This window comes from Nilaparvata lugens, chromosome 6, assembly GCF_014356525.2.
Source record: "Nilaparvata lugens isolate BPH chromosome 6, ASM1435652v1, whole genome shotgun sequence".
In the NCBI taxonomy this organism is placed as follows: domain Eukaryota; kingdom Metazoa; phylum Arthropoda; class Insecta; order Hemiptera; family Delphacidae; genus Nilaparvata; species Nilaparvata lugens.
The window spans coordinates 64811666-64883754 of NC_052509.1; the positions used below are offsets into that span (position 1 = coordinate 64811666).

General features: G+C 33.9%; 4 protein-coding genes across 7 annotated transcripts in view; 3 read left to right on the plus strand and 1 right to left on the minus strand.

The window, feature by feature from the left end:
* Positions 1-8271, plus strand: part of LOC111046324 (E3 ubiquitin-protein ligase FANCL-like) — a 27784-nt gene extending 19513 nt beyond the window's left edge. Inside the window, exon 6 of the mRNA XM_039431680.1 lies at positions 8144-8271. The gene's annotated coding sequence lies outside the window, so the exon portion shown is untranslated. The remainder of the gene's footprint in view (positions 1-8143) is intronic.
* LOC120352054 lies at positions 625-8866 on the plus strand. The gene is made up of 7 exons (XM_039431505.1): positions 625-846; positions 1251-1349; positions 1752-1982; positions 2458-2632; positions 3056-4596; positions 8144-8205; positions 8767-8866. Exons 1-7 carry the CDS (start codon positions 691-693, stop codon positions 8864-8866), a joined length of 2364 nt encoding a protein of 787 aa, XP_039287439.1. The 5' UTR covers positions 625-690.
* Positions 8867-17877: 9011 nt separating this feature from the next.
* LOC111060558 (ninjurin-2) lies at positions 17878-47547 on the plus strand. Of its 4 annotated transcripts, none has more exons than XM_039431681.1 (4): positions 17883-18922; positions 25850-26026; positions 40876-41083; positions 47125-47547. In XM_039431681.1, exons 1-4 carry the CDS (start codon positions 18869-18871, stop codon positions 47292-47294), a joined length of 609 nt encoding a protein of 202 aa, XP_039287615.1. In that variant the 5' UTR covers positions 17883-18868; the 3' UTR covers positions 47295-47547. The 4 variants fall into 4 exon arrangements, with proteins under 4 accessions (XP_039287618.1, XP_039287615.1, XP_039287619.1 ...); XM_039431683.1 differs by lacking the exons at positions 40876-41083; positions 47125-47547 and adding exons at positions 32083-32371; positions 34094-34948 and having other exon boundaries at positions 17898-18922; XM_039431684.1 differs by lacking the exons at positions 40876-41083; positions 47125-47547 and adding an exon at positions 35624-36603 and having other exon boundaries at positions 17878-18922.
* A 19256-nt stretch (positions 47548-66803) lies between these two features.
* Positions 66804-70413, minus strand: LOC111050749 (ninjurin-1-like). The gene is made up of 2 exons (XM_022337102.2): positions 69720-70413; positions 66804-67435 (listed from the first exon to the last, which is right to left on the minus strand). Exons 1-2 carry the CDS (start codon positions 70002-70004, stop codon positions 67235-67237), a joined length of 486 nt encoding a protein of 161 aa, XP_022192794.2. The 5' UTR covers positions 70005-70413; the 3' UTR covers positions 66804-67234.
* Between the last annotated feature and the right edge of the window lie 1676 nt (positions 70414-72089).

The window sequence follows — 72089 nt, forward strand, 5'->3', positions numbered from 1 at the left end:
GTTGACATTCAGATTGGCCAAATTTCAAGTGTGCTAAAACAGCTGATCAAAAAACTTTTCATTATTTGTGTTTATTAATCAAGAATCAAAATATCGATGGTGTTATGCCAAAAGGGCCAATCTGCTTTTTTCTCAAAGGGCCAATCTATTTTACACGTTAAAGTTCAGAACGGAAGAAGGGCCAATGTGAAAGGAGTAATTTGGGCCAATCTGCAATCAGTCATATCAAAAGGGCCAAACTGATTCAACTGCTTGGGCCAATCTGCTGGCCAACCTTGATTCAATGGGCCTATCTGCTGTTTTGGTTTGCATTTCTTATAATAATAGGCCTAATTTTTTTTTTACTATATTGATAATTATTATTAGTTTAATGTCATCAATTGATTTTCGTTTGGGCTACTGTTAATTTTCACATTTCGCATAATAATAACTTGTTTTTCTTCATTGATATCATCGATAGCGATATCTTATTGCATCGGTGTTCGAGAAAAACACATTGATAATAATAATGCTTATTGCTCCAGTGTGCAAGCCATCTGATTTCTGTCACAGCTGATTATAGAACTTCCTATTGAGGTTATAACCTTACTCATTCTGTTCATTTCACTTCCGGAATCAGATTTATTCAGCCTCGTGTCTTTCGTGCACTAAACTTCAACTCGGTTAAGTTTGTTTTTGAGAGAAGAAATAATGAGTGCTGATACTAGAAAAGACGAATATTTTGTGAGTCGCCGAACAAAACTTATAGTTTCATTAGCGACTAAGGATAAAGATAATGTAATTATTCCTTTGCAAGCAGGAAGTGATAGCTGTAAAGATAAAGACAAGGATGCGAATTCTGCTCTGGTAAGTATTCTTCTAAAAATCATCATAACATAGGCCTATTTATGAAATTTAATAAACGTTTTTGTAATCTATTAATACATAATTGAATATGGAAATATGAGTGGCACAGTCTTATGTTATAAGAATTGTGCTTTTGGTGTGATACTTTACACAATATTATTGTTAAAAGAGTGTCTGCATACCGTACCTATTTTCTACTTTGACTAGGATATGCTTTAAGTTTTGATGTAAATTTCACCCATTGTTGTTCAAAAGAACAAATTCCTTTATATTTTTGACAAAAAACAATGATTTTATAATATCTACAATCTTTTAAAAGATTAAACATACGTTTTTAGAAACGTTCATACATTTTGTTCAATTCAAATTATAATAAATTGATACACACTATGTATTTGTTACAGACTACCTCAAATGACAATTTTTTGAATGACAGGGAATTGAAAACTCCCCAAAATGATAGCTGTAAACATAAAGACAAGAATGGAATTTTTTTGGCTCCGGTAAGTATTAATATTCTAAAAATCATCATAACTTATTTATGCAATACAGGTTACCTAAATGTTCTTGTGATCTTTTGATATATGCATTGAATATAGAACATTGAGTGGCATAGTATTTTATAATTGTGCTTTTAGTGTGATCCTTTACACAATTACTGTTAAGAGAGTATCTACATACCGTACCTTCTTTCTTTTTTGACTAGGGAACACTTTTTAGTTTTGCGGCAAATTTCACCATTGTTGTTCAAATGCACAACCTACTTTATATTGTGACAAACAAACAATGATTTGTCAATATGTACAATATTTTAAAAGATTAAACTCAAGTTTTTAGAAACGTTTAAACATTGTGTTCAATTTTAGTTGCAATGAATTGATTTCCATTTTCATTACCTGTTACAGACTACCTCAGATAACAATAGTTCTGTAAATGACGAGGAATTGAAACATGGACAATTGGAATCTAAACATGGAATTTGTGAAATTGCATCACTTTTCTGTGGTGAAAATGATGACCTTTTGGAAGTGAATCAGCTCGATATACAGAGTCTCCCAGTCTCAATAATTGAGGAAATTGAAGATGGAGTTGAAATTGTTGAGACTTATGATGACATTCAACAAACCACATCTCATGTAAGTCAGTTTACTCCAGTCAACTAACTATTTAATTACGAAATGTTTCCTTATCCTATCCTTGAGTTCTGAATGAACTAAGTTTTAATTTTAAACTTTGAGGAGAACGTCTTTGTCCAGTAGGTACGTCAGTCAATTTGAATTGAGATAAATTCAATGTCTAATTTACACTCAATGACATTTTGTTTCCTATTAATTTTCACTTGATATTATATTAATCAAGTCAGAGATATTAGTAATCGATGATGGCAAGTTGGTATTTCAATAAGTGAGAATTGATAGTATTAACATCGCAGTTTCTAATGGATCAAAAAATTCACAACTTAATGTGGTCTCAACTGAGAAAATTGAATCTTCCCTCATAAACATGTTTTATGATAGTAACTATGGATTGAGTTTTACCATACTTCTTCTAATGTGTAACATTTATTTTCAATTCTGGTTATTAATAATAAATCTTAACTATTCTTTGCAGGATATTTTTGAAAGTAATGACAATATAGTTACTGATTCTGATGCCGAATTACTGCGTGACATTTCAAACATTGATGAAGAGAATCAAATACAAATAATGGATACAGATGAGAATCAAACACAAATGGAAACAGATGACTTAGGAAGAGAATCACAAGAGCAAGATAATAATGAAGGTGGGCTTATGTAATGAACTTAGGCTATGCTTTTAACTTTCTTGTGTGTCTTCTTGTATTGCAATGCAAATAAGATAGTAAAATTGTATTAAAATTCAACATTTTATTACATAGCATCACAATAATTGAACTTTTTATTAAACATGAATAGTTAGCCAAAAAAGTAGGAAACATAGGAAAGATATTGTTGAAAGTCAGTTGATTCATAATAGTTTGTGTATGAAATTATTGTTGATAAGAAATCTAATTTGCAGGCGTTTACAAAAATTCATACTAGAGTCCCATTATAACTTGAATTATTGCTCATGATATAATCAATCTAATATTCCAGCTTAGATTTTCAATTTGATTATTTGGAACTTCTATTAATACTATAGATAGTCAATCAACTAATTACAATTTGCTTTTCTCATTCTGTTGCAGTGGATGAAACCAGCAAAGTTGGGTCTGGTGGCAGACGAAAGCCCAAATGCAACAAGAAGAAGATTGATAGGAAGTTGTGCAAGGGAAAAGGAAAGGCATATACTACTTGTAAAGGTAAAGATATTCCTGCTAGAAAAGTGAAGCCCAGTTGTAAAAATATGTGTTTGAAGAAATGTGCAACTAAAATCAACATGGATTCAAGGCAGAAAATTCACAATGATTTCTGGCAACTTGAAAATGTCCAAAAAAAAGATTTCATTTTGAGATGTGTAAATAAGAATAAGAAGGCAAGAGAAACAGTTACTGGAACAAGTAGAAGACAATTCACTCGAAGCTATTTCCTACCATTTAATGAAGAATTTATTGAAGTTTGCAAAATGTTTTTTATGAATACATTAGATGTGGGTGCAAAATTTATAAGATACACTGAAGAACATGCTTCACCGTTGGGTAGTGCAGCTTCTGATAAACGAGGTCTTTCCACTCCTGCCAATAAGACAGGTCCACATTCATTGAAGGCAGTGAGAAATTTTATTGAAAGCCTTCCTGCAGTACCCTCACACTATTGCCGAAATAGCTCAAATAAGAAATATCTGCCTCAAGAGTTTGAAAGCTTAGCACATGTGCACAGACTGTACATGGAGCACTGCAAAAATATTGGTTTGAAAGCAGTATCAGAATCTGTTTTCAAAAAGGTATTCAGAACTGAGTACAATATTGGTATTCATTCACCTAAAAAAGATAAGTGCACGGTATGTGTAAGTTATAAATCTTTGCCTTCTCCAAGCACTTCCCAGCAAGAAGCACAACAGAAACACAAACAGGAAGAGGAAGACATTGGAAAAAGGTACAAGCAAGACCAAGAGAGAAGCAAGCAAAATGGAGATTTTATAACAACATCATTTGACATGGAGAAAGTGCTTAATACTCCCCATGGCAAAAGTATTCTTTTCTTCTATGCACGGAAATATGCTATGTACAACCTTACATTCTATGAGAGTGGAACTCAACAGACATATTGTTATATGTGGGGTGAGAGTGACGGACACAGAGGCTCAACTGAAATCTGCACAATTATGTGGAAATACCTTAATTTATTGGATGAGAGGGGAGTGAAGGAAGTTGCCCTGTATTGTGACAACTGTGCAGGGCAACAGAAAAATATAGCCATGTTTGTGTTAATAACGGAGTTTATCAAACAGTCCAAAACATTGAAAAAAATTGGATTGAATTTCCTTCTTGTTGGACACTCAATGATGACTGTTGACTCGGTACATGGAGTAATAGAGAGAAACATAGCCAAAAAAACAGTTTATGCGCCGAGTGAGTGGCCAACAATTGTAACAAATGCACGCATCAACCCTTTCCCATACGAAGTTATTTCAATGAAACGAAATGAGTTTAGAGATTGGAAGGAGTATTCAACAGGATTTAAGATTGAGAATGAAGAGGGTAGGAAGTTAATGATATCTGCAGTACAACGTGTGTACTGGTCCAAAACAGATGTGTTGAATCGTGGGACAATTGACGTTTACAGAAAAGTCTCATTTTCGGCCCTAGGTGCGAAATATACTATTTCGCCACACTTGGATGTAATGAGCTGGTTTACGTGCGTCATATGGAGGCCGAAAGTGATTGTTTTCCGACCAGGCCGGTAAAACTTTACGGCCCTAGGGCTGTAAAATGACCTTGAATAACAGCTGATCGTGTCCGATCCCGATCTCACAAAAATCATAGAGAGATAATCTCATAACGACTGTAATAATCTATATAATTATGTATCGTGAATCGCGGTATTATGTCTATAATATATTTTATAAATTACTGTTTAATAATTTAATATTTATTGTGTTTTTGATATCAAACAATGAATACAATGGCTGCATTGTCCATTGTCAGAAAGGTACGTATCGCAAGTATTTAAAAGTGAAGAATCGAATTTGAAATCAAAGTACAATAATTGTATCAATATTTAAAAGTGAGGTAGAGTAATAATTGTTTCTTTTTTATTATCGAATTCCACTTCTTAATGCAATACAATCAACTATAATAACAAGAAAATACAGCAGAGATCTGAAGTTTAAGGTAAGCCTACTGGTGAAACTCAGCCTTGACTAAAAAATTCCTAGTAATTTTTCCGTAATTCATTATTAAAACTTTTAGATAATTTTTCTTTAATATTGAACCATATAGAGAAAACATTAGGCCCACTCAAGATTGAATCTTCGAATGTTTTCTCTATGATTTCAGAGCAATATTTTGTTGTGAAAATGCCGGCAAACCGGCTTCAAATTAATATGCCGCTATACACTATATTATAGTAGCCTACATACGTTACCTGACTTAATTCAGAGTGAAAATTTTATTGTGAAACAGATAATAATATTAATTTTAATAATATAAGTCATGAGCCAAAGTCTGTTGTACCTTTGACTATAGAAAGAACCTTCTTCTATAGAAAGAACAACCTTCTTTCAATAGTCAAAGGTTGTACGCTTTTTAGGAGTGAAGTAAACTTTTTTAGAAGTATAGTTTACAGTATTATGTGTATGCTAAGAGTTATCAGTCAGGCCTCTTCCTTCAACAATACCCAATAGCCGAGAGCGTTAAGGCGTAATACAACTGAACTCAGCTCAGTGAATAACAAACACGATCTAGGTTCGAATCTCGGTCAATGACATTTTTTTTTGTCGATGAATTTCGACTTTTATTAGCTATTTTTTATATTAGTTACCATAATTTAAATTTCAATCAATTTTTTAGATATATTTTGAGACAAAACTGTGAAATATGCAATTATATTAATTTTTTCATCACATTATTTCAAAATAGTAATGAAAATTCTATTCATCCATCTATCCATGAGATATTGCACCGGGCGCAAAGCGCGAGCTATAAAAATTCAAACAATTATTCGAAATATTAATAGTATAAAAATATGGTCACTATTGTAAATTATTAATTAGTAATATTGAAATTAATTGACAGTAAAAGTTGTCATAACCAAGATTCAAACTATCAAAATAGGCTGTTTGAATTTTATTAATTTTTCAATTTCTTATAAATATTGGGAAGTTTTTTTTTTGGTGTGGCGAAAAATAGCGTTCACAACACGGGCAAAAATGTTTTTCCGGCTCTCGAACGCTTCAAGTTCTCAACTTCGTCTCGAACTTGAAAACCGCGATCTCGAGCCGGAAAACGTACATTTTCGACCCTAGGTGCGAAATATACTATTTCCTACAGTTACCTTGAAAAGTGGCCATTGCTGCACTGATTACAGAACGCAAAGAATCACTTTTCCGCACTAGTGCGCAAAGTGAGTACTTTGCGTACTCCAGATTTGCAGCATGACAACGCAAAATACTTAGTAGGTTATATGGAGCAACAGTGCAGCAAAATCAAAATGAAGTTGGTAACAGTGACTGGGCTGCTATAGTGAGCAGAGGTGAAATGAAGCACAACGCGCTAATTATTTTTCATTATATATTATAACCAAGGACAACGAGGACTTTAGGATTTTAGGATTAAGGTTTTTATCAATAATAAAATTACAAAGAAAAACATTTGATGGATTTCAGGCAATTTTACCCATAATTACTCACTTTTCATATTCAATGGTAACTGTAGGAAAACCTTAATGTGAAATACGTGCGCAAAGTTCCTCTGCTGCACTCAAGAAACCATTCCGCCCTCGCCTACGGCTCGGGCGTAAACGTTTCTCTCGGTGCAGCAAACTGACACTTTGCGCACTAGTTGCACAAATAACTATTTCCTACAGTTACGTTGAAAAGTGGCCATTGCTGCACTGATTACAGAACGCAAAGAATCACTTTTCCGCTCTAGTGAGGGAAAATTTTTTTCTGCACTCCAGATTTGCAACATGGCAACGCAAAATAGTTAGTAGGTTATATGGAGCACCAGTGCAGCAAAATCAAAATGAAGTTGGTAACTGTGACTGTGGTGCACGTTACAAGAATCTTGATGGGGTGGACAACATTCAGCACACAGCCGCCTTCATTCATTTACTACTACTACATTCCATTTTAAATAAATTAAGGTTTTTATTAATAATAAAATTACACAGGAAAACATTTGATGAATTTCAGGGAATTTTACCCATAATTACCCACTTTTCATATTCCATGGTAACTGTAGGAAAACTTAATGTGAAATACGTGCGCAAAGTTCCTCTGCTGCACTCAACAAACCATTCCGCCCTCGCCTACGGCTCGTGCATAAACGTTTCTTTCGGTGCAGCAAACTGTCACTTTGCGCACTAGTTGCACAAATAACTATTGAACCTTAGACCAGTTATAGAATAGATACGGCCTATTGTATATTCATACTGAAAGTCGATGAAGCCAACATCTACTGTCATATCTCCAAATCGTGACGTCAGCATCAGATAGAAAACTTTTCTGTAGAGTTTACCATTTTTTCCATAGCAGATTGTGTCTATTTCAGCGGGAGCGCAGCTGGAGTTTACCATTTTAATGAATAATAATTTACATCCTTCTGAAATAAACACAATCTGAAAGTTTTCTATCCGATGATGACGTCACGATATGGTGATATGGCAGTAGATGTTGGCTTCAGAGGCTAGACTTCCCAGCGTGTCTATTCTATAACTGGTCTAAGTTTTGAACAAATATAGTGGTATTGACAACATCGACGTCTTTTTCTTTCAAATAAAAATTATGTTATAAGTTATACAGTAAAGCCCTGCACACACACATCGATTTTTGTTCTAACGATATTTTGCCGTCCTTATGAATTCTATTAGATTAAACGGAGCTTGACAAACATAATCTGTTTGAAATCATCTGTTTAATTCAATAGAATTTATAAGGATGGCAAAATATCGTACGAACAAAAATCGATGTGTTTGTGCGAGGCTCAAGTGTTTACTACAGTATAAGTGTCAAAATAATATTTTTTTCCTTTTACTTTTTGCAATTGAGAATGTTTAATGTTTTGTTCCTTTGCCAATAAATTTGGTAGGGTAGCCTACTAGCTACTAGCTTTATTTGACAGTATTTATATGTATAAATATTCTGATATTAATGTTTTGAAAATTGATTATTTCAGATACAAAATGTGGAAAGTGCACGTATAATGGTAAAGAATATGAACAAGGAGCGATTTGGCAGGTAAAAGGAGAATGTAAAAAGATGATATGTGGGCGCCAAGATAAAAAACATATGCTAATCACGCATGAAACGTGAGTTTTCTTCTTCTTCTTCGTTTCTTCTTCCTCTATCTTTTTCTTCTTCTTCCTCTATCTTCTTCATTGTTTTCTGTCTTCATCTTATATTTCCTCAACTACTTTTCCTTCTTCTTCTTCTTCTTCTTCTTCATTGTTTTCTGTCTTCATCTTATATTTCCTCCACTACTTTTCCTTCTTCTTCTTTTTCTTCCTCTATCTTCTTCTTCATTGTTTTCTGTCTTCATCTTCTATTTCCTCCACTACTTTTTTCTTCTTCTTCTTCCTCTATATTTTTCTTCCTCTATCTCCTTCTTCATTGTTTTCTGTCTTCATCTTCTATTTCCTCCACTACTTTTTCTTGTTCTCATTCTTATTTTTCATCATCATCATCATCATTATCTTCTTTTTCTTCTCCTTCACCCTCTTCCTGCTCCTCCTCCACATCCATGAAATATTATCTATCCAATTTACTTTTCAAATTTGAATTTTATTTTGAAAATTTCAGTTGCGGTGCTTTATCTGCGGGATCAGGAATGGAGGTAGTTCCAGGTGATTCTAGCTTGCCCTATCCTGATTGCTGTTCTAGAGTTGTTCACAAGCCTTAAACCCCACATCATGCCTAATTTAGTAAGTACTCGCATAGCTCTGTCTTCTTCTTATTATTAAAGAGAGGAATTGGCTTATACTTGTACCGGATAGAAGATACATAAATGACGCATTATCACTTATATTTTATTATTAAACGAGCAATTTCTGTATATCAGTTTATTTTTTATATTTGGTTGTATGGTTATACACGTTCAACGGATCTCGAAAACGGCTCTAACGATTTTCACGAAATTTGGAATATAGTAGGTTTATGATATAAAAATTCGATTGCACTAGGTCTCATCCCTGGGAAAACTCGATGAAGGACATGAAAAGGATAATTCATCCTTTGAAAAACAGATGATAATTTCGTTGTCTCTCGATAACAGAAGATACGTGTACCTGTGTGGGAGAGAGACATAATTATTTCCAGCTGTGTAATCATAATCAATCAGCGAGAAAGAGACAATTTCGTTGTCTCTCGATAACAGAAGTGTACCTGTGTGGGAGAGAGACATAATTATTTCCAGCTGTGTAATCATAATCAATCAGCGAGAAAACAATCGAGCTAGACAATTTAATCGACTTGATCAACATAATCTGATTTGTTGACATGACCTCCTAAACTAGAGTATATCATAATTTATTTTCAAAGTTGATCATTATTAGAAAATTTTAAGTGATTAGTGAGTGTTATTTTGTTATTCAATTCGGTTTGTAAATAATCTAAATTAGAATGTTTTTGTTTTCAAATGTTTGAACAGAAAATTGAACCTGAATTCAAGTGTATGGAACATAACCTACTTTCTGGACTATTTATACCGTAGTGTATAAATCAAAATTCGGGAAGAAACCGTTTTGGGGTGTGCCTGTTAGTCCTTCCCCAATCATTTAAAAGAATTGTGTTCGGTTTATCAAAAGTCAATAAATAAATAGTGAGCGAAGCTCGGTGCCCCGACATTGAACTAATTAACTGATAAACTTTGCTGAGGATGATATTTATTTATTTATTTATTTATTTATCACATTGTGTACAAATACTTAACATGAGGAAAGGCACAACAGGCTCATGCCCAAAACGGTCCCATTTCCAATTTATACTATATGCTATGATTATTATGGATATGAATGTTTATTGCTATCAATCAATTAATTCTAATTCAATAATTGATTCAATAATCAATTTAATTTAAATTAATTCAATAATTATAATTAAATGATTATTATAAATTTATTACATTTTTTATTCAAAGCTCATGTAACAATAAAAGCTCAACCCAACAGAGCTTTCTTCAAGTGATTGTGTAGCGATTGTGTAATTCGTAGAACCCGCGACTCATGATTGAAAGGTTGCGGGTTCGAGACCAATCAAACTCAATTTTTTTTTGCTAAAAAATTTTCAACTCTGATGAAGATTATCCTCATAATTTTGAAAAAATAATAAATAGTTATTCTATTTTATCCCAGTTAATCTATTAATCCATTAATTCTAATTATCCCAGTTATTCTATTTTTTAATGTTTCCTGGACATTAGGAGATTACATTTTATATTGATGAGGACTATGTCACTTCGGCCCGCCGCAAAGTAGACCCACGCTAATCCACGATAAGCAACCCACACCGTGGGATGTTTTTTAAACCTTTGCTATAGTAAGGTCCACGTTATAATGACAGTATTTGTTCAACTTTGGTTTTGCTATCCTTGTCTAGGGCGCCCTAACTTCGCCCTCCTAGGTTTTTAATAAAGGCAGCTAATCAATCAATCAATCAATCAATCTATCATTCGACAAAGCCGGTGGTACTATCCTTTTCTAGGTCCACAACGATGACAATTATGTTTTTGACTGTGTAGAAATATAATTAATTATTAATGCAGAGAATCTGCATCGCTTTTCTTCTATCTTTATCCACTGCCATTATAACGTGGACCTCACTATAGGCTTCTCCAGACATCTGTGTAATACATGCAATGAATAATCCACTGTCTTGTCAGCTGATTGATTATAAATAATTCTATGGCAATGGTTTACAAAACATCCAACGGCGTGGGTTGCTTTTTGTGGATTATCGTGGGTCTTCTTTGCGGCGGGCCTTATGGTTTCCGGTTTCCGAGCTCGGGATTTAGCTAAGTTCTAGACTTTAAACAGCTGGAGTCAGAAAATTGGCTCTCCTCCGAATCGGGGTGTAGTCGTAGATTTTATGGTTATCTTTATTCTCTTTTTCCTATAATAAATTGGAAACGTTTTTCTTTGATGAAATGAAACATTCCTAAAAATAATTGAAAACAGCTGAAACTTTACACTATTTTGTCTTTATTTTATTTTGTGTTCAATTTTGTAGTTTTTCGAAATTTAATTTGAACTTGACTGCAACTACGCCCTGTTCCGGAAAGCCAATTTTCTAACTCCAGCTGTTTAAAGTCTAGAACTTAGCTAACTTAAATCCCAAGCTCGGAAACCGGCCCTTAGAGCCTGTTCACATGACAGCGATTTACGCGCGGTTGTCGCGCGGTTGACCAACCGATTGGTTGCCAGGTATAGGGAAACACATGGTGCCGTATACATGCAACGCTCGGTTTGAGCAGTCGCCGGCGAATCGCGGCGGTTGTAGTCTCCAGTCCAACCGCTCGGTTGCCGGGCGGTTCGATATACCAGAGCAGGCATGAGAGCGTACACATGTCTCCAGTCAACCGAGCGGTTTCGAGCAGAGCAGTTCACATAGTGCACATTCTATTACAATTTCAGTTCTATTAAAATTTATTCTATTATAATTTTCAGTTCAGTTTAAGTTCAGTTTAAGATCATATTTCATAGTAGTGTAAACTAGCCCACGTTTCAAACTTTCACGTTTCATACCAAAATTCAAACATAATTAAACATAATATTTTGGCTTATTTAGGTATATAATGAATTATTTTTGGTCATTTTTAGTAAATTGAATAGCTTTCTCAAAAATTGATATTTTCAGAATTTTTTTGTTTTATTCAATCAACAATACCATGAAGATTTTATCTTCCAAATCTCTTACCGTATTTGAAATGTTGTTCCAAAAATTTAAACTTTAGGCGCTCATATCTCAAAAAGTAATGATCAGAAAAAAATGTTTTCCTGAGAAAACTTGTTCATTTTGATGATATACAAATCGAAAAACTTTGAAAAATATCACCAGTAGAAAGTTCAATTTCAGCCTTTGCACAGCCTTAACCGAGGGCAAATCGCTTATAAATCGCTGTCATGTGTACGAGGCTGGCAAATCGAGCGATTTGCCAACCGCGCGACAACCGAGCGTAAGTCGCTGTCATGTGAACAAGCTCTACTTTTGTCAGTCGGTGTTTCAGTGGTTAAAGCTGGATTCGCACACAACAGTGACAGTGAACAGTGAAAATATGATTCCCATGAATTCTAATTGGACTGTTTCCACTCAGCTCGGCCGAGTAAATATGAAACATACCATTAGAACTTATGGGAATTATATTTTCATTGTTAACTCTCACGAATCCAGGCTAGATACTTTGATAGGTCATAGTGTTCATGGTGTTGATTCAAAAGTCTTCAAGTTAATAATTATTCTATGTTTTTTGTTGCAGCATATCCAAATCCCTGGTACCAGCTATCCAGCCATATCACAAACTAATTGTATGAGTGCCATGATTCAATCTGTAATGTATATTGATGTCAATATTGATTGTAATCTTGAATATTTGTTTGTCTTTCTTAAATAATTTTGAATGTTTATGTGTTGTCAGTGATCAATAAAAAAGTTGGATCCTTATAATAATTTTCTTTTTGTGGATGTGGATATCAATGAAATCAAAATTAGTTTGAAACACAAATTGAAATTGTCAACCACTTTTATTTATTTACATTACAATAATATAAAATATGTATTATTATAAAATACTATAATATAAACAAAACCTGGTTTCGTGGCTTTACCAGCCACATCTTCAGCTGTTTTGTTTACAACTACTGTCCACACAAGAGATTATTATTTTTCCTACAGTTACGTTGAAAAGTGGCCATTGCTGCACTGATTACAGAACGCAAAGAATCACTTTTCCGCTCTAGTGCGGGAAAAATTTTTCTGCACTCCAGATTTGCAACATGGCAACGCAAAATACTTAGTAGGTTATATGGAGCAACAGTGCAGCAAAATCAAAATGAAGTTGGTAACAGTGACTGCTGTGGCTGCTATAGTGAGCAGAGGTGCAACCAAGCACAACGCGCTAATTATTATTCATTATATTATTTTAACCAAGGACAACGAGGATTTTAGGATTAAGGTTTTTATCAATAATAAAATTACACAGAAAAACATTTGATGCATTTCAGGCAATTTTACCCATAATTACCCACTTTTCATATTCAATGGTAACTGTAGGAAAAACTTAATGTGAAATACGTGCGCAAAGTTCCTCTGCTGCACTCAAGAAACCATTCCGCCCTCGCCTATGGCTCGGGCGTAAACGTTTCTTTCGGTGCAGCAAACTGACACTTTGCGCACTAGTTGCACAAATAACTATTATAATAATAGAAGTGGTTGACAATTTCAACTAACTTGTGCTTTCATTATGGAAAAGTACCACACCATCAACGTTAGTAGACATTTTTTAGTCTGTAAAATTAGTTTGGTTCTGGAAATTTATTCCTAATTATTCTTCCCTTGATAAGATGTTATTAAGATTGTTATGTATTCCCTTAATATTATTATTTTTTCGTTAGGCCTAGATATGATAATTTGCCACGTCATTTTGCAGTCTATCTCCCGGTTGCATGATCGTCTATTAAATTTTACCACGCGTTAGTGACGTCATCCAACTAATCCAATGCCATGAGAACCAATAAACTAATCTGACGACAATGCTATGGTGTCACTTTACCGCGGTTAAATTTAATAGACGTTCATTTAACCGGGTCTCGATGGTGTGGATTTATCAAACGTGCAATCCCATCGAAAACGGGTTCCTCTCACTTCTGTTGTTTTAATTGTTTTTCGTTGTTATAGTTTCATAATAATTAATAGATGGTTATGATTATCTATACCGATGGGAAATGATGACGATGAGTATGTTTTTTTAATGAATTTCTGCTTTGCTAGGCAGATATGGGATAGATACCATTGGTTTTAATGGGAATATTCACGCAAGTACAGTCTGCGTTTGTGTGAACACTTCCATAAGAAATCAAATCAAATAAAAAATATTCACACCAGAGCAGAAATATATATATACATAGTGAAATTCATTTCAAACTGTCATTTTAGCACTGATTGAAAATGAGCGATTCTCCTCTTTGAGAGAAAGAGAAGAGAGCATTTTTGTTCTCAAGTAAGGTTCACGTTATAATGGCTGTGGAGAAAGATAGGAGAACAACGTTGCCGATCCTCTGTCTTGTCAATGCCTCCTATAGACGGTAGCTGATGCAGGTTTATTGATGTAACATTAACTGTTCATTCTCGTTTAAAATAATCAATTATATTTTATTAAGTAAGAAATACTATTTTTCAATAATTTCCCAATGAATTCTCATAGATTTAATATTTTGTTAATTAATTATTAATTCTACACTTTGAAAGACTAACTGACAACAAAGCAAAGCGAGAAAGAGATAGCGCTATCCGCTTTGTCGAATGATAGATAAGGATAGCAATACCATCCCTAATCAAACACTGTCATTATAACGTGGACCTCACTATAGTTATAATTACTCTGTATTGTAGCGAATAGTGTCCTATAGTGGGGTCCACGTTAATGACAGTATTTGATCAACTTTGGTTTTGCTATCCTTGTCTATCATTCGACAAAGAAGGTGGTACTATCCTTTCCTGGGTCCACAACGATGACAATTTGTTTTTGACAGTGTAGAAATATAATTAGTTAATGTGGCATCGCTATTCTTCCATCTTTATTCACTGCCATTATAACGTGGACCACACGATATCATACTACGCATTTCTCAGGCCAAGAGGAAAAGCTTTTTTAGGTTCATAAAAAATCAGAATGATTTGCAGATAACTGCAAAAAATAAGTATAAATGAATATCACCTATAAGTATATTGATAATACCCCTAAACAAGATATATGGAATTGCTGTAAGGCCCCGGTCATAAGAGGCGTTTTTTGAGATGAGTCGACACGGCATGACAATACAGGAAGTTCTCCGATTGGCTGTTTCTCGATACGCCAACCCAATCAGCCAATCAGAGTGCTGTTTCGACTCGTCTGAAGAAACACTTCGTGTGTCCGTGGCCTAATTGATAGATGATTTGAACAGATTGTGTGATTTAAATTGTTAGAAAGTTGATGTAGGTAAGTGTAAATTTACTCAGCAGTCTGCTCCTCTTAATATGGACTTCATAAATGGTATCAAATTGGAAATAGTTGATTCGTAGAAGAATCTAGGTGTATTAATTATCTCTGGCCTTTGTTTGAACTCACAAATTGATAACATAGCCAATTGAACCAAACAGCAGATGGGGTTTATCCAAAGTTAGTAGACAGAAGGTTGGTCACTCATCTATAGTATTTTTGTTGAAATGCGATTGGAGTGGGGGAACTGCAGCCGTGACGTAGGCTGTAGTACAGAGTAGGCAGAATATCGCATTCTTGAAAATCATTTATGGTGTCGTATAGTCAAATTATATAACACAAACATTTTCTGACATGCAAGCTTTCTGTTTCTGCTTTACAATAATTATTAAAACATTTGAATAATACAAGCATTTTGCCATATAAAAGCAAAAACCCCACCTCCTAACCTTCCCTTTCAAACCCTTAAGGTTTCTTCATCTTCTAGGTCGTGTTTATATTTTGTAGTTTGGCTATACATCAGCTTGTGAATTTCGGGGATGAGATATTTTGATTCTCGTAGAACATGTGCTCGATAACAGCATGTGTTCAGTGCATTTACAATGAATGAAATTTATCGGGATCGGTTTATTGCGATGCATTGGTTTATCAAGATTTTTTAAGGGTTAATCTGAAATTATAATAGTATAACATTGTCTACTAACGCTTTTCCAGCTTATTAACTTTTTCGTTTCACGTTTTTAGATTCATGAAAAAATTTCAACTTCATTTTATTCATAAAAGTTGAATGAACTTGAAATATTTAACAACATCATTCGAATCGCTATAAGTGTGGAGAATTTTAAAGTTCTAGGTCAATCTTGAGGAGATTAAACGAAAATATATTTGAAGATACAGTGAATAAACTGTCTGCTCAGTTTGGTTACTCTAGAACATTTTTACTACACGTGACGTCACGCTGGCGTTCCCCCCACCACTTTGAATCATACACCTGTGAGTGATCAACCTTTTGTCTACTAACGTTGGGGTTTATCTACTACCTCCGTAAACAGAGGTAGTTTAGTGGTTTATCACGCCCTTCAATATCAATATCACCTTTGATACTCCCAATCTTATCACTATTGTAAGGAGTCTGGTGGAATATGCTTGTGAAATGTGGAATCAACAAAAGTTTTCAAAATGCATTTATTACAATAAATGCCCATTCAATCACCCTACCAATTCGCTGAGAAGAACAAGTACGGTACTATTTTAAATTCCACAAAGTTGAAAATTGAAAACATACTCTGAGGAGTTGAAAACACCGACCTGCTTCCAGGAAAAATATATTGTTATATTGAACCAAGGGTTTTTAAATGTAAACACAATTTAAAATAGACCTATAAAGCTTCTTTTACACCAAAATTATTAACAAAATGTTTATTTATCCGTCCTTATAGATTGAACATAACTATTCTATTAGATTGAACATAACTTATCATACACATGATGTGCATATATGTGTTTGTCAAGCTCCGTTTAATCTAATAGAATCTATAAGGACGAAAAATAATCATTTTGTTAATAGCTTTGGTGTAAACGCAGCTCAAGGAATTTAGTAAATTTAAAATAAATTAAATTCTTTCAACTTAACAGTCTTCAACTTACTGTATTAATTGACTGAGCGAAGTGAGGTCTAAGATTCAAGTCGACGTTTTTTCACTTCTCTTTATGTTTATATGTTGCGCATTTACGGCGAAACGCAGAATGGATTTTCATGAAATTTGACAGGTATGTTCCTTTTTAAATTGCGCGTCGACGTTTATACAAGGTTTCTGGAAATTTTGCATTTCAAGGATAATATGAAAGGGAAAAGGAGCCTCCTTCTTACGCCAATATTAGAGTAAAAATCAGACTATAGAATTATTCATCATAAATCAGCTGTCGAGTGGATTATAAACTGCATGCCATGACGCATGCAATTCAATATCTAAATGTAATTTGGTGAAAATCAGCTGCTGTGTGGACTATTAATTGCATGCCTCATTGGATGCAATTTTTATGCACTATTAAATGAACTATTGATTGCATATGCAATAACGCATGCAATTAATAACTAAAATAACATAGTATTGTCTCTCGACCGTTCTCTGCTTTGAACTTGGGCTGACCTGTTGTCAGTATGTCTTGAAGGAGATTACCTTTTGATGTTTGCATTTTTGATACACCAACCCCAACAGCAATTAGCCGTTTTCACACCGATATCTCGCCGACACGACATACAGACAGGATTTACTCTGATGGACAGTATTAGAGGAGGCTGTGGTTTAGAACTGCGCGAGGTCTACTGTTCACAGAACTACTAGTAGAATTAAGGCTCTCTTCAGTATATAACTTTTTTTATAGTCTGTAGTTTTCTAGAAGTCTATAAAATTAATGTATTGAGTTCCATGTTTACAGATTCTAGTAAGGTGAAAAATGAATAAAATAGTCCAGTGAGAATAGAGTAAAGTTTACTAAAACTTAATAAAGTTTACTACTCTTCAGTATATAACTTTTGAATAATATAGTATAGTATATGAATAAAATAGTCCAGTGAGAATAGAGTAAAGTTTACTAAAACTTACTAAAGTTTACTACTCTTCAGTATATAACTTTTTTATAGTCTGTAGTTTTCTAGAAGTCTATAAATGTATTGAGTTCCATGTTTACAGATTCTAGTGAGGTGAAAAATGAATAAAATAATCCAGTAAGAATAAAGTAAAGTAACGTTTATAAAAGTTGGATTTAGCTGAATGAAGCCGAAGAAATCTCATCTAGAGGCAATAAAAACGGCAGCAATTTTCCACTGACATTGGCAGCACAAGGCTAGGAGGTCGTTGGCACAGTTTTTTCTAGACTTTTCTTCGCTCAGTCACAGTAGTAAACAGTTGTAGTAAAAGACGACGACTAGCACCATTTCGATAAATGGAATATAATAATGGGTTCCAAAAAGTGTAATAGTAGTAGTAGGGTCGAAGCATAGCCATCTATATCTATAGATTGGCCATGGTTGAGAAGAATAATTCGACAATATATTGAACAGTCATTAATAATTCTTCGGTTCGTTGTTAATTCATGGCCGTTGGCTCTGGGTCGATTTTTCTCGCCTGGTGGAGCATAATTTCCCCTTTTCCTTCACCCCCTCCCCCGCCTACCGCTGTCCTGGAGGAAGGAGAAGTCACGTGATCGCTGTATTGTTGTTCACAATCTTAGCAGTCCATTGTTTGTTGTGGTGTCAGTCAGTGACTGGTGTGGTGATGCTTGAGTTATTGTAAGCGGAGACCGCCGGGTCATCATGGCTTTCTGTCCTGACTGAGTCATTCATAGGCGACTTTACACTAGATTCAGTCATTCCTTGAGACTTTTAACTGGATTGAGTCAATCCTAGCCGTCTTAAAACTGCACTGAGTCCAAATAGAGGCTTTTATTGAAACAGGACTAAGTTATTCAGCCGTCTTAAAACTGGACTGAATCATTCCTTGAGGCTTTTATTGAAACAGGGCTAAGTTATTCATAACCGTCTGGAAACTAGATTCAGTCATTCTTAGCAGATTTGATACTGGTCTGAGTCATTCCTTTCAGATTTAAAACTGAACTGAATCATCCCTAGCCGTCTTGAAACTGGACTGAGTGATTCCTTGACGACTTGACAGCAGTAAATATAAGAATACTGTGCGCCCGATTTGTTCTATGGTGTCAAGACTGAGGCGTATACTGGGAAACATGTCGTCAATATCACCTGAGGTTCGTATATTTTCATCTTTCAAACAATTCTAGGGCTCGGTTGCACAAAAGCCTGTTAATTTTTACTGTGATTAAATAATGTCACGAGCACAAAGCAGAGAAGACTTCAACCGGGTCTTATTATTTTTCATAATCTAACTTTAATTCAAAGAGGTTGCTCAAGAGCCTGTTAAATTTTTACTGTGATTAAGTGTCACAAGCACACAGAGTAGACTTCAATTACTGGGTCTTATTATTTGTCATGATCTCACTTTCATTTTCTATAGTGAGATTCACTACAAACTGTCAGCATTGTTTGGTATAGGAAGCATTGTTTTTATTTACCTGGAATTTTCTTTCAACAAAAGATAGCAGTTCATAGTGGAGTTCACTTATAGTAGGAGTAGTTTCCCAATAGAGTTCCTAAGCTATATTATTTGATGAAACAATTCATATTTTGTAATATATTCTTCTACCACAAATCCAGTACATTTTTCTCAAAAAAATTTGTTTAAGTTGTTAGTTTTAGGATACACTTGTTTTCTCTCAGTATTGGACTATTAATCCACTGTTTTTATTCACCATAGTAAATGTTATATTGTGAATAAATATCTGCATTCATATTAATTTCTTATGATAAAAGTAATAGGTACCAATTGAGAAGATAGTAGGTATAACGAACTTGCATGGTGTTTTCTTAATCAATATCATAGTATAAATATAAAGAAAATGAAAATCGTACCCTTTTTTTGAAATATTTTATCACTACATGTTTCGGACATTTATGCCATTTTCAAGTGATATGAAGTAAATAAATTTAATACCACTGGAAGATTCTTAAATTTATTTACTTCATATCACTTGAAAATGGCATAAATGTCCGAAACATGTAGTGATAAAATATTTCAAAAAAAGGGTACTGAGATTTTTATTTTCTTTATATTGATATTACAAGTAGCCCTATACAGAAAAGCAATATCATAGTATATACTTCTCATTACAAATTTAATAAATGACCAATTGATGAATTCGTTGTCACCAGACCATGAAATCTTCTTTAGATTAATAAGAGATGGAAGTAAAATATACATAACGTTATCATATTATATCTATCACACTCTATTCTCATACTGGATGATTAAAACTGAATATTATCGTGAGTGCCTATATCTATCACACTCTATTCTCATACTGGATCATTAAAAATTAATATTATCGTAAGTGCCTAAATCGTCTTTGATTGTTGTGTTCCAGACATATATTGATGATTGAAAATTAAATGAAATTTATTCTCCTTCTTCATAACAAAATATCTTAATTCTCAATTTCCTTCATCTTGACAGTTGCTAAGTGAAAATTTAACATATTCAATCATTTACATTCATGAAAGAGTTGGTAACAAATTCATGATAGCCTTTAATAATCCTTCAAATAATAATATTGAATTCACAAATGAATACTTATTTATGTTATACATATAAATAATATCATTATATATAATAACATTTTATATTTCCTTATACATACCTTTTATATAGCATACACTACCTCAACGATATATCCCAGTGTGGTAAAACATGAAAAAACGGATAAGGAATTTCTAGCAAATGTTTCACTTTCTTTATCAGTAATGTTAAAGGCAAGTCTCTAGTGGCTTGAATAAATTATAATGGGATTAGCTCCCAGAGGAAGTAAGTTATGGGAATAACAGCATGACAGGAGCAGCTTTATTAAAAATTCATTCTTTCATGAATATTACAAGGACATGCTTTAAGCATTTTCAATGAAAAGGGCTTTTGAACGTTCATTCACCTTTTGAGGTTTTAACGCTATTATTATTACCGTACTGTAAATTATTTACTTCATTTCATATTGAATGAAAAAGACTAAGAAATTGTCAAAAAACCACTGATTTATTGATAATTAGAAAGACCGGTTTCGGTTATTACACCATTGTCAATCTCTGATAAACTTTGAAAATAATAGAGCCAGTTTTATTACCTATAATATCAATGCATTGCTTGCTAGAATGAGACTTTCTTCTTTGATAGGCCTGTGTAATATCGTGGATAAAGCTGTGTTTATACCAAACTTATTAACAAAATGTTAATAACTTAATCCCTATAGATTCTATTAGATTGAACATAACTTATCATACACATGATGAACATATGTGTTTGTCAAGTTCCGTTCAATCTAAAAGAATCTATAAGGATTAAGCAATTTTTGTTAATAAGTTTAACACCAAAGTTATTAACAAAATGTTAATAACTTAATCCTTATAGATTCTATTAGATTGAACATAACTTATCATACACATGATGAACATATGTGTTTATCAAGTTCCGTTCAATCTAAAAGAATCTATAAGGATTAAGCTATTCACAATTTTTAATAAGTTTGGTGTGAACGTAGCTTTAAGGTGAAAGATCTATAGTTTAAGTTATCAAGATAAAATTGTAGTGAGAGTTATCTCAAAAATAAACAAACCTAATCTTCAAAAGTTTCTACTAGGAATGCATGAAAATGTTTGAAGCGTAAAGTTGAAGCTTAGGCTAATAATGATTGATATGAGAAGGAAATAGTTATGAACCTTGAACCTTTGAGAATTTATATTATTAAAAAATTGAAAAATGAAATAATGAATCACGAGAATCATTTTTTACAATAATTTGACTTGGATTGTGATTCTCATCAATCCAACAAGTAGACTAGTTGTCGGAGAAAAGATAATGCTTCTTCAAGATTCAAGATTCGTTTATTGTCAGAACATTGAAAACAATAATGCAAGACATTGTAAAAAAATATACAATCACAAATTTAACAATATATCACAGGTCATAAAACTACATCACACGTATTTCAAACTGAAAGGTTAGCAGTCAATTATAACAAATTTAACATCAAATATATATCTATCACAGGTCATAAAAATTACAAATTAAATCACATTATTTATACATTACATCAAGTCATTTAGGTATACTGTAAGGACAGCAGTCAATTGAAATATTTTTCACACAAGTTTTGAACTGTCTAATCTCAAGCTCTTTTATTTCAAATTGTAACTTATTGTACATTCTTTTTCCAAACTCAACATAATGTGGTAATTACACTGAGTCATTCTGAGTACTGTAGCCTGTCTAGTAGAATGGCTGTGAACATTATTATCGATTGGAAAACTGTTTACATTTTTCTTTGTGTACATCAGGCATTCAGAAGCATACAGTGCAGTAATTTTCATGATCCTGAGGTTCTTAAACAATGGTCTACAATGGGTTCTACTATCATTATTACAAATTACTTTAATATGAAGAAGAAGTGAATTAATCACATTAATTGAATACAATTAATCAAATTCAAAATAAAACAAAGAATAATTTATAGTATAGGTACGGTAATTGGTATAAGAGTATAATAGTAATAATTCATAGATGAATAATATTTGAACATAGTAAAATTTCATTGGATGAATGTCTATTCAGTCTCTTTATTTAGACAGCTCAGACTAAATATCATTTTTGAAGTTTTAGATACGACATATTTATCCAAGGATATATACCGTGTACTATCAAGGATAGGTAGTTCGAAACAAAGTGGAAGGGAAAGGTTTTAGTAATCTAGTAAATCAATAGTCTCAAATTAGAATGATCAACAATAATAATGGTGTTTGAAAATAATAGGATTACCAGATTTGTGTTTCCTGTTGTTGGTATAATAAGTATTGCAACCATATTAAATAACAGCAAACAATCGTATTCTAGTAATTTTACCACCTAGGGCTAGGCCTACTATTATGCTTATTATCAACAATCTAGCTCCTACCTTAATGCTATAAAATTCCCACAATACAGTATTCTTTAAGGAATATGCTACACAATACGTATCTCCAAACTCATATTGTTTGGGTAAAGGTCAGCTTACTGTTAGAAGATATTTCCCAGATATAGAATAATTATCGTGTGAAATTGATGGAAATTCAATTGGCCAATTTGTAATTCAAAACTAGAACCTGAATTATTCTTGTCTTCGGCAGAGCGGATGAAATTCGACACGCCTTCTCATGCGTGACGTCACGCTTTCTCGAAATTTATCAACAAGGAAATTCATTTTTTATAGTTCTATGGGCCGAATTGCGTGCAATGTGTCACTGTTTCGTAATGTCTGGTATCTACCTGCGTGTTGGTGTTTTATCTCAACCATTGCAAATGTGCATGCTAGATTTCTACGAACATTAATCTTCGGATGTCTGAAATCTCACAGGAATTGTTATTGTAAAATTCAGCATGATATGGCACCTCTAGGCCTAAATTTCTTTACAGTACCTATATTTTATAGTTTCAAACTAGAGAATCGGAAGCTTCCCTCTTTCAACAGAGTGTAGAAAGTAGAAACTAGCAACTTAGCAATAACTAGTAACTAGAAATTTCAGAATAGAAACTATGCTCTTTATTACATCACTAAAATCCAATTACCAAGATTACAATTTTTATTCAGAAGCTGTTTGGTGATAGCAAGGCACTGTTATCCAATAACTTGCCGTCTTTACCTTCCCCGTCTATATACAGACTGGTATATTTTATTGTGTGCGGTACGGTACGAGAATTTCTGATAAAATAAATAGTTTTGAAAATTATTCGGAAACAACATAGTGCTGTTTGCACATTACCAGTTTAAACTAAATTTCATTTTTTTCAAATTGAAATTCAAATTTTTACTGGATTAAGCCTATATCGATTTTCGTTTTGTGTCTCAAGTTTTAGGATTAGGGTCTAAAAGGGGGTATAACCTTCTCCATGTAAGCTTCTCTATATCCTTATTCCTTATCATTTGTTCAATATCCCGAATTATTATCGATTCATTTCGAGTTTAATCCAACAGCTGATTACATTTAGTTTAAGCTTTCACAGTGCGACCTGCCCTTGGTAGATTCTACAGTTGATTTATCAAGTGCGGTGTAAATAATTACTTGTAGTTCTGTGAACAGTAGACCTCGCGCTCAGTAAACATTGACTTTCTCGAAAATTAATAAATAATTTATCAATTTAAAATGCCTAGAAAAAATTCTAAATAAACATAGAGCTTTCGGTCCTATCGTACCGTGACGTATCGTCCCGGAATGTGAGTGTGAGCGCTGTTATCAGGTCTGGCTGCAACTGTCTACAACGTTGATGGAAATATACATTTTCAAGATGTTCGATGTTTTTGAACGGGTAGTATTATAGTCCACTAGACAGCTGATTCATGATGAATAATAGTATAGTCTAATTTTTACTCTAATATTGGCGTATGAAGGAAGCTCCTTTTTCCTTTCATATTATCCTTGAAATGCAAAATTTCCAAAAACCTTGTATATACGTCGACGCGCAATTTAAAAAGGAACATACCTGTCAAATTTCATGAAAATCTATTACCGCGTTTCGCCGTAAATGCGCAACATATAAACATTTAAACATTAAGAAAAATGCCAAACCGTCGACTTGAATCTTAGACCTCACTTTGCTCGGTCAATTAATCTATGCGGTAGCTGTAGTATTTTCTATTTGTTATTGTAGGGTTTGCAATCAAGAATTATTCTTAATGTGTGACCTCAAGTTAGGTAAAGAATCTGATTTGAATATCATCTGTTGAACTGAGATACTCTGAGAAAGGAATGCATAGAATAATTTGTTGTGATTCCGCATCGGAATAATTTTTAGTGGACCTTCCAATACGTTTCATTCTTGGAACAAACAACTGCACCGGGAAAGGGGATCAATTGACCTCTCTGAAAAGTTTAGAAAAGGTCAGGGGGTTTTAAGATTTAGGATCAGGGTCTGAGAGGAGTTATTACATATTATATTGTGTATTCCATGTAAGCTACTGTAACCTTCTTCTGTACCATTTTTTCAGTATCCCCGTATTCTATATAATTGTATAGATGCTTCGTGGAATCCAATAATTTCATAATAGTACTGTACTAAGAACTCAATTGTTCAGAAAGATCTCCAGACTACCTTCCTACCTCTTATTCTATTTTTTAAACAGATATGAATCAATAGCTTGGAATTAATAATGCATGCAATGACGTTATTCTATTCATTGTTCATTTATTTATTAATATGTTCACAATCACAAATCATGCATTAATGATTGAGAGAGAACGACAGGGGTAGCCCGGAACCGTAATGGTTATAATAATAACAACATAGTTAATCATTGAATTATATTATTAAACAAGAGTTAAAATGCATGAATGGTGCCCCTTCTAAAGATCATCTATGCAACCCGCACTACTAACACGACTATAATAATAACCTAGTTAATAATTTAATTCCAAAATTAAACGGGAGTTTGAAATGCATGAATGGTGCCCCTTCTAAAGGTCATCTATGCAACCCGTACTACACAACCTCGGTACGGTCAATTTGACCTTGAAGTTGTTGAGTCATACTTTCTCTCTCGAACCCCCACTCTTCTCATATTCTATCCTTGTTCAACACGTGTCAAGCGGGTAGCCTACTCCAGCCTTGAATCAAATAATATAATAGTACCATAGAGAAACAATAGCCTAAGTAGATATCCCATGGTATAGGGCGTTTATGTCGCAACTTTTACTGTTATCTCAAGCCGATTACTGTTGATTATTATCGAATTTCACTGTTTTGTTGGGGTGAGAGTGTATGAACGGCACAATATGAGTGACTATCAGTGTCACACAGCTTCACGGGAAAGAATTACATGAGCTAGCGGCTTGAGGTAACAGTAAAAGTTACGACATAAACGCCCTATACCATGGGATATTTACTTATGCTATTGTTTCTCTATGATAGTACTGAAGGTCCATTTTCACTCATTCATTTTAATAGTTTATTCTTATTTCTTGATTGATTACGTGGGTTTTGGAATCCTTGATTTTCGGCAAATGCACGAACAGATTAAAGATTGATAATTATTATTTAATTACAGGAGAAACCGCTGGATGCGAACAGATATGCAACAAAAAAGACAATCGCGCAGGGCATGCTGGATATTGCTCTGCTGACTGCAAATGCCAGCCAACTCAAGTATATTCTACAAGTCGGACACAAACATGAGTTCTACACACTCATGCTGGGACTTATCACAACTTCCATCATACTACAGGTATGCAAATTGATAGATTTCTCAAATTATAAAAAACTCCATTCACAATAAAAAATAGTTCCGTACCCCGAAACATATAATAATAATCTGTTTCAAACTTTCAACTCTAGATGGTTCAGTAACGACGAGAAAAACCTGAGAAATTGTTTGAAATTGCAGCAACCTAATGACAGCCGAGCTTTCTCTCGCTAGTTTTCTAGTTTTTCTCCTGACAGAACCGTCTAAAAGTCTGATTATGCACTACGGTCTAATTAAAAGAGCTTCTGACTTGGAGGGATACGCGAAGCAGAGAGATGGAGGGAGATGGAGAACCAGTTCAGCAAAGTACAGTGATGAATAGAGTCATAGAAAGAAGCGCGGTTGCCAAGTTGACGACCAGGCACAGTCGATGCAGTGCTTTCAGAGAGAGGAAACTAGGTAGTTCCTTCAATTCAAATACAGGACTATATCCACCATCTCGGTTCGAACGGAGGTAGATCAGATATTAGTTCAAGCCCGGAATGAAACTAATTGTAATTAATGTAATCATATCTTCATATAATCGTCGATCAGCGTTAAACGTAGCTAGCTAATCAAATATGGCCTCAATTTTTGGCTACAAACATGTAGAGCTGTCTTCATGTGGGATAAGAGATTGATTAAAGCTTCCCGTTGATTGATACTGATTACAACTACACAATCCATGAATATCAATCAATCTGCAATCAATCTCTTCTCCTTCGTTTGACGCAACGTCAAAAAATATCAACGATTAAGAAACGTTGTCAATGTTATAAAATGTCTTCTTACACTCATCAACCTAAGAATTACTCATCTTTTGGTTTCAAATACTGGTTGCAAAACTTCTACTTTATTGGATGAGACGAATTATGTACTGTAGGTATTGAAATACCAAGAGAGTTTCACAGTAACTGGAAAAAACTTCTAGTGAAGTTATAATAATAATTCTCTTTTCTACCTTGAAGCCAGACCTGAATGAAATATTACTATTGAATATTGAAACATTCCTATCAAAATGTTTACTGAAGACTCGACTAGAGGTATAACGTTCTTGTCACACAAGCATCCTGAAAAAAATATTCAAGTTATTTTGAACGGTTATAATAATATCGAAAAGTGGGGATTCCAAACTGTTGTATTTTTTATCATAGCTATATTGTTTTACTAGCACATGACAATCTGATGTTTGCATTGAGTTTTTTATTGCAAGTAATGATTAATCACATAGTAGACCTACATGATAATCAAATTTCTTGAATAGATTTATCACTCAACTCCACATACGCCAACACTGAAAGCGTTTTTGAAGGCATTACAATTTTGAAACTTTTTCAATTTATTATTCTATTCACTCATTTCTACTCACATCATTTTTATTCTCATTTTTCCAAGTCTATTTTGTACCACGGTATACGTTATACTATTCTCACTCATCTATAAGTATGAATGGCAAATAAATAAGTATAAGTAAATACAATGTAATATTATATTAACTCTAAAAATCGTACAGGCTTGAAATAAAAACACTTCACTTATATGGGCTACGTTTGTACAAATTAATAAAAACCTTGTCAACTTGAAAATGATCTGATTTATGGTCGTAACTAGTCGTTGTTGAAATATTCTAAAGTTTTCAATAATAAAGGGTACTACAAGGTTTTTATATTGCTTTTATTAGGCTATAATACTCTTTCTATAGTTGTAGAGTAAACTTCTTTGTATATATTCATAATATGTGAGTTTACGTATACATTAATTCAACCTCAATACAGTATTAAGTTTCACAAAATTTATTTATTTATTCATCATTTACAATCAACTTAAGGACAAAGAAACAGACTACAGTACAAAACGTCTTTTCATCCCAATTTCACAAAATATATTCATCTGTATAATAAATCCATTTGAGTATGCAAGTACCTCTTATTCTGTTTAGTTCTTAATATGAATTAGACATTAGGATAGAATAAAAAACTTAGTTCTTTTTTCTGTGACGTTAGGTACCGGTAGTTCGATATTAGATCTAGATCTAGTAATAACACTCCTGTATAGGCCTACTAATCTAATAGTTGGAGATTTTTCTGTTTATAAAAGGCTGATATTAAAGAAATTAACAATGTATATTCAAAAACATTCTTGTAAATCAAGGTTGAGTGATGTTTTTAAGAATGTCTTGAAATAGTTTTGTTAATGATAATTTATTATGAAGTCCCTGTAAGACACTAAACACCTCCATTGGGTTCTGCCTTTCTACCCCTACAAAATTATATGTCGCTTGTTATATGACGGTTGAAAACATCTGTCACTCTTATAATACTATAACTTCAGTATTACTATACTAATACAATAATACTATTATGAGGCTCACTTTAAAATATTGTCAGCATTCCTTATAAATAACCCAATACTTTCTATTGATAATCAATGCTGACATTTGAAAATGAATCCAACTATTATACAGGGACCGGCATATTAAACTGACGATTTTGTAGTAATTGTTATGTTTGAACCACTGTCATTGAAAAGACGAGAATGTTGTGCATCGACAGGTATATTCTTGCCATTTCAGTAGCCAGTATGTCGTGGTCAAGTGAACATCAAGCGATTGTGATTGAAGCTTATTTTAAAAATAATGACTCAGTTATTTGAACACAGCGTTTATGTCGCAGAGATTTCAATAATTTAAATCGACACGCGCCAGTTTCCAGTAGGAATACGATCTTGTTGTGGGTAAAGGATTTCAGGAACACGTTATCCGCTTTAAAAACGAAACCAACAGGACGAAAACGAACCGTGACAACACCTGAAAAACACCTGAGTAGCTGTTACACGGTCTCCACGACGTTCAGCAGCGAAACATGATGTTGCGCTAGCCATTTCTTATCGAAGTGTACGACGAATTCTTCATTCCGATCTAAAATTCTATCCGTATAAGATAATTTAAGTGCAACAACTTAATGCGAATTATTGGACACATTGCAAAGCCGCTTGCGAGTTCTTTCTCGAAAATGTCCACCAGGATTCCCTTATTCTTTCAAGTGACGAGGAACATTTTCGGGATTTGTGAATAAACAAAATTACCGTTATTGAGCAGCCAATAATCCACAGAACTCAAGGAAGTCATTCAACGAGAAATTGAAGCAATTCCACAAGTGATGATTGAGCGAGCAATGGCAAATTTTAGAATTAGGTCAAGTGAGTGAGTGAAAAGTAACGGAAATCATTTGGATGACATAATCTACAAATAAAAAACTTTGTGAGTAATCTATGTAATTCACTATAAATTGCAAAATTTGATCTTTAATTTGATATATTATAATTATGATTCAATTGTACGAAACACACTTTAGTTGATATCCCTCAAAAATCGTCAGGTTTTTAAGCCGAACTCTGTAGAATAGGCATTCCTCCAATTATCCCACAAACGCATAAAATACCTTGACATTGATTCGTTATCCAATAAATGATTGAACGATTACCGAACAAATAATTACTGACTTGGTGACCTTTGATTCTTCTCAATTATTTACGCAGCTCTTTTCATCTTGATCTGGAAAATGACAGACTGCTGATGCCTGCCCGACCTTGAAGGTTGTTGATAGATTGATAACAATTATTGTCCTCGGAAATCGGGAGTGTCGCTTTCTGAATTGATTATTCATGGATCACTGCCCTTTCAAACTACCGTCATAATATCCTGATATGAGATTGAATGTTAAGGTGCGTACAGATTTACGCGCCGTGAACACGAGAAATTCACTTCTAATCAGCTGATGCCAAGCTTTTTATTCTGTAGCTTACCGTTTCTGTACAAATACAGATATAATCAGCTGATGAAAAATGAATTGCTCGTGTTTGCGGCGCGTAAATCTGTACGCACCTTCACATATAGAACTCGACTGAACTTGATTATGAATGGTCATATTTTGATGAACAGTTGTCAATAATTCTAGTCAAGCAATATCCTATTATATTAAGCGAGCAATTTCTGTATATCGGTTTATATTTTTACATCTGGTCGTTATATGGTTATTTATGTTCAACGGATCTCGAAAACGGCTCTGACGATTTTCACGAAATTTGGAATATAGTAGGTTTATGATATCAAGATTCGATTGCACTAGGTCTCATCCCTGGGAAAACTCGCTGAAGGACATTAAAAGGATCATTCATCCTTGGCTGAAACAGCTGTGGATAGTAAAAAAGTGAGTGAGCGAGTGAGTATGTGAGAAATCAAAATATCGCATCCTCAAAATTCATAAGATGACGTATAGCCAGCTGTGAAATATAAATACGATCATTTTAGAGAATTGTGTTATGTTTATCAATGAATAAAAATAACGAGCGAAGCTCGGTGCCCCGATATTGTGCACTAATCAGAGCAATGCTAGATTCATGAACTGTTTCAACGATTCTGATTGGTGTTGCATTCTATCAACCTGGATTTCAAAGATGTGTGTTGCCAAAACGCGCGACGAGTAGGCCTACCGGTCCTATTACATTCTTTATGAGATACAAACTCATATCTTTATTCAAATAATTTCTTGAAAATATAACATGTCAGTCATAACAACATCACTATCGCCATTTCATGATATAACTTAGTCAGCTAGGCTATACAGTTCTATTCATCTGTATTTCAAAGATCACATGTGCCAGCAAAAGCATGCGATGACTATTGATTCCTTGATTAGATAGACTCGTTCGTATTTGACTCATGATGGCTGTTGATTTCTTTTTATGATCGAGGTCATAATTCTTTTAATCTTCTCTGTGCCGGTTGCACCTGTTGAATTTCAACCGTGATTAATAATATTCCAAGAGAACCAATCACAGAGGAATGCTATTTTTGAAAAGAAGGTTTCTCTGATTGGTTCTCTTGGAATTAATCGCGGCTAAAATTTAACAGGCTTTTGTGCAACCGGCATTCCATCTTCTTTATGATCAAATTCAAACTCATTTGTTTTAGAAGAATGGTTATTGTTGTTTTCTTGATGAGATAATGCTCGTTTGCATTAAACTCATATAGGGTGACTGTTTTTACTTTCCTTGCCCTATTACCATAGGTAAGGAAAGTATTGCTTTCCGAAAAAAATTAAGGTACCCCAATTTGTAAATTTCTATACGTTGCAAGGTCCCCTGAGTCCAAAAAAGTGGTTTTTGGGTATTGGTCTGTGTGTGTGTGTGTGTGTGTGTGGTGTGTGTGTGTGTGTGTGTGTGTGTGTGTGTGTGTGTGTGTGTGTGTGTGTGTGTGTGTGTGTATGTGTGTATGTGCGTCTGTGTACAAGATATCTCATCTCCCAATTAAGGGAATGACTTGAAATTTGTAACTTAAGGTCCTTACAATATAAGGATCCGACACGAACAATTTCGATCAAATTCAATAAAAGATGGCGGCGAAAATGTTGTCAAAAACAGGGTTTTTCGCGATTTTCTCGAAAACGGCTCCAACGATTTTGATCAAATTCATACCTCAATATTAGTCATTGATAAGTTCTATCAACTGCCATAAGTCCCATATCTGTAAAAATTTCAGGAGCTCCGCCCCATCTAGGCAAAGTTTGATTTTAGATTCCCAATTATCAGGCTTCAGGTACAATTTAAACAAAAAAATTCAAGTGGAAAAGATTGAGCATGAAAATCTCTACAATTGAAGTTCAGTAAAATTTTCACCTGAAATTGAAAATAAGCTCGAAATTCGGGAAAATGTGATTATTTCAATTGCAAACTGTTGACAACTGTTGATTCTATTTAATCATTCACTATGAAGAGATAGCAGAGCTCGTGTGTCTATAGCGTTATTGTCCTGTCACCAGCTGGCTCAGATCTTTGAATAGTAGTAGGCTAGACTTGAGATGCGCGGGAGCACTAGCGTCAGGTGATCAATTTTCATAACGGCAAGGAAAGTTGTGTGAGTGCGCCACACCAGATTTTTTCTTGATGACTCATTTGCATGGCTACTTCTGATTTGTTGATGAGATGAATCAGTTTGCATTAGACTGTTGAGATGAACAACTGATTTGCTGTTTGCTGATTGCTGATGCTTTTGGGTGCAGGTTCTGATGGGCGTGATGTTCCTTTCGCTGCACCTGATGCGTGACTGCAGGTTGCACCTGGTTGAATACAAGGTGTCCTGTCTGTTGGTCAACCACATTACAATGGCCGGCTCGTTTGCTGTCTCAGCACTAAATCTGCTCATCAGCGCTTTCGACCCGGGTCTCGGTGGTCTAGTGCCGCAGGGGGTTGACTTCTAGGATGTTTACTTCTAGCGCGAGGGGTGTCATCTCTTCTAGTTTTCTCACTGCTTGTTTAGATAAAAAAAAGAATAATAAGTGTCGACTTGTAATATAACTTAGTCAGCTAGGCTATACAGTTCTATTCATCTGTATTTCAAAGATGACATGTGCCAGCAAAAGTATGCGATGACTATTGATTCCTTGATTAGATATAGACTCGTTCGTATTTGACTCATGATGGCTGTTGATTTCTTTTTATGATCGAGGTCATATAGTCATAATTCTTTTAATCTTCTCTGTGCCGGTTGCACCTGTTGAATTTCAACCGTGATTAATAATTACAAGAGAACCAATCACAGAGGAATGCTATTTTTGAAAAGAAGGTTTCTCTGATTGGTTCTCTTGGAATTAATCGCGGCTAAAATTTAACAGGCTCTTGTGCAACCGGCATTCCATCTTCTTTATGATCAAATTCAAACTCATTTGTTTTAGAAGAATGGTTATTGTTGTTTTCTTGATGAGATAATGCTCGTTTGCATTAAACTCATATAGGGTGACTGTTTTTACTTTCCTTGCCCTATTACCATAGGTAAGGAAAGTATTGCTTTCCGAAAAAATTAAGGTACCCCAATTTGTAAATTTCTATACGTTGCAAGGTCCCCTGAGTCCAAAAAAGTGGTTTTTGGGTATTGGTCTGTGTGTGTGTGTATGTGTGTGTGTGTGTGTGTGTGTGTGTGTGTGTGTGTGTATGTGTGTATGTGCGTCTGTGTACAAGATATCTCATCTCCCAATTAAGGGAATGACTTGAAATTTGTAACTTAAGGTCCTTACAATATAAGGATCCGACACGAACAATTCGATCAAATTCAATAAAAGATGGCGGCGAAAATGTTGTCAAAACAGGGTTTTTCGCGATTTTCTCGAAAACGGCTCCAACGATTTTGATCAAATTCATACCTCAATATTAGTCATTGATAAGTTCTATCAACTGCCATAAGTCCCATATCTGTAAAAATTTCAGGAGCTCCGCCCCATCTAGGCAAAGTTTGATTTTAGATTCCCAATTATCAGGCTTCAGGTACAATTTAAACAAAAAAATTCAAGTGGAAAAGATTGAGCATGAAAATCTCTACAATTGAAGTTCAGTAAAATTTTCACCTGAAATTGAAAATAAGCTCGAAATTCGGGAAAATGTGATTATTTCAATTGCAAACTGTTGACAACTGTTGATTCTATTTAATCATTCACTATGAAGAGATAGCAGAGCTCGTGTGTCTATAGCGTTATTGTCCTGTCACCAGCTGGCTCAGATCTTTGAATAGTAGTAGGCTAGACTTGAGATGCGCGGGAGCACTAGCGTCAGGTGATCAATTTTCATAACGGCAAGGAAAGTTGTGTGAGTGCGCCACACCAGATTTTTCTTGATGACTCATTTGCATGGCTACTTCTGATTTGTTGATGAGATGAATCAGTTTGCATTAGACTGTTGAGATGAACAACTGATTTGCTGTTTGCTGATTGCTGATGCTTTTGGGTGCAGGTTCTGATGGGCGTGATGTTCCTTTCGCTGCACCTGATGCGTGACTGCAGGTTGCACCTGGTTGAATACAAGGTGTCCTGTCTGTTGGTCAACCACATTACAATGGCCGGCTCGTTTGCTGTCTCAGCACTAAATCTGCTCATCAGCGCTTTCGACCCGGGTCTCGGTGGTCTAGTGCCGCAGGGGGTTGACTTCTAGGATGTTTACTTCTAGCGCGAGGGGTGTCATCTCTTCTAGTTTTCTCACTGCTTGTTTAGATAAAAAAAAGAATAATAAGTGTCGACTTGTAATATAATTGTACTGTATTTCTCACTGCTCATCCAGATTCAAAATGTATAATTGTGGGCTTGTAATGTTATGTCTATCATCAGAGTTAGGATTTCGATTTGACTAATTTATATATTGATTTGATTTGTTGATAGTTGGTTGATTGATTGATTAGATAACAAGTTGAGTCGTTCACTGTCTAGATTAAAAAAATGGATTTGTAGTGGTATTCATATCAGAATTATCAAGCATGTTGTAGACTTGATTGATTCATTAAAATTGGTTGAAAAAAGAAAAATTTGAGTCTGGGATATCACCCTCTGAATAATTGTGGGCTTATAATGTTATTTCTATCATCAGAATTATCTAGGATTTTGACTTGACTGATTTATATATTGATTTGGTTTGTTGATTGAGTTGGTTAATTGATTGTCTGATTGATTAGATCGATTGGAAAAACCTTAAAAAGTTTTACCTTAAAGAGTCGTTCACTGTCTAGATTTAAAAAAAATTTGGATTTGTAGTGGTATCTATATCAGAATTATCGAGCTTGTCGTAGACTTGATTGATTGATTGATTATGATTGGTTGAAAAAAAATGAGTCTCTTAGGGATGTCAACCTATAGTTTCCCCACTATAGGCTGCTAAATTCAAAATAAACAATGTGGACTTGTGGTATCTAAAATCAGAGTTATAAAGCATGTGGACTTGATTGCAAGATAGATTGAAAAAGTAAGAAAATATTGAGTCTTTTAGTGATGTCGCTCTCTAGTTTCCTCATTATACTCACTATACTGTTTATATACAAAATAAATAACTCTGTTGTAGTTCAGGCACTGTGTTACTTGTAAATATTTGAAAAAAACACTTACTTTTGTTGGAGTATTGAGGAATGCACTTCACTCCTGAAGAGGAGCTTCATCAGCCTCAATCAGGCTAAATATTTACAAGTAACACAGTGTCAGAACTACAACAAAGTTATTATATAGTGTTTCGTCATGAAAAGCAACATCAATTACAAAATAAATAATTGTGGACATCTGCTATAGTTCTATCTAACATCATAATTATCAAGGATATACACGGATTTTTACTAACTGCGACACTCAGTCTCCTTGTTATTTGGAAATAAATATTAATGTAGAAAGTATAAATACTAGAAGATATCTATCACAAGGATAATCAAGGATGTATATGCTATTACAAGGAAATATTAATGTAGAAAGTATAAATACTAGAAGATATCTATCACAAGGATAATCAAGGATGTATATGCTATTGGACTTTAGACTATTATTGGCTATAACTCATATAACCTACAGTTATTTTCCTTTATAAATAACTATATAGAAAAGTAGAAGGTATATCCTCTTGTTTTGTACCAGTCACTATAAGGACAAGGAAAGTTGTGTGAGTGCGCCACACCAGATTTTTCTTGATGACTCATTTGCATGGCTACTTCTGATTTGTTGATGAGATGAATCAGTTTGCATTAGACTGTTGAGATGAACAACTGATTTGCTGTTTGCTGATTGCTGATGCTTTTGGGTGCAGGTTCTGATGGGCGTGATGTTCCTTTCGCTGCACCTGATGCGTGACTGCAGGTTGCACCTGGTCGAGTACAAGGTGTCCTGTCTGTTGGTCAACCACATTACAATGGCCGGCTCGTTTGCTGTCTCAGCACTAAATCTGCTCATCAGCGCTTTCGACCCGGGTCTGGGTGGTCTAGTGCCGCAGGGGGTTGACTTCTAGGATGTTTACTTCTAGCGCGAGGGGTGTCATCTCTTCTAGTTTTCTCACTGCTTGTTTAGATAAAAAAAGAATAATAAGTGTCGACTTGTAATATAATTGTACTGTATTTCTCACTGCTCATCCAGATTCAAAATGTATAATTGTGGGCTTGTAATGTTATGTCTATCATCAGAGTTAGGATTTCGATTTGACTAATTTATATATTGATTTGATTTGTTGATAGTTGGTTGATTGATTGATTAGATAACAAGTTGAGTCGTTCACTGTCTAGATTAAAAAAATGGATTTGTAGTGGTATTCATATCAGAATTATCAAGCATGTTGTAGACTTGATTGATTCATTAAATTGGTTGAAAAAAGAAAAATTTGAGTCTGGGATATCACCCTCTGAATAATTGTGGGCTTATAATGTTATTTCTATCATCAGAATTATCTAGGATTTTGACTTGACTGATTTATATATTGATTTGGTTTGTTGATTGAGTTGGTTAATTGATTGTCTGATTGATTAGATCGATTGGAAAAACCTTAAAAAGTTTTACCTTAAAGAGTCGTTCACTGTCTAGATTAAAAAAATGGATTTGTAGTGGTATCTATATCAGAATTATCGAGCTTGTCGTAGACTTGATTGATTGATTGATTATGATTGGTTGAAAAAAAATGAGTCTCTTAGGGATGTCAACCTATAGTTTCCCCACTATAGGCTGCTAAATTCAAAATAAACAATGTGGACTTGTGGTATCTAAAATCAGAGTTATAAAGCATGTGGACTTGATTGCAAGATAGATTGAAAAAGTAAGAAAATATTGAGTCTTTTAGTGATGTCGCTCTCTAGTTTCCTCATTATACTCACTATACTGTTTATATACAAAATAATAACTCTGTTGTAGTTCAGGCACTGTGTTACTTGTAAAAATTTCAGGAGCTCCGCCCCATCTAGGCAAAGTTTGATTTTAGATTCCCAATTATCAGGCTTCAGGTACAATTTAAACAAAAAATTCAAGTGGAAAAGATTGAGCATGAAAATCTCTACAATTGAAGTTCAGTAAAATTTTCACCTGAAATTGAAAATAAGCTCGAAATTCGGGAAAATGTGATTATTTCAATTGCAAACTGTTGACAACTGTTGATTCTATTTAATCATTCACTATGAAGAGATAGCAGAGCTCGTGTGTCTATAGCGTTATTGTCCTGTCACCAGCTGGCTCAGATCTTTGAATAGTAGTAGGCTAGACTTGAGATGCGCGGGAGCACTAGCGTCAGGTGATCAATTTTCATAACGGCAAGGAAAGTTGTGTGAGTGCGCCACACCAGATTTTTTCTTGATGACTCATTTGCATGGCTACTTCTGATTTGTTGATGAGATGAACCAGTTTGCATTAGACTGTTGAGATGAACAACTGATTTGCTGTTTGCTGATTGCTGATGCTTTTGGGTGCAGGTTCTGATGGGCGTGATGTTCCTTTCGCTGCACCTGATGCGTGACTGCAGGTTGCACCTGGTCGAGTACAAGGTGTCCTGTCTGTTGGTCAACCACATCACAATGGCCGGCTCGTTTGCTGTCTCAGCACTAAATCTGCTCATCAGTGCTTTCGACCCGGGTCTGGGTGGTCTAGTGCCGCAGGGGGTTGACTTCTAGGATGTTTACTTCTAGCGCAAGGGGTGTCATCTCTTCTAGTTTTCTCACTGCTTGTTTAGATAAAAAAAGGAATAATAAGTGTCGACTTGTAATAATTGTACTGTATTTCTCACTGCTCGTCCAGATTCAAAATAAATAATTATTGTGGGCTTGTAATGTTATGTCTATCATCAGAGTTAGGATTTCGACTTGACCAATTTATATATTGATTTGATTTGTTGATAGTTGGTTGATTGATTGATTAGATAAAAAGTTGAGTCGTTCACTGTCTAGATTAAAAAAATGGATTTGTAGTGGTATTCATATCAAAATTATCAATAAAAATAAAATAAAAATCTCAGTACCCTTTTTTTAAAATATTTTATCACAACATATTTCGGTCATTTATGCCATTTTCAAGTGATATCACTTGAAACATGTCCGAAACATGTTGTGATAAAATATTTTAAAAAAAGGGTACTGAGATTTTTATTTTCTTTACATTTATATTACAAGTAGCCCTACACAGGAAAGAGATAAATAAGACAGAATTATCAAGCATGTCGTAGACTTGATTGATTCATTATAATTGGTTGAAAAAGAAAAATTTGAGTCTGTTTGGGATATCACCCTCTAAATAATTGTGGGCTTATAATGTTATTTCTATCATCAGAATTATCTAGGATTTTGACTTGACTGATTTATATATTTATTTGGTTTATTGATTGAGTTGGTTAATCGATTTACTGATTGATTAGATCGATTGGAAAAACCTTAAAAAGTTTTACCTTAAAGAGTCGTTCACTGTCTAGATTTAAAAAAAATGGATTTGTAGTGGTATCTATATCAGAATTATCGAGCTTGTCGTAGACTTGATTGATTGATTGATTATGATTGGTTGAAAAAAAATGAGTCTCTTAGGGATGTCAACCTATAGTTTCCCCACTATAAGCTGCTAAATTCAAAATAAACAATGTGGACTTGTGGTATCTAAAATCAGAGTTATGAAGCATGTAGACTTGATTGCAAGATAGATTGAAAAAGTAAGAAAAGATTGAGTCTTTTAGTGATGTCGGTCTCTAGTTTCCTCACTATACTCACTATACTGTTTATATACAAAATAAATAACTCTGTTGTAGTTCAGGCACTGTGTTACTTGTAAATATTTGAAAAAAACACTCACTTTTGTTGGAGTATTGAGGAATGCATTTCACTCCTGAAGAGGAGCTTCATCAGCCTCAATCAGGCTGAATATTTACAAGTAACACAGAGTCAGAACTACAACAAAGCTATTATATAGTGTTTCGTCATGGAAAGCAACATCAATTACAAAATAAGTAATTGTGGACATCTGCTATAGTTCTATCTAACATCATAATTATCAAGGATATACACGGATTTTTACTAACTGCGACACTCAGTCTCCTTGTTATTTGGAAATAAATATTAATGTAGAAAGTATAAATACTAGAAGATATCTATCACAAGGATAATCAAGGATGTATATGCTATTACAAGGAAATATTAATGTAGAAAGTATAAATACTAGAAGATATCTATCACAAGGATAATCAAGGATGTATATGCTATTGGACTTTAGACTATTATTTGGCTATAACTCATATAACCTACAGTTATTTTCCTTTATAAATAACTATATAGAAAAGTAGAAGGTATATCCTCTTGTTTTGTACCAGTCACTATAAGGACATGGAAATAGTTATTTGTGCAACTAGTGCGCAAAGTAACAGTTTGCTGCACCGAAAGAAACGTTTACGCCCGAGCCGTAGGCGAGGGCGGAATGGCTTGTTGAGTGCAGCAGAGGAACTTTGCGCATGTATTTCACATTAAGTTTTTCCTACAGTTACCATTGAATATGAAAAGTGGGTAATTATGGGTAAAATTGCCTGAAATGCATCAAATGTTTTTCTGTGTAATTTTATTATTGATAAAAACCTTAATTTATTGTAAAATTTAATAAAAATGTTGTCCTTGGTTATAATATCTACTTAATTATTTTCTCGTTGTGCTTCGTTGCACCTCTGCTCACTATAGCAGCCCAGTCACTCTTACCAACTTCATTTTGATTTTGCTGCACTGTTGCTCCATATAACCTACTAAGTATTTTGCGTTGCCATGTTGCAAATCTGGAGTGCAGGAAAAATTTTTCCCGCACTAGAGCGGAAAAGTGATTCTTTGCGTTCTGTAATCAGTGCAGCAATGGCCACTTTTCAAGGTAACTGTAGGAAAATATATTTTAAGCTGTCAGCATCACCCTCATATTTGAAAATCAATAAAAATGCGAATTTTGTATCTACTTGTTGCGTCAATTACTTGAATTATGTATGACAAAAACATTTTTTATTTCCTTTGCAACCTATGTCACCTTGATTCACGCAGGCTTCCTAGTTCTCTTAAGAGATGAATAGAACGTATAATAAAAAGTAGTGTAGCATATCTTCTTGTAATAACAGAATATTATCAAGCATGTTATACGATACACATCTTTTTTCTATTCCATATAATACCGTTGTCTACAATTAAAAATTGTAGCCTACTTTCTTGTAGTTTTGAAAATGATGTCACAGCGGAGATTCCATATATTATACTGAGTTGCTTTTGTTAGAAAAATGTAGAATATCACAAAAACTATAGACATGATAGTAAAAATATTAAATTTTCATGCCTAATAAAACTATTCTCCTTATTAAAAATAAAAAGTCTTAGCAGTATTGAGAATTCATTCAGAAATTATTACAAACTGGTGGATTGGAATTGCATTCCAAGATAACCTAATAATATAGATCTCTATATACATCTGAAAATAATATGAGAGTACTTTAGACTGTAGATGAAAGTATCTAATTATAAAAGTGTCACTAGATTTTATATTAATATTATGATTTCTCTTCTCCTTGTCCTCCTCCTTCTTCTTCTCATTTATATTATTTCCCTGATCCTTCTCCCTCACCTCTTCCTTCCACAAGATCATTATCATAGCCACCTCTAATACAGAGGTAATACAATATAGAGGTGGCTATGTCGTTATTCACCCACAATAAGTAGGCTTCCTGTATCTGGGTTTCACAATCTAGTTGACCAGCGTTGTCAACGGTTGATAGAGCAAACATTCTACAGAGTTGCAGATGTTATTTTCCTAAATAAGTCACATATCCAAAATCAACAAACATTCTTTGTATATAAAACTGTAGCCTACTTTTTTCAGAGTTATTACCTACAAGTAGTAATATGCAAAATCAGCAACAAAATTGTATACTTTGAACATTGTAGTAGTTTTTGGAAGCTTCGCACCGTATGTAGGCCTAAGATACATTATTTTATGAGTTACCTGTAATGTACATAAACCAAGAGTAGCAACTAAGAACAACAAAAGCGAATTGATTTTGAGTGAAACAGTGGGATTATGATATTGCAGATCGGTGTTGGCATATTGTTCCTGATCATTGGCGGACTGGATCTCAACAAACAAAATGACCGCCAGCCGGCCGTCATACTCAATGACATTATTCTCATCATGGTCTTCCTCATCACAACCCTCAATGTGGTCATTTCCGGGTTCGGAATCCAGCACACGTCGACAGGACCGTTCACGTATCGGTTCAATGTGACTAGGGGACTCATGAGTGAGAATCATTAGTAGCCTACTTTGGATTCTCGTTTAATAATAATCATTAGTATCTCATCGATTTATCTCCAACAGCAGATTGTACAATAATTGAAACAACCTCAGATACCTCTGAAAGGACCTCTATTCTAAGTACCCAGAATATCTGCTACAAGATCCTCAGATACTACGTTATAATAAGCAATCAAGATGTGAAGATTTGTTAATATCAACTGAGATCAAACTTCAGGACGTTGGATTGCATGTGTTAATTACTAATGACTGTTAATATATTGATCGATACCTATATTTAATCTAAAGTAATGTGTGCAGCTTGATAAAAACATCGAAAACAGCCAAAGATGTGACCAATTAATTTTCTACTACTTCTATCATATAGGCTACTATATGAAAGGTCAAAAATAAAATACAGTATAACCATAGCCACCTCTAATACAAGGCCCCGGCCTACGATATTGCAACGTCGCAGCGTATGCCTAGAATCTAATACATGATTGGAGAATAAGATCAGCTGGTATTTTAAAAAATCTTTTTCACCAATCATGTATTAGATTTTAGGCCTACACTGTGACGTTGCAATATCGTAGGCCGGGGCCTTGTATTAGAGGTGGCTATGTTATAACTCATTATCACTTATATGATATTATTACTATCTATAAAAGTTGAAATATCTATTGAATATTAGTGAATTCATTCAAGAGAATATTTCTTGTCAAGTGGAATATATACAATATATTAATTGAAGTTTTTGTTCCATGAAATGTTATTGTTCGTGTTGTAATAAGAGAATTCATGTATGAAATTCGTAGGATATGTATTATAGTTTATGTTTTGTTGCAATAAATTGTTAATATAGATTAAATAACAAAACAGATTTGAATTTTTACTACTCAAGAATTCGGGTCCCTACTTTGTAATATTGATGTCAAAACAGAAAACACTATATAATGTTTGGCTAATATCAAATAATAGGGCTACTATGTCGTTCTGCTACTAATTGTGATTGTTTCACTAAAATTTATAAATTTTATCAAGTTTGAAAAAATAATTTACAAGTGGAAAAAATGGATTGACTGTAATAAATAATATTAATGTCATAGTATTGTCTATATCAGTGATTTAATTCAAGTGTAACTAAATCAACTAACTGCTATATGAACCCAAAACAAATATTGTCAAGTAACATTTATTCTACTCTTTTATTGGTGGTTTAGAAAGAGATTTTATATATGTTTCATACATCAAAGCTTACAGAGGTAGGTAGGTACTCTTATTAATAGCCCTGTCGACTGTTCCTCCTTCCATAGCGTTAAATCGAATCGCAATAAACATCAATGGATTTGCAATGACAGTGGCTACATTAATTATTTGGCTCATTTTCCTTTAAAACTACTTGTTTTGAAGTTAATCGAAGAAAACAAAAAAATCAAATCACAAACCCCCTAAATTTTTACATATATATTATTTTATCAAGAAAACTGTTAATTTTATTGGAAAAATGAATATAACTAATATTGTAGTTCATAATGTAACGAATCGAATGGCATATCATAGAACTGTTTCCGATTAATGGTTACAGAGATAATTGATTTCCCGTGTTTACCTGCATTTTTCATGTTTTAGGGAGCTGGGGCGGAAAGCTCCAAGGGGATTTCTTGGGACTTTTGGGAGAATGACCCTCTGGGAGGGTTCTATCGATGGTGGGATATTCAGCTTTTATTGAATTTTCGGATCGAAACAGCTTTTTTGGACCTTCATTGACTGGGCTATAAACAAGTGTATGGGCTATAAAATGAAGTTCTATGATGAAATGATGAAATCTAAAATTATGGAGAAGATTTATTGATAAGCTCTTTGTAATATGACCTGAAAAGGTTGCTGGTGGGAAGTATTTTTTGGAGTAAAATATTCGATATTGTTCTGTTCCTCAAACAGAAATTTATTTTTGATGGTGACTCACCCTATTATATGAGACAGCTCAACCAGTAAACAAAGATTGCGTGCAAGCTTCTTTAGTGGAAATCACTCGAAGCTGTCAGCATTGGTTGCATGGAAAGTATTAATGTTAATAGTTAATGTTAATGTCAATAGGAGTAATTCTGACAATTTGAAGTTGATATCACTAGTTGATGGTTGTCAGAAATTCAATGAAACAAACAAACGAAATACATAATTTAAAATCGATTTCAGTTCTATAGTCTTCAAAAGTACTGCATATACGAGGTATACAGTGCTTATATAATGCTTGTATTATTAAGGATGAGACTGGCAGAAGCTCATAATCGAAGTTGACCATGAAGAACCCAAAACAAATTAATATTGTCAAGTAAAATTTATTCTGCTCTTCTATTGGTTGTTGAGAAAGAGATTTTATATATGTTTCATACATCAAATCATAGCTATATACATCAAAATATATTCCATTAGACTAAAATTCAATATCAACAGCAATTTTTTAGCACACAAGGCCAATATGAGGCTTGGCCGCCTCCACTACAGCTCTCCATGCTTCTCGGTCCTCTGTTAATTGGAGCCACCCTCTTTATCCCATTTTTTGGAGATTGTCTCTCACTTCATTATCCCACCTTATTTTTGGCCTTCCTCTCTTCCTTCATGAATATAGCCTCTCCTTGAATATTGTTTTAGGCATTCTGTTCTCGTTCATTCTATAGATATGTCTAAACCACTTGAAGCCGCTGTGCCTTTATAAGTTTTACAATATTTCGGCCTTCTATCAATGCCTCGAGCTCTGAATTAGTTCTTCTCCTCCACTCCTCTCCTTCTTTAACTGGACCATAAATCTTTCTTAGGATTTTCCTTTCAAAACGCCTAGATGGTTTTGTCTTCTTTTGTTAACGTCCAAGATTCACAGCCGTACGTTACAACAGGTCAAATTAGGCTTTCATATTTTAAGGTTTGTGTTTCTACATATGAGCCTGTCCTTCAAAAGTTTCATGTTACTGAAGTATGCTCTATTTCCAGCCAATAGGCCTACTTTTTGCTTTGCCAATTCTTCTATCAAACAATGGAATAGTTCTAGAGAAAATCTGAATTAATGATTAATGATAAAAATAGCTATGGTTACGAACATAAAGTGAATTTCAATTATTTTCATATCAATTCAATTCAGAACCATTCATATTAGAGGGATAGATTAGTAAATATCAATTCGGAATATATCTTGGAGGAGAAATAAATTAATGCCGGTTTATATTAAATACCGTACTCTAAAAATAGATGGGTCATCTTTAATATATAGGCCTACTTGCGTTCAAGTATGAAAGCTCATTACACTTCATTCAAGTTTATTAATTTTAGATAAGTTTCTATGTATTTTGTTGCAAAAGCAGCTCAGTATAAATAGTTAAGTACATGAATTTGAAAGGCAATTATTTGTCCATGTTCTGAGTTTGTTATCAGCCTTACTGTGACCATAAAGTAAAGAACAACGGGTACTTCTTTATTCCTTGCTGTGGCATAAACATTGTATAAATCGAACTAAAAAAAACATAATCTCTAATTTTATAAGAATAGAAAATCAAGTACTGTATATGGCTCCATTTGTGCCTTCTATGATATCTTATACTATGGAAAATTTCTAAATTTGATGTTGATGTTTTTGTGTGACATTTATAATCCTTCAAGAATACTGTGTATTAATATAATATACTGTAATATACTATAATACTGTAGTTCATAATTACCTTCCACTTTTCAACTATAATCTCTTTCATAATGGTGTTATCAAATAATATAGACTAACATGAATGACAGTTATCATTATGAGGCTGAATATATCCCTATAACTAGGTTGTGACTTTTCTACTACAATGCACTTTTGGAATTTTTGTATAGAGGAATGTCAAAATGTGAGGCCTTATCATAACCGTCCTGTGTATTTTATACACCTATCAAATTTTTCTATCAGCTATCAAGTCTCTAAATTAATAGTAGTGGTTTTTGGATTTTTGAGTGTGCAGATAGTGTGGTGAAATATTGTTTTTTTTGCGCAATTAACAATGTTGGCCAGATTTTTCTAGTATTCAAATTTGGATTTATATTGTTTGGAAGAAATTTCGTTCAATGAGAAGCTTTTATTAAATCTTGACTAATGTTTTACACATCGAAAAGGATAGGAAATAGGAGATTATAAAGTGTATGACAGAATACACTAATCCTAATCATAATACCCCGTAGGTAATCTAACCAATTCTTGTTCGTTGTGTAGTGAAATATTGAAATACTTAGTACTGTAATTTGAGACTAAATAGGATATAGATAATCTTTGTATAAGTTCATTAGTAATCATATTCTTACATATAGAAGAGTAAAGCTGCGTTTACACCAAAGCTATTAACAAAATGTTAATAACTTAATCCTTATAGATTCTATCAGATTGAACGGAACTTGGCAAACACATATGTTCATCATGTGTATAAGTTATGTTCAATCTAATAGAATCTAGTGAATCAAAATTCTAATAGAATAGAATCAAAATTCTATTAGATTGAACGGAACTTGGCAAACACATATGTTCATCATGTGTATAAGTTATGTTCAATCTAATAGAATCTATCCTATTATATTAAGCGAGCAATTTCTGTATTTATATATCTGTTTTTTATATCTGGTTATTTATGTTTAACGGATCTCGAAAACGGCTCTAACGATTTTCACTAAATTTGGAACATAGTAGGTTTATGATATAAAGATTCGATTGCACTAGGTCTCATCCTTGGGAAAACTCGCTGAACGACATTAAAAGGATAATTCATCCTTGGCTGAAACAGCTGTGGATAGTAAAAACGTGAGTATGTGAAAAATCAAAATATCGCATCCCCGAAATTCGTAAGATGACTTATAGCCAGCTGTGAAATATAAAACCCGATCATTTTAGAGAATTGTGTTATGTTTATCAATAAATAAAAATAACGAGCGAAGCTCGGTGCCCCGATATTAAGGATTAAGTTAGGTATTAACATTTTTTAATAACTTTGGTGTAAACGCAGCTTAAAATTATTTTTTCCTACAGTTACGTTGAAAAGTGGCCATTGCTGCACTGATTACAGAACGCAAAGAATCACTTTTCCGCTCTAGTGCGGGAAAAATTTTTCTGCACTCCAGATTTGCAACGTGGCAACGCAAAATACTTAGTAGGTTATATGGAGCAACAGTGCAGCAAAATCAAAATGAAGTTGGTAACAGTGAGTGGGCTGCTATAGTGAGCAGAGGTGCAACCAAGCACAACGCGCTAATTATTGAGTAGATATTATAACCAAGGACAACGACAGCACAGTGCCACCACAGCACACACCACACAGCTGCCCCACGCCATTCAAACACACATACATTATTCAGGCAATTTTACCCATAATTACCCACTTTTCATATTCAATGGTAACTGTAGGAAAAACTTAATGTGAAATACGTGCGCAAAGTTCCTCTGCTGCACTCAAGAAACCATTCCGCCCTCGCCTACGGCTCGGGCGTAAACGTTTCTTTCGATGCAGCAAACTGTCACTTTGCGCACTAGTTGCACAAATAACTATTTCCATATGCATTTAGTGTTTCACCGTGTCTATTGTGTACTGCAATCATTTTATATAAGATACATATTATTGTGACAAATTGCATTCTGTTCAAAATGGACATAAAATTTAGACTATTATTAGAAAAGAGTTCAAAATTTTAGAAAAAGAACTGCTAATTGATGTAAGTGTTCAATGATGTTTCATCTCCTTAGTTGCAATGAGATTATACTATATTCCATTAAAATCACTTGTTTTTCTTTCATTGACTTTCAAAACCATGGTATTTTCTAACTTGTAATAAATTTGATGAATCTATAATTTCTTTGATTGGGTTGACACTCGGGAATCAACGCTTCTGGGTTTTTGGATTTGGGTTGTCAGAGAGCTTCCTACCCTGCCGACTCATCCGCTGCAAGTGCAAAAACGCCTGAAAAACCGCTTCATGTGGCTTGTCCCTTATTCAAAGAAATTTGTGACTTTCCATTGAAACTAGTGATGTTTTTCGCAGGTTCTTCTTGGCATCGCCTCCTTGATATCGTCGCGTATCAATATCAATCTGCAGGAAAACAAGACGAAAGCTGCATGGTGGCACCATATAGCCGTCTGCTGCATCACGCTCGGCGTCATCGTAGACGTCATCAAGATGACGTTCAGCGTCGATTCAAACTTCACGCCTGACAAAATTGTTGTTTAACTTGAGACAAACACATATAATGAGGTCACACGTTATAATGTCAGCATTTGATTAACATTGATGTTGCTATCCTTGTCTATCATTCGACAAAGCAGATAACACTATCCTTTTCTAGCTCCGCAACGTTGCCAGATCGTGTTCAACAATGTAGTCGAAATATAATTGATCGACAAGATATTTGCGAGCTCAATCATGCAAATTTATTACTTAAGCATTGAGAAATATGATTTTAAATCCCTTTTTACTTTCCTTGCCCTATTATCATAGGTAAGGAAAGTATTGCTTTCCGAAAAAAATTAAGGTACCCCAATTTCTAAATTTCTATACGTTTCAAGGTCCCCTGAGTCCAAAAAAGTGGTTTTTGGTTATTGGTCTGTATGTGTGTGTGTGTGTGTGTGTGTGTGTGTGTGTGTGTGTGTGTGTGTGTGTGTGTGTGTGTATGAGTGTATGTGCGTCTGTGTACACGATATCTCATCTCCCAATCAACGGAATGACTTGAAATTTGGAACATAAGGTCCTTACAATATAAGGATCCGACACGAACAATTTCGTTCAAATGCAATTCAAGATGGCGGCTAAAATGTTGTCAAAAACAGGGTTTTTCACGATTTTCTCGAAAACGGCTCCAACGATTTTGATCAAATTCATAGGTACCTAGAAAAGTCATTGGTAAGCTCTATAAACTGCCACAAGTCTCATATCTGTAAAAATTTCAGGAGCACTGCACCATCTATGCAAAGTTCGATTTTAGATTCTCAATTATCAGGCTTCAGATACAATTCAAACAAAAAAAATTTTAATGGAAAAGATTGAGCATAAAAATCTCTACAATTGATGTTCAGTAGCATTTTCACCTAAAATTGAAAATAAGCTCGAAATTCGAGAAAATAAGATTATTCAATTGCAAACTGTTGGCAACTGTTGATTCTATTAAATCATTCACTATGAAGAAATAGCAGACTTCATGTGTCTGCAGCACTATTGTCCTGTCACCAGATAGCTCAGATCTTAGAAAAGTAGACTTGAGATGCGCGGGAACACTAGCGTCAGGTGATCAATTTTCATAACGGCAAGGAAAGTTGTGTGAGTGCGCCACACCAGATTTTTTCTTTTAAAAAGAACGACTAGCAGTCAGATATTTTACAATAAAGAATTAATCACTCACTCTGAGAACGAGATATTTCGGCAGGTCCGCCATCTTCCTGGTGTTGCTATCCTTGCCCATCATTCAACAAAGCAGATAAGCTATCCTTTTCTGCCTCCGCAACCTGGTTGTCAACCAGGAAGATGCGGTCCTGCCGAAAGATCCCGTTGTCACAGTGAGTGATTAATTCATTTATTGTAAAATATCTGTCTGCTAGTCGTTCTTTCTAATAGCAAAAATCTGGTGTGGCGCACTCACACAACTTTCCTTGCCGTTATGAAAATTGATCACCTGACGCTAGTGTTCCCGCGCATCTCAAGTCTACTATTCAAAGATTTGAGCCAGCTGGTGACAGGGCAATAACGCTGGAGACACACATGAGGTCTGCTATCTCTTTATAGTGAATAGAATCAACAATAATTTGCAATTGAATAATCACATTTTCTCGAATTTAAAGCTTATTTTCAATTTTAGGTGAAAATGTTACTGAACATTAATTGTAGAGATTTTTATGCTCAATCTACTCCACTTGATTTTTTTTGTTTCAATTGTATCTGAAGCCTGATAATTGGGAATCTATCTGCATTGATGGGGCGGAGCTCCTGAAATTTTTACAGATATGGGACTTGTGGCAGTTGATAGAGCTTATCGATGACTATTTTAGGTATGAATTTGATCAAAATCGCTGGTGCCGTTTCCGAGAAAATCACGAAAAACCCTGTTTTTGACAACATTTTCGCCATTTTAGCCGCCATCTTGAATTGCATTTGATCGAAATTGTTCGTGTCGGATCCTTGTAGTGAAAGGACCTTACGTTCCAAATTTCAAGTCATTCCGTTAATTGGGAGATGAGATATCGTGTACACAGACGCACATACACTCATAAACACACACACACACACACACACACACACACACACACACACACACACACACACACACACACACACACACACACACACACACACACACACACACACACACACACACACACACACACACACACACACAACACACACCACACACACACACAACACACACACACCACACACACACACACACACACAACACACACACACACACACACACACACACCACACACACACACACACACACCACACACACACACACCACACACACAACACACACACACACACACACACACAACACACACACACACCACACACACACACACACTTACAGACCAATACCCAAAAACCAGTTTTTTGGACTCAGGGGACTTTGATACGTATAGAAATTTAGAAATTGGGGTACCTTAATTTTTTTCGGAAAGCAATACTTTCCTTACCTATGGTAACAGGGCAAGAAAAGTAAAAAGTGATTTAATAATAAACAGTGAGTGATGGAAAACAACATTGAAGAAATATGATTTTCTTGACGATAATATTATTTATTATCCTAACAAGAACGAACAGTTAATATTACATTAGATTCGGCTATCCTCTATAGAAGGCAGTGGCAAGGCAGAGCTTCGGCACAGAGAAGAGGATGTTCTCCTACTTTGTGGCTTCGGCAACGCCATTCTCCTATCTTACTATAACATGAACCTCACTATGGTAGGTACTGACAATTTTTTTATCAAAAACTTCCCACTCGGAAAATGGGAATAGGATTTACAGGTATAATGAGGTCCACGTTATAATGGCAGTGGAAAAAGATAACAGAACAACGTTGCCGATCCTCTGTCTTGTCAATGCCTTCTATAGACGGTAGCTGATACAAGTTTATTGATGTAATATTAACTGTTCATTCTCATTTAAAATAATCAATTATATTTTATCAAGCAAGAAGTTATATTTTTCAATAATTTCATAATGAATTTTCATAATTAAGATGAAATATTTTGTTAATTATTAATTCTACATTGTTGAAAGACGATTACAAAGTTTATTGATGTAATATTAACTGTTCATTCTCATTTAAAATAATCAATTATATTTTATTAAGCAATAAATTATATTTTTCAATAGCTTCATAATAAAGATGAAATATTTTGTTAATTAATTATTAATTCTACATTGCTGAAAGACGATCTGACAATAGAGCAAAGCGAGAAAGAGATGGCGCTATCCTTTTTGTTGAATGATAGACGAGGATAGCAGTACCATTGCCAATCAAACACTGCCGTTATAACGTGGACCACACTATAGGTATAGGACAACCAGACAACTATATGTTGAGTGCTGAAGCCTATAAAGCTGGGTACAGACTTATGCGCCACGAACACGCACATTTCGCTTATCATCAACTGATGTTATGCATAATAAGAAAACAAAGATATTGTCAAATTTCACTAAAAATTTATTAAATTTTATTATGGAGAGATTTCACAACATCACCATCAATTCTACTAATTTTATTGATGTTATGCATATTATATATTACTGTTTCTGTACAAATAGAGATAAAATCGGCTAATTAATTATAAGTGAAATGCGGGCGTTCGTGGCGCGTGAATCTGTACGCACCTTGAGATTCTTATTCATTTTGACATTCCAATTGGAGGAAAATGTTCTATAGTTTTCATACTAACTTGAAATAATATGAGGATGAAAATTATAGTATTTAAATTTCCTTAAAATTTGAGAATAAGTATATGTGAATCTCAAACTATATGGCTAGGCTACTGGTAACCCCCACCAAAGAAATTACAACGAAGTTTGTCAGATATGGAGATAAAAATTTTCAGATAAAATACTTTGCGTATTTACTCTTTCTAATATACGAGTTGTACAAATGCTAGATGTGTTAAGCTGCATTTTTACACCAAAGTTATTAACAAAATGTTTATTTTTCGTCCTTATAGATCCTATTGGATTGATCATAACTTATCATACACATGATGAACATATGTGTTTGTCAAGTTCCGTTGAATCTAATAGAATCTTTGAGGGAGGAAAGCTAAAAACATTTTGTTAATAACTTTGGTGTAAACGCAGCTTTAGAATGTGTTGGAGAATTCAGGTTTACTTCAAGATTGAATTCAACTTTTTAATAATATTCAATATAGCATGAGAAATCTGTTTATCAATTTTATACTTCCTATAGATGTTCGTGTTGTATAGATATTTTGTAATAATAGTAATGTAAGCAAATATCAAATGAAATAAAACTTGGGAACAATTTCTAAAATAAACTATGATTATATTCATTCCTGTCTTATTCATCAAGTGGATATCTTCTTCTTCTTCTTCTTCTTCTTCTTCTTCTTCTTCTTCTTCTTCTTCTTCTTCTTCTTCTTCTTCTTCTTCTTCTTCTTCTTCTTCTTCTTCTTCTTCTTCTTCTTCTTCTTCTTCGTCTTCTTCTTCTTCTTCTTCTTCTCTTCTTCTTCTTCTTCTTCTTCTTCTTCTTCTTCTCTTCTTCTTCTTCTTCTTCTCTTCTTCTTCTTCTTCTTCTTCTTCTTCTTCTTCTTCTTCTCTTCTTCTTCTCTTCTTCTTCTTCTTCTTCTTCTTCTTCTTCTTCTTCTAAATCCTGTCAGCGTTCCTTACAAATATAATGTCACTCGATAATCTCGTGACATTTTTCCGAAAATCAGCTTCAACCAATGCTGAGGCCCGGTTGCAGAAAAGCCGGTTAAATTTTAACCGTGATTAATTTCTAGAGAACCAATCAGAGAAGCCGTCTTTTCTAAAAGTGCTTCTGTGAAATTAATCACGGTTAAAATTTAACCGGCTTTTGTGCAACCGTCACTGAGAGTTAAACTTAAAGTGAATCTCGCTATAGATTCATAGTTCACCTCATATGTTTTTGAATAAATAGATACAATTTCTTCACGATTCTATTAATCCTACTTTTGACGACTTATTCAAAAAGAATGATTGAGAATGATTCGGGCCAAGCCACATATGAAGCGTTTTTTCAGGCGTTTTCAGACTAGTCGGCAGGACAGGAAGCTCTCCGATTGGCTGATTATCAGCTGATTCCAGAATGCCAACCCAGTAAACGCTTCATGTGGCTTGACCCTATCTCTCCACCTGTACTTCGCTATGAGAGAATTCGAGATCATACTATACATGGAAATTTGTTAACGCAAAGAAAAATATGTAACACCTCCAAAAATGAGGAAATGATGGGAAAAGTGGTAGCTAGATGGAAGTTTCACACATTTTCTCTCATTTTACCCGTATACATGAAACGTGGAATCAAAAACACCTTATTTATCTTATAATATAAATTATGCTTTGGTACCTATACCTACATAAGGTTTCTTAAACAGTATCCTTTGCGGATAAAATCTTACTCATTCTTTTCAGCTTCCGTTATTACAGTAAAATATTGCTCAACACTTAATATGTTGTGAAAATCTGTGACAATCTATACCGTACTAGCCGTCTGGCTCGCTTCGCTCGCCTGCATTTTTCATTTGAGCATTTTTATCATATGTTAGGACGATCCAGTCGGGGGTCCAGACTAAACGTCTGGCTAAACGGATATGGCGAGCGAAGCGAGCCTGCCGGCTAGTAATATGATACTCCCAGGAATAGCTCTGATTGGAGTAGCAGTGCCCAATCAATTTTTCCGCGATAAATGCATTTCAATCTTCAACTTGGTGCCAACCTAACAAAGTCAACTCAACTTGATGCCAACCTGACAAAATTATTAATTTAGTTACCAGTTAACAACTGTTTCGAAGAGGTACTCTCTCTAGATTATAGTTCTATATTAACATATGGTATGGCCTTTTTTCAATTATTATTAAGAGAATAAGAAGAATATACATGCTAAAAGACCAACTTTAAACCCTTAAAAACCACCCTTAGAGTTAAAATATTGCCAAAAGATTTCTTAGTGCGCCTCTAAAGGGTCAACTGAACATACCTACCAAATTTGAACGTTTTTGGTCCGGTAGATTTCTAGTTCTGCGAGTGAGTGAGTCAGTCAGTGAGTGAGTGCCATTTCGCTTTTATATATATAGATAGTAACAGAAACAGATGGAAAAAAATTTGTAGTTGCATTTGTTCAAATGCTAATTAATGAATAGTTATTATTTAACGAAAATCCCAATTAAATGCTGTAAATCACCCCGAAGACTTCTGCTACTGCAAATATTGACAACAAGGTAAACAGCTAGATGGAAATTCGATGAGTGCTACTATACAAAAATTATTTGTCAGCCCGGGAATCGAACCCAGTACCTCTCAATAATTGCCGGTCAGGAATGCTTACCCTCTCACCAAAATGACAATCTCTGCTGGATAGCAGCACTCATTTAAAGGGTTAGCATTCCTGACCGGCAATTTGGAGGTACTGTGTTCGATTTCCGGGTTGACAAATAATTTTTGTATAGTAGCGCTCATCGAATTTCCATCTAGCTGTTTACCCCCTGTTGTCAATATTTGCAGTAGCAGAAGTATTCGGGGTGATTTACAGCATTAGATGGGATTTTCGTCTAATAATAATTAACAGAAACAAGTGGAGAAATTAAGTAATACCGTATTCCACTTCTGTATTCATGAGTATTTTTGACAGTCGAAATGTTTAAACTAGTAGCTCTGTGAAAAGTAGACCTCACGCAGTATTCTCATCCTAGTACCAGATGTCAACTGTTTAAAATGTTAACAAACTCAGTTCACGTTTGAATTTGTATTTCATATGATATAATTCATCCAGTTCCGTGATGATCTTTCTATCTGATGAAAATTATTTTTTTAGAAGCAAAAATATTATAATTTCTCCAGCATTATTTAGTTCATTTGTTTATTTTTATTCACCTATAGAATTAGTTTTTTTCGAATGTGAGAATATTGTTACTGATGGGCAAGCATAATAATACCATGACTGCAAAACATAATATTGAAACCAAAGACCTTAAAGCTGTGATTAGACCAAATTTATTTGAAAAATGATGAAAACTCAATCCTTTTAGATTATATTAGATTGAGCATAACTTATGATACACATGATGAACATATGTGTTTGTCAACTTCCGTTCGATCTAATGGAATCTTTAAGGATTAAGTTATAACCATTTTGTTAATAACTTTGGTGTAAACCCAGCTTAAAGATGTATACCTCTTTAATGTATTTGATTGAAACTATAGACCTTATACAAAATACAGTAATAGACTGGCTTCTTCCACACATCTGTGTAATCACTTGTCATCTGATTTATGATGAATAATTCTATAGTATGATTTTTACTCTAATATTGGCGTATGAAGGAGGCTCCTTTTCCCTCTTATATTATCCTTGAAATGCAAAATTTCCAAAAACCTTGTATATACGTCGACGCGCAATTTAAAAAGGAACATACCTGTCAAATTTCATGAAAATCTATTACCGCGTTTCGCTGTCAATGCGCAACATATAAACATTTAAACATTAAGAGAAATGCCAAACCGTCGACTTGAATCGTAGACCTCACTTCGTTCGGTCAATAATCGTAAAGCTTTACTTTTATACTAAACCAGTCAAATACGGGTAACTCACAAAAATTATAATTAAGAAGCTATACTACGAAATCAGGCAGTCGAACTCTCGGAAACACAAATAAAGCAAAATAAATTCTATTATTTGATCATTTCTGTGTAGATAACAAGTATTGATTTCTGATTTCTATGTGTAATGTGTTTCAAAGACTTTTAGTTTTGGAATTCACATAACGTAACAGAAAATCGCGTGTCAAAGTAATAAGCTGAAGTGCAAGTATATAAGGCATTACACAGAGAAGGGCGTAAGATAGTTCACTAACATTGACCGCGCGAAGTAAATACTTGGCACTTTTCCCTGTCACTCTGACACTCTCACCCTCTCACTCTCACCTGTCACCTTGCTTCCATTTTCCCGCGCTTGTTTACTGATACTTCATTGGCCAGCGTTTTATTTATATCGCGCTGATACGCTCAAATTTGGCGGCAAGTACGATATTTAGCAGCGATCAAGTTGGCAGTGGTCTTGCAAACCTGTGCGTCCGTCACTCTTATCGACCTCTGGGGGTTTTGTTTGACGTTGAACCGGGAATCTGCTGCACACACAAACCAAACCAAACCCTCGCCAACAAATACCTATACGTTATCTCGCTGTAATTCGCACCCAGCTACAGGTGAAACAAGTCTTCAACCCCGATGGCAAAGGGCAAAGGTAAGCGCTCTACTATCTCATATTTTCTTCCGTGAAATATTCTTGTTTTACCTGCGCTGGCAATTATCCGAAAATATTCCAAATTTAGCCCGCGAGCTCTGTGATATGACACTCACACTCCTGACCTATTTTTATGACTGTGCAGCCCTGGCCCTTGCAATGACTTTTCAAACTTTCTGAATAATTGATTAGCCTTCAATGCTTTACTGTTGTTCCCTTAAATAAGTCACTTGCAAGGATACAGTTTAACTTGATTGTACTTATTATTCAGTTTTCCAATTGATTCAATATCGTTGCAATATAAAAAAATGCAGACAAATAAGAAAAGCCTGGTTGTGAGATCAAACTTTGAATAGAACAACGGAGAACTAAAGAGTAGGCCTATTAGTAGATACGTAAAAATTTCGGTACCGTACCTATTATGTGAATACTATGTTTAACAATCATTGATTGAATTATGAAATAGCTTTACCTTATGTAACATTAGGAGCAAATAGAGCAATATTTGTATTTTTTTCTTTAGGGCTATTGTTGAACATTAATAAAAATAGAAATCTAAGAACCCTTTTTAAAATTATTTAGTCACTAACTTTTTAAACAATTTTTAAACAATGTTTAAATTGTTTTTTAAACAATTTTAAAAAGGGTACTTATATTTCTATTTTTATTCATAAAAGCAATATTAATATGACGATGAGTTATTGAATATATCTGTAAAATTAAATTGTTTTTATTAATACATTTCTATTCATTTGACAGTAGCTTATTCTATGAAAACGAATTCATTTTTCACATATATTTTGGAACCGATATTGGTGGCATAAAAACATTAATAGGGCAATGATTGTTGCTCTTTTTTCCTTATCTTGTTGTAGACTTGAACAGGATTTGATAATCAAATTTCGAAGTCGTTCTCATCCTAATAAAATCAAATAAGCTGACTAAGTTTACTTGAGAATAAGTTTTCAAAAGGAGTTTATTCCTGGTTACACTTTTTTCTTGCAATCTCTCGTTATTTTTCTTGAACTGATATTTTGCGTGTGACTGATATTTTTGAACTCTCAATTCGAATCTCAGTATTTTCAGGTCGGACACAGCGATGTCTACCGGCTTCATAGGCCAAAGAAGTTATTGACTCTTTGAATGTTTTTCATTAGCCTATGAGTGCATATGCATATGCATATATATTATTTACTGATATTTTTGAGATAAATTCTGAAAGAATGTTCTTTTCATTTGAAAAAAATCACTTTAAACTTTTTTTAATCTTATATTACATGGAAAATATATTAGTAGGTTACCCCATAGTGTGAATTCCCGTGATAAAAAATGCTGCGTTGCTCGCAACTGCTCCTATTCGTGCTCTTTCCAGACGACCGTGAACCGAAACGAACGCTCTCACTCGCTCTCATTGTGAGCGCATAACGTGGGAACGTAACGCAGTTTCTTGAAGTGTCACCTTGCACAAAAGCCGGTTAAATTTCAATCGTGATAATTTATGAGAACCAATAAGAGAAGGCTTTTTTGAAAAGACGGTTTCTCTGTGTCTTTGTGTCGGTTGCACAAAAGCCGGTTAAATTTTAATCGTAAGCCTCTTTTCAATGAGCCTTCTCTGATTGGTTCTCGTGGAATTAATCACGATTAAAACTTAACCGGCTTTTGTGCAACCGGCATTGAGATAGTAATTACTATAGTAGCCAACGTATGCAACGTAAAATAGCCATCAAAATCTGTTCTATTTCTCGAAAAGTTAAAATTATTGGCATCTTGTCCAATATTTCAGTAATTCAGTTCAAAAATTTTGATTTTTTTTTTAATTTCCAGGTGGTAAAGGTGGTGGTGGAGGAGGAGGTGAGGATGTAAGTATTGAAATTAAAATACTGATGCATTTTAATTTTTTGAGAATATTTTCCAAGTTTCCAAGTATATTTGACGCCGATGAAGCAAATTTTGTCTTGTAGTCTCTTCAAAATTATTATGAAGAAAATTCTATTATGACTTGAATAACCAACCAACCACTCATCATTTCAGATAATATGATGATTATCACACATTGTAGACTATATAGGAGATATTATATTATTGATATAATATTGAATTTAAGTTTGAATTCATTTGCATTGAGTCATTTAAAAATGAGTACTTATCACGTTCCTGAAATGGAACTATTTGGTTAAACATGAAATGGAACATAAACGACCACCTTATCTTTTGGTTTGTGAACAAGTAGGCTATGTAGAAAATGAAAATAAGTTACTCTTTGTAAGGCGGAGTTGAGACTTCAAAGTCCTCTCTGTAACACTAACTTTATTGACTATATTCGTAGGCCTACTATAGCTTAAGGCTGTGCAAAGGCTAAAAACAAACTTTCTACTCGTGATATTTTTCCAAGTTTTTCGATTTATCATTAAGATATCAAAATGAAAAAGTTTTCTCAGGGAAACATTTTTTTCCGATCATTACTTTTTGAGATATGAGCGCCTGAAGTTTGAATTTTTGGGACAGAACATTTCAAATTCGGTAAGAGATAATCGGTATTGTTGATCTAGTAAAACAAAAATTTTCTGAAAATATCAATTTTTGAAAAAGTTATTTAATTAACTAAAAATAACTCAACTAAAAGTTATTTTTAGTAAATTGAATTATCAAATTATCAATTAGTAAATTGAAGTAAACTATCTTATAAAGTTTTCTCTATTTAGAAATTATCTTCAATTCATTCATATTCATTTTATTCTCAGAAAGTGTACAAATACATCCTGAATACTCTCCTGTAATATATGGAACCAGTTCGTAATATGGAACAAATTAATTAATTACTTACTAACTGTGGAACAATTAATTAATTCATGACTTTCTATGATTTCCAACCTTATTCATTGCATCTATTATTTATTTCGTTTTTATTAATTCTTTTACAGAAAAAAGCCGGAGGTGGTGGAAAAGGGGGAGATAAAGGTGGCAAAGGAGGTGAAAAGGGAGGGGAAAAAGCAGCGGGTGGAAAGAAAGGTGAGAAAAACTATTAATGAAAAAAAACTATAGAATTATGACGTCGTAATAGTGTCTTCATGTGGTTTTGTGAACGAATTTCATGCACATTTGTGAAACACGCAGATTGTGTGAGCTTGAAAAGCTGGCAAGCAAGCATTTCAAGTAACATTTTCGAGATTATGTTTGCGTACCAGGCAAACAGAATGATGAAGGAGATTGAGAAGCTTGCTTGGACTCGAGCAAAGCTCAAACACAGCATGTTTCGGGCAGATTCTACCAGGCGAGCAAATAGTTCAGGAAGATTACTTACCGTACTGAGCAGTATGCTCATCGCCGAAGCAGCCTGATACAAAACTTCATGTGCAACGCCCTTCAGCGTTCTAGTTCTGTATCAAATATTCCGTTGTTTTCTACTTGATAAAAATGATATTTATGAAAAAGCATTTAAGTTTGATGAAAATTTCATTTTTCCCTGATTCAACGTTAAGGAGAGAAGAAGACCTGATTATATCAGCTTGAAAATATAGGAATCTCTGCCAGTTAGTTTATTGAGATTGATTATTTAATAGAAGGTTTTGTTAAGATGGATTAATTTTGAGAGAAATAGATTGTTGATAAATATTTAACGCACGAGCTAGATTACTACCTCCGTAAACAAAGCCGTAGTACATTCGTGTGATGTTAGCACAGGTAGGGCTCCTACAAAGTTAGTAGACAGAAGGTTGGTCACTCATCTGTAGTATTTTCGTTGAAATGCAATTGGAGTGGGGGAACTGCAGCCGTGACGTAGGCTGTAGTACAGAGTAGGCAGAAAATCGCATTCTTGAAAATCATATGGTGTCGTATAGTCAAATTATATAACACAAACATTTTCTGACATGCAAGCTTTCTGTTTCTGCTCTACAATAATTATTAAAACATTTGAATAATACAAGCATTTTGCCATATAAAAGCAAAAACCCCACCTCCTAACCTTCCCTTTCAAACTCTTAAGGTTTCTTCATCTTCTAGGTCGTGTTTATATTTTGTAGTTTGGCTATACATCAGCTTGTGATTTCGGGGATGAGATATTTGATTCTCGTAGAACATGTGCTCGATACCAGCATGTGTTCAGTGCATTTACAATGAATGAAATTCATCGGATTTATCGGGATCGGTTTATTGCGATGCATTGGTTTATCAAGATTTTTTAAGGGATAATCTGAAATTATAATAGTATAACATTGTCTACTAACGCTTTTCCAGCTTATTAACTTTTTCGTGTCACGTTTTTAGATTCATGAAAAACTTTCAACTTCATTTTATTCATAAAAGTTGAATGAACTTGAAATATTTAACAACATCATTAGAATCGGTGATTCATTCGCTATAAGTATGGAGAATTTTAAAGTTCTAGGTCAATCTTGAGGAGATTAAGCGAAAATATATTTTAAGATACAGTGAATAAACTGTATGCTCAGTGTGGTTACTCTGGAACATTTTTACTACACGTGACGTCACGCTGGCGTTCCCCCCACCACCTTGAATCATACACCTGTGAGTGATCAACCTTTTGTCTACTAACGTTGGGGCTCCTAAACCAACAAAAACACTACCGTAGTTGATATAGATCAGCTGAAATCAACGAATTTTTACTTTCCTTGCCCTATTACCAGGTAAGGAAAGTATTGCTTTCCGAAAAAAATTAAGGTACCCCAATTTCTAAATTTCTATACGTTTCAAGGTCCCCTGAGTCCAAAAAAGTGATTTTTGGTTATTGGTCTGTATGTGTGTGTGTGTGTGTGTGTGTGTGTGTGTGTGTGTGTGTGTGTATGAGTGTATGTGCGTCTGTGTACACAATATCTCATCTCCCAATTAACGGAATGACTTGAAATTTGGAACTTAAGGTCCTTTCACTATAAGGATCCGACACGAATAATTTCGATCAAATGCAATTCAAGATGGCGGCTAAATTGGCGAAAATGTTGTCAAAAACAGGGGTTTTCGCGATTTTCTCGAAAACGGCTCCAACGATTTTGATCAAATACACATCTAAAATAGCCATTGATAAGCTCTATCAACTGCCGCAAGTCCCATATCTATAAAAATTTCAGGAGCTCCGCCTCATCCATGTAAAGTTTGATTTTAGATTCCCAATTATCAGGCTTCAGATACAATTTAAACGAAAAAATTCAAATGGAAAAGATTGAGCATGAAAATCTCTACAGTTAATGTCCAGTAACATTTTCAGCTAAAATTCAAAATAAGCTCGAAATTCGAGAAAATGTGATTATTCAATTGCAAACTGTTGGCAACTGTTGATTCTATTAAATCATTTAGTATGAAGAGATAGCAGACCTCGTGTGTCTCCAGCGTTATTGTCCTGTTACCAGCTGGCTCAGATCTTTGAATAGTAGACTCTTATGCGCGTGAACACTAGCGTTAGGTAATCAATTTTCATAAACATTCCTTTCTACATTCATCCTTTCATCCTTTCATTCATTCCTTTCTACACTACATTCCTTTCCTTTCGGCAAGGAAAGTAGTGTGAGTGCGCCACACCAGATTTTATTATTTTGTTCTCAACTAATAAAAATCTGGTGTGGCGCACTCTCACAACTTTCCTGGCCGTTATGAAAATTAGTGATCAATATACGCTAGTGTTCACGCGCATCTCAAGTCTACTTTTATGAACAAAGATCTAAGCCAGCTGGTGACAGGGCAATAACGCTGGAGACATACGAGGTCTACTATCTCTTCATAGTGAATCATTTATTCCCAAATTTCAAGTCAATTGGGAGATGAGATACAGAGATGTTCACAGACATACACACACACATACAGACCAATACCCAAAAACCACTTTTTTGGACTCAGGGGACTTTGAAACGTATAGAAATTTAGAAATTGGGGTACCTTATTTTTTTCGGAAAGCAATATTTGGGAACAGAATAGTTTTGGGCTATGCCTGTTGTTCTATCCCGATCATATTCATATGATTTGTAATTATATCAACGAATGAATAAATAAATAAATACTTTCCTTACCTATGGTAATACGGCAAGGAAAGTAAAAACACTACGTGATATAGATCAGTTGAAATCGACGAATTTTTACGCATTTTTCAGGAGCCCTACCTGTGCTGACGTCGACGTCACACGAGTACACTACGGCTTTGTTTACGGAGGAAGGAAGTGGCTAAATGTATAATTTTGAAATGCATTGTTAATAAGTTTTTAACGCACGAGCTAGATGTAAGGCCCTTTGGAAGCGCCACCATCAAAATTTGATAGCATTGCTCACTACAGCCACCACTTGACTCATCACTCCAGTTTACTAATTAACTCATGATCAGTTGAAGAATGGACGTGAAAGAAGCAGGACTATTGGCATATGTTGGATAATATAATAAATAATGCCCAAGAAAAGTGGTTATATAACTTACCAAATTCATTTTCTGTGAGGTTATATTTTTCAATGAAAAGATTTACCAGCTCTCTCCAAGAATTTTTCTTCACATCTCGGTCTGCATATTATTTTGAAAACATGTCCCATATAGCTGGTCTGCTTTCAACTTCAAGAATGAACCTTTCTGTATCAATTTGTTCACTATTCATTACGATGACTTCAACAGACAAGTATAGTGAGCTCGATTTGAATTGAAACTGAACTGGATATGATTTTCTGGTGGCTCTAGTGTGCAGATGACAGATAATACTCAATGGTATGACGTGGTGGCGCGACAGTCTGGTGGCGACACAAAATCGGCTGCTCGAGCCACCACATTCCTGGAAGCTTGGCTGGTGGCCGGTGGCTCTAGTGTGCAGTGACAGACAGTGGCGGTTCTAGGCCTAGGCTGGGTAGGCGGCCGCCTACCCAGTTTTTATGAGATTTTTTTTTAATTTTTCATGTGAACCTAAAAATGTTAAATAAAAAAATAAATTTTGGAAGTATATTTAAATGTTTATAGTCATGAGTTATATTTTAGATGATTCAACAGAAAATTGTTTTTATTCTATTCTATTACTATGCCACATTTGCAGTGCGTGAACGCAGGGCTTTCTATGCTTAGAACGGGGAAAACATACCTCAGGTCTACAATGACAACACAACGTCTAACTAATCTTTCAATTTTAATATAGTGAAAGGCTGATTAAGAACCCTGAAAAAATCTTAGAGGCGTTCAGCAATGTTGGGCAAAGAAGACTACAGTTGTAAATATAAGATGTATCACTCTATGTTCTAAATAATGTTAAAGTGTAATAAACCGTTGATTTCATGAATACTAAAATGTGTATTTATTTCAGAAATTTCCTTCGATATTCCAAATAAATAGCCTATCAAATTGAAATATTATTTGAAAGAATGATTAAAACAGCAAAATTATGGTTGGCCTATTAGCAAAATAGTGTCGAATTGAACAATTAAATATGAGTATTAACAATTTTTATATTTATTAATACATCTTCATTTAATACCTATATGCTTTGACGTCTTTTTTACATGAATTACTTAAGTAGCCCTACCCTAGGTCTATGAATAGACCTACAGTATGATAAGTTTTGCCTACCCAGTTTTTTATGTCTAGAACCGCCACTGGTGACAGATAAAAGACAATGCTACCACGTGGTGGCGCTTCCGTGGAAGCGCTTCCATGGTGGCCCAGTGTGCAAAGGGCCTAAATTGAGACACGAGCGCAGCGAGTGTCTAAATACCTCACGAGTGTCTTAAATGTCAAACAAACAACTTTTGCCAACCAGGCAAAGATTTAAATGATTTTTTTTCTCAATTTCAGGAGGAAAGAAGTGATTGATGGCTCGAACAGGGTCGGGTTATCCTGCCAATCTGTCATTGATGTTGATTGATGTCGTGCTTGATGCCTTGTGTGGCATGCCCTCTTGACACCAAGAATTAGTGTTGTGAGATGTTGATTAATGTGGCTACCTGCTTAGATTCTACAAAAACTCTTCATTTTGTTGTTGGATTCACTTGATGTGTATGATAGGCTTCCTCTTCCATGACTATTGACTTTTACTACTTTTGTACGATGGAATGATTGATTTTGTTACCTGGATACAGTCACCTCAGACTTAAAACCTATAGTATAATTTTTTAAGTTTTGACCAATTGAAATTTGTTAGTACCATAATATAGTTACCTTAATTTATATTGTAAAGTTGCCATATTCACAAAGATTATTTGTCCTGAAAATTTAAAAACTGTTATTTAAAGTATAAGCATAGAGAAACCATAGCATAAGTAGATATCCCATGGTATAGGACTTTATGTCACAACATTTACTGTTATCTCAAGCCGATAGTCCACGTGTAGTTCTTTCCCGTGAAACTGTGTGACACTGGTAGTCTCTTATATTGTCACCCCAACAAAACAGTAAAAATCGACAGTAATCGGCTTGAGTTAACAGTAAAAGTTGTGACATAAACGCCCTATGCTATGGTTTCTCTATGTTATAAGCTTATTAGAAGTGGTCAAGTTTCAGAAACATAGAATAGAACAAAAATAATTTATTCAAATCTATAAATCCATATTTTCTCACCGTCTTCTTGATAAAACAATATTTTATATTTGAATACAAAAAGTAACTTAATTATTCAAAAACTGTTTGCTCATTAAAAGCATTTAAAACAGGGATAGAAAATATTGTAAACTAACTTACTATGAGAATATAATTACCTATTTCTCTAGCAATCATAAAATTGTGAGATAGTTGAAATGTTCACCCGTAATGATATAAGCACAATACAAGAACAAAGCTCATTTTCAAACGATTTTGGGACATGTTACAAGTGATTGTTTTTTCATAATTTTCACTGATATATTATTATCAGTATTATTATTATTATGCGACAGGAGAATTATCACCAATGATTATCTATTGAATTTTAATTCATGTACTATAATGTATATTGTATAATAAAATTGTTCAAATCATGGAAACAAAGCAAGTACTGTATGTCATTCACAATGAATTTCAAACTTACTCAAACAGTAAAACAGATTGACTGAAATCACATAGCAGTATTAAGCATTTGAAAAATATTCTGAGAGTCAAAAGTGTTGTATGGTCCAATTTTGAACTATTTTTTTCGATTCAGAACATTTTAATCCAAAAATATATTTTTTATATAATTGTTACAGTAATGAATTTATTTATTCTACTACTGTTTATCGCTTAACTTTTTGCAAATAATACACCATCATAATAAGGTGGAAATCTTCTCTCACTCCGATTAAAAGCTGAAGAGTTTGAATAAGTACAGTAGTAGGTGATGATATTTTGAAAATACACAAATCAACAATAAATATTAATACCAAGTACCTAGTTTGTTCATTTTAAGGATTTCACCAATATTGTAATATTTTTAATCTTGAGCTACCTAAAAAACAAGCAATGAGCTCAACAAAAGTAATAATTGGTTTTTGTGATTGTTCTTAATGAATTCTACCGGTTTCCGTAAAAAATAACAAAAGGAACTTCAAATTGAATAATTATTCGAAAATACGAAACTTTCTGATGATATGTAGGAGAAAATTTTTACTATCGTATTTCATATAGCTTTAAAGTGAAAAAACACTCACATTCTTTGATGTGGTGACTTCCGTTTCGTGCTGGTATTGCACATTTTCAAGCCAAACAGTGACTGAAGTGTTTTTCAATTTTAACAAATTTTGGACGTACTTCTTTCTGAAAGTCACTTTTACAAGTACCTAGTTGTACAGTCTTATAGACAAAAAATGACGAAGCAGGGCAATGAAATTATAATAGTTTAGAAATGAAAATAAGATTCTTCAAATCGCACAGCATATCGTATTAGAAAATATTATGCATATCATGTATAGCGAGGATGGATTGACCTTCACAATATATACAATACCTTTCACAATAAATTAATACATATCATTATATATGTATATGTATAACCTATATGGTTATAGGTGATTTTTGAATACAATCCTTTGTAAAGGAATATCACATACATAATAATTTATCAAGTATTTGATAATTTAATCCATTTAATCAAAAATGTATTACTCGTCAATGTTTGTTCTTTCACAAAATAGAGGTATTTTAACAGTATCGCCGTAACATTTAGGGCTACATCCTGTTTTTCCAATAATTTTAGCCAACAGTTTAATCAATGAATGTAATCAAACTTAACAGGGTTGTCTGCAATCATACAGTAATCATTAAAGAATTATATTGGTGTATTATATTTTATTATATTGGAGTTGATTATTATTATTACTCATCATCTCCTTGTATGAGGACTGGTATACAGATCCGTGAATTTGAGAAGTATTTTTGTAAATGAACAGTTCAACTGATTTTTGAAACCAGAATCACTAAAACTCGATATTGAAGTGAACTTTGTATAATTTTTAGAATTACATTATTTGTAACATATTTTGTTAGCCATATCAAAGATAACAATCGCTTCACATCCTATATAAGAATCAATAACTCTCAGTTTTTTCACAACTTATGAAAGTAGTTTCTTTAACGTTTATAAATTTCATTTCTAATCAAAATATTTCTTATGTTGACTGTCTACACTTTGTATCAAATGAGTAAAACTCATCATGCCCGGTTGCACAAAATCACTTTAAATATGAATAATGCTATTGAATCCCATGAGAACCAATCAGAGAGGGCTTTTCTAAGAAGAAGGCTTCTCTGATTGGCTCTCGAAGTATTTAATCCCGGTTAATATTTAACAGGCATTTGGGCAACCGGGCCTCAGTGTTGAATGTTGAATGATTTGATGTATGTGACTTTTGTGAAATAATGTGTATAAATAAATGTTGTGTTTGTAAAATTTGTTGTTATTTCCATTGAACATTGAATATATTGTCGATAAAAGATCTATATATATATACTCATGTAGGAATTTGGTGACATCATTGGATAGCGTCAGATTTGAACCCTTCTGTCTCTATAGAAAAGCTTAAAGTGTTCATTGTATCTGGAGTTTTTGTAGAAATGTATATGCTACTGAGGGAGAAATATAAAACTGTGGAATTGATCATTTATCTGAGAAGGTGGTTATAGACTGGTTCAGCAGAAACAAATTCTGTAACATGTTTCAATATTCTTCAAGATGGTTGATAAACTAAATAGTAGTATTACATTACCAAACCGTATACTTATTTAGACATACAGAATAGACTATAATTATTTAGGCATAAAATGATGAGCGTTTTGATTTTTCAATTTTCAACAATTGTGAGCTGAATCTGTTTTCTGTGAAGGGAACAATCACCACCAAATACTCATTTAAATTAACATAAAATTCATTGGATGTCTAATTTTCAGTTAAGAGAAATGATTGTTCACTGCTTAATTAATAGTGACAGGAAGAGCTGTAAGATATTTTAGTAGGCTACGTTGACTCTTTTAAGAAAATATATATAGGCCTATATAATGAGAGGTTTACTCATTATCCAATCTTTTATATTATGGAAAATATGAATTTATCTATATAGTAGTGGCAGTAACTGGTTGGGCTACAGAGGTATCAGCAGTATTACCAATAGTAATGGATGCAATGAACACATTTTTTATTAGAAATGGGAATTTATCTATTTAGAAGTGGCAGTAACTGGTTGGGCTACCGGGGGATCAGCAGTATTACCAATGCTAAAATATGATTGTAATGAACACATTTTTTATGGAAAATGGGAATTTATCTATTTAGAAGTGGCAGTAGCTGGTTGGGCTACGGGGGGATCAGCAGTATTACCAATGCTGAAAGATGCAATGAACACATTTATGACGGTGACAAGAAAAACTCCCACAATAACGTAGTTTCCCATGCGAATTCCATGCTCGTGTTGGTGATGTTTCAAGTCGAATCTCCTTTTGAATATCAATACCACACCAACTGCAACCTGGAATGAGAATAATTCTGCTATTAGATGAAATTCCATTTTTTTATTGTTAAACTGTATCAAATTACTTCTCTCAATATACATATAGGTGCTGTTGAAAATAGAAAGAAAATAAAAATCTCAGTACCCTTTTTGAATTATTAAATCAACATTGATGCCATTTTCAATTTCAGTTTGATCTTTCACTTGAAAATTACATCAATGTTGAAACATGTTGTGATTAAATAATTCAAAAAGTGTACTGAGATTTTTATTTTTCTTTCTATTTTTATTACAAGCCCTATACAGAAAAGAGATAAAGGTGCTGTTAAGCTCAACTCACACCTACGCGACTCATGTCGAGAAGAGACTGTGACTCTAGTCCCTTCTCGACGCAGCATGTGTTTCCAAATGGTGACACTCAGACCAGTCAATTAATTCTAGTCTCCGCGACGTCACCATTTGAAAACACATCGAGCTGCATCGAGAAGAGACAAGAGTCGCAGTCTCTTCTCGACCTGAGTCGCGTAAGTGTGAGTTGAGCCTAAATGTTTGTTAGAAATTAATTTACTATGGTATTTTTTAAATGACCTATAACCAGTACGGTACCCTTTTTGAGTACGGTAGCCCTATAAGATATATAAAAAAGCGATGATAAATATATTTTTGGATAGATTGGTGTTTATTCTGAATTATAAAATGAAAATTTTTCCGTAAAACCATAAATTTGTAAAGTAATAATAATACAGTAAAAATACAGATATAATAATAATACAACATATCAGAATTTATATTTTTAATTATAAAATGAAAATTTCTCCATAGAACCATTAATTAGTAGAGTAATAATATAATACAGTAAGAATACAGATATAATAATAAAATATATCAGTGTCTTGGGTGGAGTCGAATAATCTTTCACAGTTAGACGAACTTATGTTGGAGTAGAGCTCAGAAAAATAATTTCATAGATTATACAAACAATTAATTAGGTACCATATTCACATAAAACTGATTGGTGATTGAAGAAGATACATTGGTATCACAGCAGTTTCCACCGCGACGTCACCATTTGAAAACACATCGAGCTGCATCGAGAAGAGACAAGAGTCGCAGTCTCTTCTCGACCTGAGTCGCGTAAGTGTGAGTTGAGCCTAAATGTTTGTTAGAAATTAATTTACTATGGTATTTTTTAAATGACCTATAACCAGTACGGTACCCTTTTTGAGTACGGTAGCCCTATAAGATATATAAAAAAGCGATGATAAATATATTTTTGGATAGATTGGTGTTTATTCTGAATTTTGAAAATGGAAATTTTTCCATGAAACCATCAATTTGTAAAGTAATAATAATACAGTAAAAATACAGATATAATAATAATACAACATATCAGAATTTATATTTTTAATTATAAAATGAAAATTTCTCCATAGAACCATTAATTAGTAGAGTAATAATATAATACAGTAAGAATACAGATATAATAATAAAATATATCAGTGTCTTGGGTGGAGTCGAATAATCTTTCACAGTTAGACGAACTTATGTTGGAGTAGAGCTCAGAAAAATAATTTCATAGATTATACAAACAATTAATTAGGTACCATATTCACATAAAACTGATTGGTGATTGAAGAAGATACATTGGTATCACAGCAGTTTCCACCACGACGTCTACTTTTAATCACAGCGTTATGAATTAAGATGATACTAAATGAAAAATTCAATGAAATAAATGTAGGAAGAGTACCCCAAAGCTTTAGGTGGATTAAGATAGCACCTAATTTTTTTTCTTTTGAATATTTTAATTTTTTCAAACCAATAAATTGATAATGAATATAGTACAAAAATAATTCCTTCTTTCAAGCCACATATATATGCAATAAAGTCAAGCTCAAATCTGGAAGATTCTATATTGAAGCAATTCCTATTAACAGTGTAAAATAATTGAATAATTTATAATAATATAGAAATAATTCATTCGTTGAAAAAACAATTCACTTATACAGTACTTCATAAAATTCTCTAAAGAATGACTATTTTTCTATTTATAGAATCTATAGAGTTTATATTATAGAATTTCTATTTTTCGAACGGTAGGCCACTAATAAGAAACCCTTGATTATTATTACCGATATATCTTGAATGGTGCTTTTATCACTGATAGATAGATAATTACCACTTCTACTATATTCTCTCCTTGACCGTGGATTAAACAGCAGTTAATAAATCAGTGGATCGAAAAAATTGATCAATATCAAGCTAAACTAAGGCGAATGAGAAAAAATATTATATATCCTACCTGAATGATTAAACTCAACCAGATTAGAACCATGACTGTCCAAAATGTGAAATCTCGATTTTTGTAGAACTGGATCATAAACTTCATTTGATTAGCGTTGGCAGTTATAAGTGCCAGGTCCATCATTCCTTGAGCAACAGTCTTTTTAGCAGCATAGGTGTTTTTTCGCTTCAGTATTACCACTTCATCTTCAACGAATTCCTCCTCTTGAGTTTCCATTACAATATCTTCCTTTCTATCCAAATCCGTTTCACTCTTTGCTTTCTCAACCATTTCTATTGACATCTTTGAAGTGAAAAATTAACAAAAACTGCAGCAAACACAATATTCTATGTAGACTTCGCTGTATTTAATAGTCTTACAGTAGAATAATGTAAACCGTATGTGTTTATGATAGATACTAAAATTTTCGTACTCCACTAATAGTTGAAACTTTTGAACTGATATCAAATTAAATACTATAGAGAGATTATTTTTTTAACAATTCCGTACGGTACGACTTTCATATCAATGGGGAAAATATTGTGGTCGATCGTATCCGCCTAAAAGATAATAAACCATTGACTGTAAACATTCCTATTACTATCAGAAGGTCTGTTATGTCCTTCAAATAATGATTCCACAATGAAGCTCCCGTGAAGAAAGGATTTGATTTTCATTAACCTATTTATTTTCCTGTAATGATATGACATTTTACATGAGAAACAGACTTACTTGCATAATTGAAAACAAAAAGTGAGAGTGATTTTATCAGAGAAAATCGATCATTAATGACATAATTTTTTTTTTAACATCTTTATTGCCCATAAAAACAAATACAAAATAAAAAACTTACAAAAGAAATATTCTAGATTATAATATTATGCTATTTTACAAATAAATTAAAATTACATGGCACCACCCAGCAAGGGCAAAACCCTGACCGCTGAGTGATAGTATCAGCTGTTTAGACAATATAAAAAGTTAATTAGTTAACTAAAACTATATGATTAGTTATTCATTTCCATGAAAAAATGTACTAAGTTACCTAAAACAAATTAAAATATTGTAGGATAATAACTTTAAAAAATTATTAGTAAATGTATTACTATCGTTTTTTTAATATAACTTTATAAAGCCACACCAAAGATTGTGAGTGTTTTTCACTTATTTATTTATTTACAATAAATACTTTAAAGTTTTATTAAAATACGATAGTAATAATAATAGTGAAAACAAGATGGATAACCAACAACGAGTAAATTTATATTTTCTTAATGAAGCAATAGGTACTCTTTTCACTGCTACTATATAATAGTAGCATCCATAGTCATCCATTTAAAAATGACTGCAAAACAAATGAGTAGCCCAGTTTCAAAACTCGTTATCTCCATTTTTTTCAATTTCGAGTTAAGACCGCCATTTTGTTCTCTGGGTTCATATACAACTATTTCCACTTGTTAAATGCTACAGAACACGTTAAAAAGGTATGAAAATGGCCGTCAAAGATTGGATACTGCTGCATAACTCGTCATGTGTACCCCACGTACTGCTGCAAAATCCGTTATAGTTACTAAAAGAATACTGCAACAGAACTCGTTATGTCCCTATGGAATAGAATGTATATTGAATTCCTTACTGCTGCAAACCACGTTATGTTTTTCAATGTATTCAGTTGTAATAATATTCTAATAAAAAAGCATATTTTGTATAGTTTCTATTATAATTTGACCACTATTAAATTTTTACACTTGAAGAGATTTTAAGTTGACTTTAGACTTTATTTGGTGAATCATGAAATTTATCTGACAATCAATATTTTCATTTGCATCTCAATACGGACTTCCTATGTGCTTAGTCATGCAGCATTTATTATTCCGAAAACATTTTCTTCTCAATCAATTGGTAGTGATATCTATCAGTAAAGTGTTGAATTAGAAAAAAAGATAGGTCAAATCAGTGTTTCAAAGATGAATTTATTTTTTGATAGTTGTTGATTGTCAATAGATGGTCCGGGAAGTATGTGATGTACATGAATTACACAGAATTCCATATTCTTTCCATCTTCCATTTTAGGATCAATATAAGCTGAGCTAAATTCAAAGGGTGAATGATAATTAAAAGCTTATTAAAAGGTGAAAGTAAATTCATGAGGTGAATAATTTTTTCCAACATTCCCCAGTTTCTCAATGATAGGGGAGTGATAATTATTTGTATAGTTCTTCTAAGGGTGGGCACACACCAGTTAGTCAAGACAAGACTAGTCATGTTTAGTACTATACATGTTTAGTACAATACTTCACATAGTTGCTTATGATGCAACTCACACAGATTAGTCATTGCAATTAGACATGTCTTCATAAGAAACTATGTGAAGTATTGTGACTGAAC

Coding starts and splice junctions, on each gene's coding strand:
- LOC120352054 (XM_039431505.1), top strand. CDS start 691: ATGAGTGCTGATACTAGAAAAGACGAATATTTTGTGAGTCGCCGAACA. Junction 1,983..2,457: donor TTCAACAAACCACATCTCAT/GTAAGTCAGTTT, acceptor TATTCTTTGCAG/GATATTTTTGAAAGTAATGA. Junction 4,597..8,143: donor CAATTGACGTTTACAGAAAA/GTCTCATTTTCG, acceptor TGATTATTTCAG/ATACAAAATGTGGAAAGTGC.
- LOC111050749 (XM_022337102.2), bottom strand. CDS start 70,004: ATGTCAATAGAAATGGTTGAGAAAGCAAAGAGTGAAACGGATTTGGAT. Junction 67,436..69,719: donor GGTTGAGTTTAATCATTCAG/GTAGGATATATA, acceptor TTCTCATTCCAG/GTTGCAGTTGGTGTGGTATT.
- LOC111060558 (XM_039431681.1), top strand. CDS start 18,869: ATGGTGTCAAGACTGAGGCGTATACTGGGAAACATGTCGTCAATATCA. Junction 18,923..25,849: donor TGTCGTCAATATCACCTGAG/GTTCGTATATTT, acceptor ATTTAATTACAG/GAGAAACCGCTGGATGCGAA. Junction 26,027..40,875: donor CAACTTCCATCATACTACAG/GTATGCAAATTG, acceptor ATGATATTGCAG/ATCGGTGTTGGCATATTGTT.